The sequence below is a fragment of the Brachyistius frenatus genome, unplaced genomic scaffold, assembly GCF_029030835.1.
Source record: "Brachyistius frenatus isolate BFR_SWC_R1_liver_20210118 unplaced genomic scaffold, ASM2903083v1 Contig_17, whole genome shotgun sequence".
Lineage (NCBI taxonomy): Eukaryota > Metazoa > Chordata > Actinopteri > Embiotocidae > Brachyistius > Brachyistius frenatus.
The window spans coordinates 2,319,902-2,391,990 of record NW_027210616.1 but is presented as its reverse complement, the minus strand read 5'-3'; the positions used below and the strand labels follow the sequence as shown (position 1 = coordinate 2,391,990).

At 41.5% G+C, this 72,089-nt stretch overlaps 1 protein-coding gene across 2 annotated transcripts; it reads left to right on the top strand.

Moving 5' to 3' along the window:
- Positions 1-28,179: 28,179 nt before the first annotated feature.
- apln (apelin) lies at positions 28,180-47,754 on the top strand. Of its 2 annotated transcripts, none has more exons than XM_069694275.1 (3): positions 28,180-28,726; positions 42,792-42,964; positions 46,993-47,754. In XM_069694275.1, the coding sequence occupies exons 1-2, from the start codon at positions 28,660-28,662 to the stop codon at positions 42,956-42,958; spliced, it is 234 nt and encodes a 77-aa protein (XP_069550376.1). In that variant the 5' UTR covers positions 28,180-28,659; the 3' UTR covers positions 42,959-42,964; positions 46,993-47,754. The 2 variants fall into 2 exon arrangements, with proteins under 2 accessions (XP_069550376.1, XP_069550377.1); XM_069694276.1 differs by lacking the exon at positions 28,180-28,726 and adding an exon at positions 35,654-37,107.
- The last annotated feature ends 24,335 nt before the right edge of the window (positions 47,755-72,089 follow it).

Sequence of the window (72,089 nt, the reverse complement as noted above, 5' to 3'; positions counted from 1 at the left end):
CACACAATCTAATCGAGATTGTAGTGCACACGACCTGCCCAGAGCAAAGTGGATAAAACAAACATTTAGCTGGTGTAGAAAGCTGAAGCAAACTGAGGTACCAATTTACTTTTTCAGGAGTTTGGCAGTCCAAACCAGTGCTGAAAGTTGAATGACTATTGGAAAAGAGTTGGTAAACTTGGAAAAAAAAAAAAAAGAGGACTCAAAAATGACTTTCCATGTTGCTCTGTGTCTGCTGGATAAACAGCATGAATTACTGTTGTTTGAGTCTGTCCACAGAAGAAAAAATACAGCATCAACAAAGCCTTAAAACAAGCTATGTTTACGTTGAACGATGAATGGCGGTCTTGTCCCTGTGGCTGAGACAGAGCTATTGTGACATACAATGCTGTTTGGGTACATGTGTGTTATCTAACTGGGGACTCTGTGCTCAGTCTTTATGTACCCATGTAACCTGTTCTTATGCTGGGGCATCAAATAGGGCCGTTTTGTCGAAACCCGCTGGCGTCTCCTACATGCACAGGGTGCCTCAGGTTTAGGCACCAAAAAACACGTGGTTCGGTTTAGGAAAAGATGGTTTGGGTTAAATGTGTGTTATCTAACTGGGGACTCTGTGCTCAGTCTTTATGTACCCATGTAACCTGTTCTTATGCTGGGGCATCAAATAGGGCCGTTTTGTCGAAACCCGCTGGCGTCTCCTACATGCACAGGGTGCCTCAGGTTTAGGCACCAAAAAACACGTGGTTCGGTTTAGGAAAAGATGGTTTGGGTTAAATTTGACACGGTTGCAATTTGGTTTTGGGTTTGGCACCGAAACTACAACAAATAGCTGTGACAGCAAACATCTTTAACAAAATGGTAGACTGGCAGAAAGCAGGCTGGCCCGTGTAGCCTGTGCCGGAACCACTTAGCTATCAGGTCGTCACAAGACTACAACCACCTCTAACAAAAAGTAGGTTTAGTTGAATATACATTAACATACAGGTGCTATTAAAATGTATGACACGTTAATTACCAGGTAATTTGTCTACAAACTGAACACATACAGGAGTGTACAAAAGGTTAATAAAGAGAGCAAGGCTGTGTAATTTATGTCAGTGACAGTGAATTATTGCCTTAATCTTGGAAGGGAAGTCATTTTTGTAGAAGTAAACACACTAAATGGAATAACCACTAAGATCTCCACTAAAGCGATTACTGACTTCCCACAGGTACAAGCTTCTAGTCACACGAGAGGATTATTCACACAAGATCTAAACACAACAATAAACACAGCAAAACAAATCAACAGTTCCATTTCAGCAGTGTTGTTTTGACACTGACTATTTCTGCAGAACAAACATCAACCTTTCGAATGGTCACCGTGGCCACTGGAGTGGCCTCAGCTGGCTTGTCAAGGTGTTTTAATGGGGCTTGTTGATGGATGACTCCATTACTGTACCACAGCATGCTGTGTCACCTCCAGCTGCACACAGCACTGGCACGCTCCCCTCCCCATCCGAGGATGTTGTCTTATTGTGTGGACTGAAGGAAACAAATATGATTAAAAACAACAAAAAAGATATCTCCTACAGAAATACTTCCTGGTGATAAGAGCTTGATTACAGCGGCCGGGAGATGAGGCGAGCTTTGTTGACCGCAGCGACGACGAGTTGGGCATCCTGTTGGAGACGGCCTCGACATGTCGCTCTGTCATGAGGAGCCAGACCACAGCAACCAGTCTGAAAAGAGGTCAGGCAGCTGTTCTTTCATTTGACTGAATCACTGAAGCAGAGCAGCAGCGAGGAGTAGAAAAAGAAGAGTGGAAGGTAAGAGAGAAGTAAAGCCGCCACAACAGACAAGGTATGGCCCAGATCAAGGTGCTCCCCCATCGTCATCCTGCACGCTATCTGAACCATATTAGTCAAGCTTGAAAAGACTCCCCCCTGTTCCCCACAAGAGCCCTGAAGATGTACGAGCAGCAGGGAAGCAGATGAAATGCAGGTAAAGCAGCAAAAAAAAAAACAAAGCAGACGGAAAGTTAAAACTTTTCTTTTCTGTTCGAGACACAAAGGCCAAGACTTTTTGTCTGCATGCAGCCACATGTGCTAACTCACTAATAAATCCCATGTGTTCATGTCTGGGAGGTGTTAAGTCTGAGGGGTCCTGCCCTCTGTGGCCCCGGGGCAGTGCTGAGCTGTGCAAGGCGGAGGACCCAAGAGACCTGACCGCACTGTCACACAACATCACATGTTGCATTTATTCTGCGGCTTGGAAATTGAACAAATAGAGCTCAGACGTCGTACACAAGATGCTTCGCAGCTCCTTGTATTTTGTAAAGTGTGTGAACTCGTTGTGTACCCAGATGAAGACCACTGAAAATGCTAAAGGGCATTCACTCTCAGATTGATACAGCTGCACAGCCGACCATCAGGGGTCCTCCGAAATGGGGTGATAAAAAATTTACTTCTTTCCAATAAATTTTTCACTGACAAAAAAAAAACTAGGTGAGGTCTAGCAAAGTAGAAGATGACGAGAGGATTCATGAAACCTCAAAATCAAGTCTTCATATTTATTGATGCTTAATTGAAAATTATCTGCTACCAAAATCTTTCCATTCATCCAGAAACTTTTACCTTCTGTTGATTGATGGTTTGTATACGCTGTCATTTTTAGAAGGAGAACCAATCAGAGCATGACTATAGGGAGCAAATATTATTCAACTTGCTGATTAGATCGTCGGGATAGGAAGCTTAAATGCATGTGGTCAGGAGACTCCTAAATTCCCTCTCCGATCAATGCTGAGGCTTACAATAACACGTGTTTAATTCATTCCTTTAGGCGAACTCAACAATGCAAACATGTAAATGAAGATGAGAAACCAATTTCCTTTTCCACTTAAGCCTTTCACTGAGACTTTTTCCAGTTTGTTACGTTTGCCAAAAAACTGCCTGTGTAATTCAAACAGAAATAAATCAAACGTATCTCGGCGACTGCAGGCCAGGAAACGCGCATTTGCTACAAAATGTTAAAATTTCATGGTGAAGGAGTGCGTTGCTTATATTTACAGTTTGTTACAGGCTGATATGAAACAAGGAAGTGGTAGCGCTGCACTTTCAGTCGTGTTGATGGTATTTGCTGCAGGCAGAAACGTGTGAAACTGAGCCCTACTAAACCCAGCTGAACCCCACTGAGCTGTCGGGGGCACCTGTTCTCTGCAAATGCCAGCATGCTTGCCGACGCTCCCTCCCCTTGCCCTGAAACACTGAAATCTTTTCCTCAGGGGATTCTGACTCCTCTTATCACAATTCTACGGCTCCTCTGTCCTGGATTATTCCCATCCTGCACAGTGACTAGCGGGTGCCAGCAGGCCACGACTGCTGACACAGATGGAAGTGCAGGCCTGTGATGGCTTCCATATGTCACATCGCTCTTGTGAGGTGTTGCATTTTTTTTGTGTATTGTTTTTCTTTCCATCTCTCATCTCTTTCTCTGTTTTGCTCTTTAAAACGGCCCGGGCCGGGCAGGGAGGGAGAGGTGAATGTCGCCGAGGTTGGAGAGGGTCAAACGTGATGCCCATTAATACATTTCAGTGCGAAGTGGGGACCCGCTCCCAATTTGAGGTCTAGCTTTACGCTGAAAGATTATTGTGAGGTTAAAGACTGCCAGGTTAAAACGACCACATTTTACTGCCAAAAAGTCGACAGGAGATAATTTGTACATTTTGGAGTGCCCTTGGTGTCCGCTGGGGCCTTGGAATTGGACCCATGGTGAGATTTCCCACCATAACTCCTTCCTCCATTAACTATCATGGGCTTGAGACGTCTTAAAGCCACCCTGGGGACGCTGTGACATGGCTCTGTGTTGCTGTATGGTAAATATGAACCGATCGGAAGCTGAAAATCTCACTCTGACACCACGATACTGGGAGGTTTCCCCCATCTTGACTGACACATGAGAACACTAATATTCCCTGTCTGATTATAATCCCTGTAGTCGACCTCATTAGCCAGGCATCCGCATTGAACCCTGGCTGAGTAGGGTCTTGGAGCTCAGCTGTCAGTCAACACCTTTTTCTTCAAACAAAGGGCATCAGGGAGAAGTAATCCAGCTCTCTCTCTCTGGAGCTTATGAACAGCCTGTTTTGGGATTTGTGCAGATTTATGCATGCAAGCATGCATGCACTTATGACATCTCTGTGACTAGTTGTTTTGGGATGAAATCAAACAAAAACACTTAACACACATGTGCAGTGAACAGAGAAAACCAGGGTAGCTCACTGACCAAGCGCAGTAATTATTTTCAGTTCCATTATGTTTGTACTTGGCACCCAGAACACGGCCGAGATCTCTGCAAAAATGGTCCAAACCAAAACCCACTACCGTTTTCGCTCTAAACCTCTCCTATGAGCCCTCACACAAAGTAATTCATTGTACATAAAGCTCATGTTAATGCAAGTTAACTTATACGTTCAGGTTCACATCCTCAAAGAATGCAATAAAGCCTCCACTTTCCATACTAAAAGAATTAGCTGAATTCCTCGAGGTTCAGATTGTGGACAAAGGTTGGATTGAGGTTCCCCAGTGAACTTTGGGCCGTCTCTCTGTATATGTCTCTCTATTCATTCCAACTTTGATTCACCACATACAGCAAACACATCAGCATGTAAAGCAACGTGATTTCAGAGCCCTTCTCCCTATAACATGGAGTGAAATAACAGCCTATAAAATGACACCGGCTACGGGCAGTCTGTTGCTTCAAAACACAGAGCTGCCAAGGTGATTTACGGCACACTCACTTTTCCTAAGGGTGACAACAGAGACAGAGGGAGGAAGAGTGATTTGGGCCTTTGTGAGGTCTTCTCATAAAAGGTTGAGCGATGAGACCCCAACCGCTCTCATAACATTCCTTTGTTGTTTGGGTAACATACCCAAACAGAAAATGATATGCCATTTACGGCGTTTGCAGTGTCACCAAACACTCACGCTGCTCACCATCCTGCTCGTCTTCATTAATGAGAGCTTTTCATGGGAAAATCACAGGGAACCAACAGCTTAACGCAGAAACGCACAGATAAAACAAACAGTTGTACTTGTACTAATTCAATAATCTCAATTTTCTGCCTTCTCTGTCTGCATTTTGTAACTTTATGGCTCGGCAATGTGGAGCACATTGTGAATGTGCCAGTCCTCTTTCTTGGAGTCGAGAGGGTGCCACAGACATGAAAAACAGACAGACGATAGACAGATGGGCAGTCTGAGTGGAAGCAAGTTTTTTTTTACATATCTGTGTATAGCCTGAACGAACCCATTTCGCCTCTACAAACAGACATGGGCGGCCAGCACACACAGTTATGTTAATATGAAATGATGCAATGCCAGTACTGTGACACGGTGGGCTGCTCCCTACTCCCTCGTGCGTGTGCATTCAACGCAGCACTGCTGGACCGCTGCCTGGGAGACAGATGGCAGGGAATAACACTGTCACCCACCCTGAACACTGACATCCTGGGCCAGGCCTCTGCCACGCACTTTGCTATCTGTCTGTTTGTATCGCCTCTGAATTCCCCCCCCCCTTATCATCCCAGACCCATCACCACATTAGGAGACATACATGAGTGAAACTGACTGGACTGCTGAGCCTAATTAGCCAAACATACGCTTCCATTCTACAATGACTCCGTTTGATGGAAGCCGTTTCAGTGGTACGGGCAGGTCCACTGGGTGGGTGTTGTTTTTGGTTTTGGACAATGGGACTAATAACCAGTGAGCTAGCCCCCATGTGAGCACGTCAAGAAGGAGGAAGAAGGAGGTATCCTCACTCTCCGTCTGGATTTAAACAATTAGACAATTAACTGGTTAAGAAGGACCAATTGGTCCAAGGATTAAGACGAATAGGAAAAGCTGAAACACTTTAGATTAGAAGAAGATTACAAAGGGAACATAATGTTTTAATACTGATTTAAAATCAAATAAGCCTTCTGACATCGATGCGAGACAAACATTTGTAAATGAAGCTACAGCTCACAGTCAAGCTGTCAAAAATGCAAGTACTGGGATGTTTACTACTGAAATATGCTAATATTCATTTGTATATATGATATATTATTATATAAAATACATTTAACCAATGTGCTGGATTTGTAATACTGCATTTGACTGAAATCAAAGACTGGCATCACATTTTTAATCACTTTTTTTTCTTCAAGATACACATGAATAATGTTTATATCAACAAAAATGATTACATCTACCCACAAAGAATTGGAGCACTGGAGCATTGAGAGTCTTTTTCAGCTCAATGTTTTTGGTTTTATGCTTCACAATTTTACTGTTTTGGTTCATTAGCTCTTTCTTTTTTCAGCCATTTTATGCAGCTGTTCTAAAAAAACTAAAGAAAGTCCTGTACACTACCTGCCAGCCCCAAACAAACAAAAAACCAAAACAAACAAATTCTATTGTTGCTCCATGTCTACTGGAAGCAACTGTTTCCCATAAAGACATAATATATCAGTGTTGTGTTTGCAGATGGTTCCACATATCCAAAAATGTATTATTGAACATCTTTTTACAGAAAATATTTAAATCTAAAAATAGACATCAAGATGTTACATTTTCATGGCCAAAATAAGTTGTTCTGGGATAAAATAAAAGGAATTTAAATGTGTGTTGGATCTTTGCAGCCCTTGTTATACTACAATAAGATGTGACTGAGTTCATGGTATAAAAAGTGTTAATTCATCTATGCCTCGAAGATAACAACTAAAGACAAACCAGTGCACTCTAAATTTCTTATTTGGAATTATTACTTTTTAATTAATGATTAATGTTATAAAAACTGTGAACAATCTTAATATTAATCATAATAGTTAACGCAGTATTACAACTTTGCCTAATGTCACCACAAAGTTGGACAGGAAGTGTTGAAATGAACTCAAACAATCCAGTCATATCAAACAAACGTAGACCCTCCCCTCCCCCAAGCCACTTAACATTAAGCACATATATGACATGACAATGAATGTCTGGTACACCTGCCACTGTTACTGACCAAAGGTTATATGTGTTGTTTTGGAAAATAGCTTTTCATTTAGGTATGAGGACATTTTGGTCCGAGAGAGGCACTGAAAAGACTCGTCCTTTCAGTATGAGGACGTGTTGAACAAACAACAGAGACACAGACTTCAACTGAAGTCACAACGATTGTTTTTCTGTCAGATTTTCTTCAGAGCAGTTTTTGGGGAGCAATCTTTCCTGAATGTAGGTTGCTCTTGTTCAAAGACTTAGCAGCAGCAGCATGGGTCCTTTTTAATATCAGCCCGCTAAACCTCTCTTTGCCCCCCACCAGCACTTCTAATCTGGTTGGCAGGAAGTGATTTCATCTTGGTGAAAAGCAGAGCATCTGAAAATCTAATAGACTGGGACATGAAGTGCTGCCCTGGCTATTTGACCTTGTGTGTTCATGCAGGGTTTGAGAGTGGGCGATGGTGACAGCAGGTGGTTTTTCCTCCTGGCCCTCTTAATGCCCTTTGGCAGCACTCTCATCTGCCTCCTACATGTGATTTCTGTCTGAGGTCACAGAGGCAACAGGTAAACACAGACCATTCAGAACAATAAAGTGACAAGATATTGTCAAGGTTTGTGAAACGTCATCAGACACAGCTCAGGTGCTGTTCCAATTCAAAGAATTCTTCCAGCCAGGCCCTGATATTGTAACCAGAAGTATTTTTTTCTCTACTGTTCTATCCAGATATTTTGGGAGTTGACTGTTTGGTCTTGGACAAGTATCTCAGAATTTCCCAGATTTCATGCCAGGCTCAGAGCTGACAACAATTTTGTCTTAGAAGTGCTATTATTAAATTATGCTTCTCTGTTTTTTTTCTTCCAATTAAATTTGGCTAGCCTTTGGGCTAATTTAAAAATTAATTGTCTGATAGCTCATTTTACTTAACCTGTTTGACTTTAACCCCAGATTTCCAATCCAAGGCACCACCAATTAACTTGATAACCAGTAGGAATGACTGTCAGAAATACAAAAATAAAGCCCAAGTTGTAACAACTTTGAATTATTCTTCAGCTACATTATTAATGTTACGTTTCAACCATACCACAAAAAGACGATTTCTGGTTGAAGTCAAAAGTCTCAGAAGCAAATATTGTAAGACCACAATAGACAAAACAAAACAATCTCAGGGCCTGAATTTCACTGTAGGATTGCTAGTACAGCATATAATTGAATCGATTCCTGTAAATCTAGCATTTATAATACGGGAAATTCACAGACACATCTGCAGCGATGTCACATTAAGTTCAGCTCACGTCAGCTAATTAAAAGTGCCAAATGGGGGGCGAATGCCTGGGATACTGTATCAGACAGACTGACTTTCAACAAGCCTGACCCTCTGCTGTTGCAGTATTTCTGTCTTGCATACACACACAAGTTTCAGTCATGTAAACTTGAAAACATGCCAACATGGACTGCTGGTTAAAACGTAAAGCTAAACCACCCTAACCGGAACCCGAAAGATCTAACGTTTGTGCAAGCGGCAGTGGCAGTGATCTTAACGTTAATCCTTTGGACAAGTAACTGTCAGGTTACTATGAAGCAGCAGTGCAAAGATAAGTTTCAAGATAACTTTTTAAAATATATCCGTGGCTCGAACTTACCAATGGTGAAATGAGCTGCTCAAATTGTAAAAATGTGCGGCGCATCACTCTTCACCAGCCGGTGTTACAAAACATCAACTTTAAGTAACCACTAAGATGGCGTTTCTCATACAGCAGCCTTGAAAAGGAAAAGTGAGGCAGATTCAGCACAGAATGTGATGGCTAACGCAATCCGAGTTGCTTAGTTGCAGTGTGAAGAGGGAACCAAGAGGCTTCTCAAAACCACCTACTTTAAAGCAAAAAAATAAATGGCCAATTCTAAATTTGGCCATCTGGTTAAATTAATGACAGATATACGGTGTCCTTTTTTTTTTTTTTTTAAAAGCTGAACACACACATCAAGTTATAGAAGCTACCTTAATGAGAAAGGTCTGTCAGAAATGCATCAAGCTATTGCAAGTACAAGTCCATGCTCACAAAGATTGCCACTAAAAAAGGAGAAAGAGACAACAAATGACAGCAATGTATATAGTTGAGAACTTTAGTTGGAGGAGAGCAATGAAATCCAATCTAAGTCTACAGGTCTTACTTGTCCTACAGAGACACTTACTAGATTGCATTTCATTCCTGTCCTCCAACAAAACTTCTCTGAACTATATACACTGCTGTAATTTGTTGTCTCTTTCTCCTTTTTTAGTGGTTAGGGTCCCAAATCTTCCCTTTGTGAAGCATGTAAGGGGGGAATTCCCTTCCATTTGAAAAGTGAAATTCAAGCACAAAATCTACATCAGTGTATACCAATAAGTCTGAGCAAGAAAATATGTAAAATGTATTTGTGGTTGTGATCTAAATGAACTGACCCTTTAGCACAACAAAGTTTTCTTATTAATCAATAGATACTGTACATGCAATATTGGCAAAGTGACTCATTTTAAAACCTTCCAAAAGCCACTTGCTCCAGTTTTACTCAAAATCAGCCAAAACACACTCATAACTGCAAACAAGCCATATTTTTACACCAGCCAAATGAATCATATCCCACCAGCTTAAATAAACAAAAAAATACTTCTGACTACACTCAAAGTTGTCAAATGCCAAATCCCTTCTCTGTTACTTTCCTCTGGTTAGTATGTATGTGTATATCAACACTTCTGAAGCGTTAAAGGTAGTGTAACATGTCCTCTCATGTAGGTGCCTCATTCAGAGCTGCCGCTTCCACTTTTCAGTTAGTGTTTGAAACTTTTCAGATTCACTCAGTGAAAAATGGCAGAATACCACAATGGCAGTCTCCATGTTTCATTTTCCTCCGGACCTTGACAGGAGACACTGCAGTGTCTTATATCTCTTGCCTCCCCAGTTTCCGTGTAAACTGTCACGCCACCAGAGAGGCCGAACTCACCTGAAAACCATTGCCACTCAGACCACCAAAGGTGCCCTTGACTCTAAAATGTTGTTCCTTGTACACAAATCATCAGGGGAGTTACAAGTCGAGAGTTATTTTCTGGAGGAATCTTCTCTGGCTCTGTGGCAGGAAATCAGTGTCCCCTTTTTCTCCACAGGTGGCTCCACATCTGGAAGCTCCAGCTGTAGGAGAGCACGGATCCGGAAAGGCAGATGGATGGATGGATACACCGTGGCCGGTGGAAGTCCTCGTTACCCGTCCACATCCTTCTCGAAGAGGCCATTAATCCTTAGCTGCTTCAGGGGTCATGTGTCACTTCTAGTCCATCACTCCCTCGTCTACCACGCCATTACACACGCACACACACACACACACACACACACACACACACACACACACACACACACACACACACACACACACACACACACACACACACACACACACACACACACACACACACACACACACACACACACACACACACACACACACACACACACAAAATGTCTGGCAGGCCCAGAGAGACAGGCTTGTTGTGATGGGTCTGAGTTGACCATGCGTGATGAGCCAATAGGATGTTTTCATCACTGAGAGAGGTACACTGACAACAGACAGAGTGGTAACCTCAACAGGTCAGTCAAACTCATCTGCTACACCCACAGTGTCTCCTCAGATCAGTCACTGAGTATGTTACAAACTTTGGAGAGATTTTCTAAATACCTACAGTAATTTCTCAACAGATACCCGGCAAGAAGCGAGGATACAATTTCCAAGTTGCAGATATGCAGGAAAAATTCAAAATGTATTTGCTCCTTTAACCTCAAAGCAAAGATGCTCTTCATAACTCATCATTACCACGAAAAAACATGGGATTTGTAGACCGACCTCGTTGCCACAGACACATTAAACACCAGTTTGAACCTTTTAAGGAGAGTGAAACACACTGAATCACAAAAGATTCATCAAAGTGTCACCACATCATGTGGGAGTGAAAAACTACAGCTCTCATATTGTGCCAAGTGTGGATTCAGATTAAAGATAAGCGAGCAAAGACATCCAGTATGAACAGGAGAAAGTGTATCATCCTCCGTGCGAAAAGCTCACTGCTTTTGTAGATAGTTTTTCTTACATTAAACAGTTCAAAAATTTAGCTTTTCAACAAATAAATATTTACGGGACAAAATATTAAATATGGTGTTAATACATTCGTTTAATAATCCACTAAAATGTACAGCTGGTCCTACATGTGCTTGTGGTGCCTGCCTTTTTTTTTTTTTTTTAATAAAAAGCTACAATGCTACTAAATTACAGATACTGTAGGTTGTATTCAATTGTTTGCTAAATCCATCCCACAAACAACATACGGTAATATAAGCAGTAATTGTTAAGTGACCTGCTAACTAACTTACTCCCCACAACAGAAACCCAACCCAGAGTTACTTCCCAAGGCCGAGGAGCCAAACCGGCCGATAAGGTAGATCCAACAGTAGCAACTTAGCTGCAGTTGATGAAATCTGCTGAAGGTTTATGTCTCAGTGGGTAAAATAGAGTGATTGAAAACTTACAAACATCTTTAAGTGGTAAATATACCTACATATGTGTCGGGCAAAGAACAATATCTGAGGGGGCAAGGTTTAGTGATTACATTTTAGTGATCAATCACCTTGTACGTTTCTGACTGAGGATTTTAAAGAAAAATACTAATCGATAGTCATTGGGTCCTATTCGACTATCATTCGATTTAATACATGAGGACGGGCCTGGGTAATTATATTTTTTTTTTAAAGAAGATCATAGTTGCATAAAATATTTGACTTTTTGTGATTTAATGAAAAAAAAATTAAAGAATCATGCTCCATCCGTACTTCTGACCACATTAAAATAAAATGTCCACCCCCTACTGAGATCCACATCGTAATGATTAACATCTTCAGGCTAAAATCACTTTCTAATTACACCATTATGTTACAAAAATAGATAAGGCCTTGAGCTACTTTAGAAAATCCTGTTGTTCATTTTTAACCAGTTCTTGCACCATGCTCATCAGCTCTCTGGCAGAAACAATCTGTCCCTGGAGATGTTAAAAGCTCAAGACACAGCAATGCAGATGAGTGAACCAGCTGTCCTTTCTGCCTCTTAAGCCCCGTGTGGAAGTGCACACACACATCTACCTCTCATCTGCCTTTCTGCTCCCCTGATCTCCCACTTGTTTAATGTGTGTCTGCTTGAAGGGAACAGAGTAATCTTACTTCAATGTCAAACGCGGCACATCCACTCTGATCCATCTCCCTTCCCTAGTGTAAAAACTCCTGTCTTGGGAAACACGATATCATGTCAAAACAGTAGAGGAACAGAAGTAAGTTATGGGCTGAAAGAACCTGGGATCCCTTGAAAGTACTCAGTGACACACACAAAAAAGATGACGGTCCTCTGCTTTCATTTACAACAGGCAGCTGCTCTTGGCCCGTGAAACTCTAGATAATTGGTTTTGTTTGCAGCGGCTGAATCATTTTTTTCATCCCATTTTTCATCAGGACTATGGTTTAATCCTTCACCTCAACATGGTGCCTCCTACATGATGCAAACATATGAGGTGCTTTAATAGATGGAAAAGTATTATCTTGCATACTTCTCACTTTTGGCCCGGCACCACACCATGCACCAATCTGCACGTAGTCAATGAGTGAAATCTTACACTGCACTCCTGCAGTTATTACTACAGCAGGCTGCTCTGGACTGGGATTTGAATTTTACTATGTTTTGTGAGGAAATTAAAACTATATTGCAACATTTGTGCACACTTTTATGTTTTTAAAGGCATTTATATAGTTTTTAGACATATTTATGACAACAGTATACAAACATATAGTCGCTCAGTGGGAAACATCTAAAGGCAGACATTTCTAGGACACATGCTGCCAATGTTTTTCCTGTCATAACCACTGTTGTATGAAGTAGAACTGGACACCAGACTCAAAGATGATGTCCACTAAATTTTGTGAAATTTGTTTGTTTTATAGTTTTCACGTTAAATGTCTCAGAAGACTTTACAAATAAAAAAACCCTCCATGGATTAAGCATTAATGATAGAAATAATCCAATTTGAACTTGTTTGCGGTTGCAGGTGTTCTGTTCACAGTTTTACAAAAGTATCTTTTATAATAGCAAACTATGGGGAAAATATTTTGTATTGCAATACCACAAGTTGCCACTGGGACAAAATGGCAACAAAAACAAGTGGCAACACACTGCGACGTGACCTATCAGTTTGTGAACTGCTGTTCTGGAGCTTCAAGTCCGACATTTTGGCATTCTTTGTTTTTTAGAGCTAAATGTGATCATATTTGGATGAGAGGGTTCAAATACGGAACCCAAGAACTCGCCGAACTATACCAACAACTTGACTGCATCTCAAGCATGTCAATCAAACCAGTCACGCCCCAAATATACCTCTCTTAGAGGCCTAATAGCTAATTAATTATGAAATTATTTTCATAATTAATGAATTTCAAAATGCAGACAACTACTGCTCGGTGGACTCCCTAATGGGAGGGAGGATGGTGGGTGGATGAAGCTCAACACCAATGTTAGCAAACTAGAACTTAATAATTTATAATCATAATCAATGAGTCCGTAGGACATACAGCACGATAATGTGCTCCTGACTGGAGCGCCCAGAAGCCTGACGCTTAGAAACTGTTTTCACAAGTGTTTGACGTTTTTCTTTTTCTTTTATATGCACAAAAGCGGCAGCATCACCGGAGTTTATATTTTCTTGAACAGAAAGTGAGAAGAATCAAAATTTTCTGTCTGACTTATTAACACAGGTGTTTCATAGCAATCGCATGGTTTCCAATAAACAGCATCCATCTTTGTTAGATGTTATTTTTCTCGCTCTCTGCGTGGTTCGGTGATAATTTAAGATTCTCCTCAGGAATTTCAGTCAGAACATTAACGCAGCTCATACATCAGCTGCTCACTGCTGGATTATCGAAGGACATCCTATGAAGCAGACATTTGGAGTGTGTCCAACTCATGAACAAAGAGCAGCCTATCTCCCTCTGCACTTGTTAAACTCTGCTGGACTTTTGTCTTTTCTGGCTTCCTGCAGGCCAGTATCGCACTGCAACCACAAACTTTTCGTCTTGCCTTTTTGAATGCGGTTTCTCTCCCCCTCTCTCTCTCTCCAACTAATTTTCTGGTCACAGTTAGAAGCCAGCCAAGTGGGACTTGGTCAGTAATTGGAGTCTCTGCAGTGACTGCCTACAGCACAGCTCCAAATTATGCACTGGGGAGGCTTCCTTGGGAAAACTCAATAAGCTCTTCACACTTAAGTGTAGTCATCATTAGGATTTTTCCACTTTAGTGAACAGTACATGACTTGTTGGCTACGCCTTCCAATAGGGAAATGTTAAATAAAAAAAATTAAAAAAATAAAATAAAAAGATATTAGCATTGTTTGCTTTTGGGTGTATTTCTTTCATCTCACCTCTATTTTAAATTATCCTCCCTTCATTTCCCATGGCACTACTTTGTTGTTTGAAGTGGGTCAAGGTCCTTTCTATTCACAACATTGTCTTTTCCCAGTCTATCAGCAGTTACAGGCATTTTAAGCACTTCAAAGAATAGAACACAATCACTTGAAACTCAAAACAGTTTTCCTGTCGTACTGTTTGATTCCATTTCAACCTTTCTGGCAATAACAAGGGAATTATGATTAAAATAATCTTGCCTTAAAGGAAGACAATTCAATATGGTTTATGCTTGTTTAAACAGGCGGGAGTTTTGAATTAGAGACCATAACTGGTAGAAGAGGAACACTAGATGTCTTCTGAAGTAGCACAAACAAACTTTCCCGACGCATTTTAGAACCGAGGTACATCACAACCCATTTTCCAACTGCTGGGACCGGCTCTACTCTTCTCGACTCTACTCGCTTTTCTGGATTTTGTTTTCCACTGCAGATAGTACACACACAATGCAGCGTTGTCACTATAGCGACGCCTCATGAAACGTCATCTTTCAGGCCAAATCTTTTCATCGGTGACAACACACCTCCTCAATTCACCACGACGTGGTTCTGCGGGTTGCCATCAATCGAGTAGTCCAGTTAATAAAAAAATGTGTCGTGCCCTCAATGAAGCAGTGATTGTGACGATACTCTCTGACCAATCAGTGGTCTGCAGTGTTTTTATATGACCTTCAAGTTTAAAATGAGAGGCAGTCAACATTGGGCCAGTAACACTTGCACCTAATGCCACAACTAATTGGACCAAACTCCTCCTAAGTGCTGGAGGTGTGTGCTGTGTTAATTACAAAGACATGCACCAATGCAGTGAAAACACCAAACACAGCGGTTATTACCAATGCAAACCAGACAAATGCCTGGAAAATTAAATGAGACAGGAAGCTATTCTTGAGTGACGGTTATTCAGAAAGCATAAAATCCTTGCTTTTATATGATAATGTTCATGACAGAAAATAAAACCCCACATTATGAAGCATAACTACATGAAGTGTGACAGAAAAAAATTGCCAGGTATCCTTTTAGATTCAGTGGCTAGTTGACAGTAATTTAAGTCTGGAATGTATTAAGGGTTACCATCATATGCATATTTTTCTGCTGTGACAGGGGTATTGACTGAGCTATACTTGAGTAATAAAGGGCATTAAATGGTGATGGCCCCTTCCCACTTTATGGATTATGTGCTTACTTCAGAGCCCAGTGGGCACAAAGTGAGAGCATAAACAAAGAGTTAATTGCAAAAAATGGATTCATTGCCAAGTCAGCAGTATGTTCATGCTGCTGCTCCTCCACAAAGGTCTAACCCCCTCTTGATGACACAGAAAACAGTCTGCAGGTCTTGTGTGAAGGAAAAAAGATGAAAGAGAATCGAGTCCAAACTGCCTTTCAAACATTTATATTGTCCGGCCTCTTGAGATCTGTCAAAACTCTGGAAAGTGAGATCAGGTCTCCGCTCTGCAGAGGAAACTGATCCCAGCGGTACAGGTATAGCTCTCAGGAGTGGGAGTATATATTTCAACCTTAAGATGCTGCTTCTGCAGCTCAGCATATATAGTATGACAACCAGACCACACCATGAATCATGGCTGGTTGCGATCATTTCCTGATTAAGAGCCCCTGAAATTCAGACCGCTCTCACACCTGGTAAAGCACGCTGAGAGTCCTGACACGCAGGCACTTGGGTCACATTGAGATGAATGGGTAAGTGATGAAACACAGAGGCTCCGTGACCCCCTCCCAACAAACAGTGCCGCCGCCCCTCAGGAGGACAGAACGTATTACATTCACAACCTTCGGCCTTGGAAAGATGTCAACATGATGTAGCAAAACTGCAGAGATCGCTGCCGTTGCTCGATTAAGTCCTGGTTATTTTACTGGTGCTGACAGTTTCATGTTTGTAACTGAGCGGTGGATGTTCAATATAACGTGGAAACCTCCGACGAGAATATTCAACTGAGGTGTTGAAATTTAAGACACTTTCACTGTCTGTCTAACACAACTTGTTGTCTGTAGTCACTGGTTTCTAATTAAAACAGTAAGAGCGATGAGTCGGCTCATCCTCAGTGACTTACCATTTTCTGGAAATGTCACTATAATGTGACTCAGCTCGCTACGTCTTCCTCAAGATAGCGGAGCTCATCGTTCAGGCTTCCTGACAGGACACATCCTGGCATGTTCACTATGGCGTCATCTCGACAACACACACCCTGCATCATCAAGACACACTGTGGTGCACAACTTGTTATGAAACAGCCACGATGACGCAACATCGGGAGCAATGCTGCCATAAAGGGTATAAACAAAACATTTGGCTGTGGAATGGCAGATACTGTAACTCCCCTCAGCTGAAGATTTAGTGCTCTGTGATTGAATCTTAGCCTCTGCAGGAAGTGGTGGGCGATTTTTGCAATTTTTGAGGTGTAAAAAGAATGCTGCCTGTACAAAATGCCCATAATTCACAGGCTATTTAAGGGCTGCTCCTGGTTTACATAATGCTTAATGAGTTGGGGTGTATTTAAACAAGAGGGTCAACCCAGTCGCATTAATGCAGTCCACTGCTGTAGCATTGAACCACGAACCCTGACATTAATCCTGAGGGTAATGTGGCCCTTCCTGTGGCTAATGAAATCTGAAGCTTTTAAATGGCTGTACCTAATGACACTCCCTGACAGTTTTTGAATTAAGCAGCCATGACTGCTGGGACTGGACTAAATAGCACACAGATGGCCCACACCAAAGTTTGGTCCACCCACCCCCATCGTTGTTTGCCCTTGGGCTGTTGCATGTGATGCCGTACTGCCTGAGAATTAAAGAAGCAGAAATCTCCGCTTCAGTTTCTATCAACCGTGATAGATGAGCGTTGAAATTGAACTGTTATTTCTGGACACCTTTGCTCTATGAACGTGTTATAATAACCTACGAACCTGCACATCCACAAACATGTTTTCGCAAACACATTGTTTATTATTTTGAAAGTTGCATTGTTTGCATCCTGTTTGCTTTCAAGTCTTCTCTCCTGCTTTTACTGACACATTTGTACTTTTTGGGGAATCCGTTGTGATGTTTTGAAGCCTCCAGTCTGACATTTTAGCCGTCGCAATACAGAAGTGACTGTATTTCGACAAGCTGGGGAATTAATTTTGCGAATGACATCATAATGACTTGCGGAACAAATTTAGTGACTTTGTATTTCATGAGAGAAGTTCAGGCTTTTGAATGGTAGTTTATTGGAGCCAACGCCTCGTGGTCCTCAGCTGTATTACAATTTATGGTATTTAATTGGCTTCACTTTGCTGACATGGCTCCATAGCACATGTACCAGTTGAAAACTACACAAAATATCTTCAACTTTATACTGTATAGAAAAGCCCTAGAAAGGCAGAAAAGAGGGATCCTGTTTCATAATTTCTTTTCTCAGCAAGCTTTCGTGTGTGAATGAATTTAAGAAAACATTGTCCTTATTGTGCAGTAAAGACAATACACATGTAATCCAATACAGAATATATCATACCCCCTGCTAATCTGTTGATTTTCTTCTCACTGGTGCTCGGGTGTACTGAGACGAGAGAGCAGTAAGAAGGGAATGTCAGAGTTGATTGCTAAAGATGTTCAGGAATTAAATTATCCGGGATCAACTGATGAGACCGATAAAGTTATGATTGCATAAAGATTATACTATATTTTAATACCAGTATGTATTTCTGTCACCTAATTACTGTTTTGTTATTATCTTTAGTCATGATGCCAGACAATCTGCCTTTTTTTAAACAGACATCATATCCAGCCAGACTTGTCTGCAGTGTTGAGCTTGTCACAGCTGGATCCAAACATAAAATTCGAAACCACATAATTGCTGATTTGATTGCTCCAAATATGTGATGCACGCAATCTTTCCAGACCAAATAAATCAATTAATTTACAAACTGTCAACCACAAAGAAAAGCGGTCTCTTTCCAACTTTTTCTGAAGCAGTGCCATGGTGAATAAACATCTGCAGAAAACAGCTCAGACTCATTTCTTTCATGTGCAACAAACAAACCGTTCCAGCAACCCACAGAGGCACACTGCAACTGCTGCCAAGGGAGGCAGGGTGTGAAAATTACTTTACATGGGTTGAAAACATGTCAAAACCAGAAAATAGAGCTTATCTCACACACCTGAATAATAGCGGACGAGTATGGTTTCCAGACATCTTTGAATGATGCCTTTTATTCTTTTGCTCATGAAGCTGCTTTTCTTTTTCTTTAGTCTTTGCTGATTGCAAAGGACTCAAAGCCATGGAAATCCCCCACGAGGGAAAACCATGCTTTAGTTTCACAAACATCTCCAAAACTGAAAACAAGGCTTTCAAACAACAGAAGCAGCATTTTCAGTGCACTGAATGCTTTTAAGTGACACAAACCTGGAGCATACCGGGCTTATCTGAGCTAAAGAGCCTCCCACAGCACAGTTCAGGCTCAGTGTCCAGATAATCAGCGAGCACAGAGGGGCTTTACCACTCATTTGATCACAAACACATTAGGACAAGCGGGGCAAAATGCTTCAGCTGTCTGCTCTCATTTAAACCAGCTGGAGGGGTGATCAGTGAGGGGAACGCGCTGCCATGCCTCGACCCACCAAGGCATCATCCGCTGTTCTCCCGTGGTAACCGAGTCACCTCACCACCTCCTCTGATTGCTCAGGCAGAGATGTCAGAGCGATGCAGTGCTGGTGCTGAAATCCAGACATGCAGATACTGAACCACTCAGCTGGAGAGGCTTATATTGTAATTTAATAATGTATTTCAGTTTTTCCAGGATTGTTTGTTTTTGGCTTTGAACGCACTGAGATAAGCAAATTTGAGTATTTACTTCATGTATCAGAGCTACAAATTTCAAAATACCAGATTTTTCCTGAATGAATGTTTAAACAGATGATGTGATGTTTGACTGAAAACAGCTGTGGTGTATTGGAAGTGACAATGGATTGCGTGTATGATGTGTCTTCAGTTCATGAGACTCAGGTTTGATGCCCAGCAATAGTATTCGACCCTGAACAAGGCTTTTAAATCAACTACTCAACTTTAGCATAACGTCTAATCCATACCTTGATTAAAGATCCCCCCTCCAACCCTCCAACCCCCCCACCCCCTCCACTCCCCTGTATTTTATAGGATGACAGACATTAGGAGGTAAAAAAAAATTGTGATCTCAATATGCAGACTAAAATGTGGTTATCAAATTCTTATGAAAAGTAATGGAAGCAGGATATTTTGCCATTTAAGAATGAACTGTCCAAAAGGACATCAGTGCACCGCAACATTAAACATGACTGGGAATGTAGTAATCATAGATAACTATCAATAAAAATAAAAAAAAACATCTTTTAATTGAGTGCACTGATTTCCTGTCATTGCTGCGCTCTAATCACCCAATATGGTTAAAGAAGCTTAATGTACTTAAAAGTCATTCCATATCTCAAGTTCTTTTTATCTAACTTAACTTTTATTTTTTAATTTTAGTTTAAGCTATTTAGAGTCAAGAGTTTGATTATTACATAACAACAAAGTGAACACCAGGAATTTGAAGCTGCTTGTTGTTGGTGTTTTATCAACGAGGAGAGCTGAAATGTGCTGCTAACACTTTCTCATAATGACTAGCTCCCCTGGCACCACTGCATGAGAATCAGTCATTTGCAAACTTCATTTCAGATGTTTTCCCTTCTTCTCAGAATAAAGCATCAACAAATGTAATATGGAGATTTGTGATGATGAAAATGTGATAATTGAATGTAGCTGTTGACATCGCAGCGCTAAAAGGCTTGGCTCCGGTGTGAAAGAGTCCAGCCTCCCAGCATTGATATGTTAGAGCGATTGTGTGTGTACATGTGTTCTTGTGTGTTGGTATGGAGAGTTTTATACTGAGGCATTAGCCATTTGTTGGGCTGTGTCAGATCCAATGCCAGAAAAACAATGTCTGGCAGTGAGTGAAACCAAATAGCAGGAACTGTTCAATTGACCCTAAACACAATCTGAAGAGTTAAAAGAGCAAGTTAAAGAAAAAAAAAAAAGTTATCCTTCTTCTTTAATGGAACACACGTCTGCTTTAGATTTATAGCTCTGTGCATTCATAGATAAAAATTATGTGAAATACAATTCCTAAAACCAAACGTCTAGTTGCTACGTAACTGAGAGAGGTCAGGCGTTCCCAGTGAAGAGACGCAGTTCCTTCAGAGACGTCCATTCATCAAGTGCTGCCAGCATGCCAGAAGTACAAAGGACGGCATATCCTTCGCTGGCTCCATTTCCCATTTTGTTTGTCTTTCCTGTCTCTTTTCTTCTTTTAAACTCTTTTCTCAGTCGTATTTAACTTCTTTCAAATTGCCACAGTACAAAGGAGCTACCATATATATTTCTTTTCTTTTTTTGAAAGGAAAGTAGACTTTGTTGACGGAGTAAAGTCAGTAATTGCTTTACTTTTCCAATCTGATTTTAGAGCCGTAAATAATGTGTCCTACTATTTGTCGAGTAAGCAAACCTTCTAAAAGAGAAAACAATCTGAGGAATATGAGCTGTCAGGTGCTCTCCATCTGCATTTCATTGAGGTACATATAAAAGGCTGTTTAATGGGTCTGTAAGCTCATGTCGAGAATTGCCCTTCATCTACCCCAACTGAGGCAGGTGGTGACTGGACTGGGGTGGCTCGCATAAAGCTGAAACAAATTCTGCTCGGGATACTTCAAGTCCACCATAAAACATAATGTGTCATTAATAAAGTTGCCTTTTCTTGCCCTTTTCCTCTTTTTGTTCATAACAATAGCAGCTGGTGAAACAGTCACCAGTTATGCTTAAACTTAACAGTCTGTGCGACCATGAATAATTTACTTTGATTGCACATATCGGAAAAATAAAAGAGGGAAATCTTTTAAATGAAGGGTTGTAGTTTTTTTTTTTTTTTTTAAATTTTAGCTTCTCGGAAAGAGCAAAGGGAATTGGAAATGGGAGAAGGTGACAAGACATCAAAGAGAAATTTTGCAGACAGATAAGAGACCAAAGAACAATGACTTCAAAACACTGCCAGTTTCCCCACTTTGCTCTTTAGAGCCCTCACTTTTCTTTACGTGCTCACATTCACATAAAAGTTATTTTTCCTCCATGTATTTACAACTCCATCTCAAAGTCTGATGGCTTCAAGAAGCAATACAAGTTTATATCATCTATAAGGATCACAGAAGGAACAAGGAACATTGGAGCTACTTTCCATAACCGTCATAATACAGCATATTAAACTATTGCTAGACTAAATACACTACCAATGATCTTCTGTGTATGAGTTGAAGGAAAAATAATTCTCTATTTTAATGTATGATAGAATAAAATCCAAAAAGTGAAATTCATCCATATGTCTTTACTGTACATTACTCAGTGCAATCTAGTCAGTGACTGCAGTTGACGAGTTAACTGCCAACACATCCCCCAGCCAGGATACTACCATTACACTTCCTCTCCTGACCCTGATTAAACCCTAAAAACTCATCTCTGTCATCAAAATAAGATATTTTGATATCTGACAGGCGCCCCCCTCAATCTCCACCCGCCCCTCTGCTGCTTGCCTGCAGCTCGAGCTGGTAGCTCGATGATAAGGAAAGTCCCACCTTGTAAATTTAGGGGATTGTTTCAGTAAGTATGTGATGTATGAAAGCATGGCTATCTGAATCAATGCTTTTCATACTTTTTTTTTTTTTTTTTTTTTTTTTGGCGGGGGTACCAATAGCTGTCCTGGCCTTCCTTCTATTTCTGCGTACTGGTCTGTTTACTCCCTCCTGACATTTTGCAGCCTTTGCTAAGAAGTAGAAACAGCGACCTCTCTGTCCACAAGTGGTAATCACATAAAATTTGAATAGAAACCAGCAACAGCGCTGCACAGAACACATGTCAACACTAACAGACAAAAGCTAGCAAACTAAATCAACCTCACTAAACATGAATTCCTCCGACACAAAGTGACGCAAACGGGTGGAAACCTAGCAAACGTAGGTGAGTGGCAACCGACGTGGGAGCACATATAAGCGGTACCAATATCCGAGGTGCTTTCTAACATCACTTTGAGATGTCTTATTAGTCGCTGAAACTCTGTTAAAACCGGATGACCGGACGGTTTTTGATCAATAAGGTAGCGATTTGACAAGTTCACAAACAGCCAAACACCAAGCAAGTTCCACAACACAAGCCAGCTAATATTACTTACTAGTCCAAGTGGTACTGTTTTACTCCTTTATATTTTGCAAAGCTCTCACCAGCTACTAAAAGCCAGTCCGAGATTTACTCTTCCTGTTGCTCAGCTACTCCCACTTTTTGTCTTCTAAGCTTCATCCGTCAACGTCCTCTTTGGTCCCTTCATTACATTTTTCCATTAAATGTATTGGTAATAAAAGAAACTATCACGAACTTACAGATTTCAGAAGATCAACGTAATCACATCATGTGATTTACAGTTGTAGGTTGACTAAATGTGAGATTTGTTTTGTTATTGTATTCTAACGAATATGTCGAGATAACACAAAGAATAAAGACCAAAAAAAAAATCAATGGAAAACTGTAGACATGAAAATTTTGTTTGACAGTAAAGCGGTTTATGAGTCAGGGTTTTTCAGTTTCAAAAAAATAAGGTTTTCATAACAAGGTGAACTTCTCTTGCTCCGTAAAACGTCCCACAACTCGTACTAAGGCAGGAGAAATGAATTTAGTGGAAGGTTCAGGGAGTTGATCTTTACCTCCTTCTCTTGGCATTACAGACTTGAGCTTTGTGAGCTTTCAAAAAGACTTCATGTCTGTTTTCAGAGTCTGTCTTCTCCCCCAGAAAACATTTTCCTTATCTTTCATCTGTCAAGTCGCATTTCTCTGTCTCACTGTATGTCAGCGAGACCAAGCTGCAGCATGCTCAGTCCCGAGCACTTAAATAATAAAAAAAACAGCGTCCATAAGAAACAAATCGTCCATTTCCAAACTACATGCCGCTGTTCAGACAGATGGAACTTCTGATAACTGCAACAATATTGGAAAGGAAGTGAGCGGTTGTCCACTTTGGATGCAACAAGCCCTCCATTTAGCCTGTTTTGACTGTTTGATCCTCTGCTACAATAAAGGGTGGATGATCGCTATATCTCCTGCATGCTCAGGAAAAAAAAACACTGCGGGAGAATAGCGCTCTCAGGGAGCAGAAGATTGGTATTTTTAAGTGCATGGAAGCGTGTAAAAGTCTGGCATGCCGCCACCGATTCTGCTCCCTGCAGCACATACCAGTGCACATCAACAGCAAAGATGTGCAGTGAAGTTAAAGGTGACAAGTCGAATTTGTTAACATTTCTGAATATTAAAGAGGCGTTCAGTGCTAGCAGTGAAACATAGAGCTGTAAGGGTGATGTCAGAAGGGCTGGTATCACCTGCCACCTGGAGAAAAACCCTCAGTAGATTATTATTACCGATTAGACGATGAAGAGTGCAGATGGATTCAAAAGACGTCCCTTGATTATTGTTTTACAATATCTAAGGAGAATCTGTTCTCGACAGGGTGATGAGGGTGGGAAGCGTGTTTTGCACATGCTTCTAGTCTGATCCTGCCATTGTTGCAAACCAGAATGACAAATAGTATAATATCAGACTGTTTCATGATGTGGAGAACTAGTCTGTGATGTAAATAGATAGTTTTTTAAAAACAGACATCCAGCAGGTGCAACATCACAGGATAAAAATCTGCCCTTCGAGCTTGCGAATCTGCTGAGATGGAAGTCACCTGACAGGGATATTGTGATTAATAAAACCGCTAGTGAAAAGAGAATCCTAGAAATAAAAAAAGTAGCCTTTTTATCTGTTGGCAGCTACAGTGAATTATCATCTCGCAGCGTATCTTTCTCCGATCTGTGGGCCACTGTGTTTCCAGAGACTGACGAGCCATATTGGACTGATTATACAGATAACTGTCTGAGTCACGCAACACCAGCGTTTACTCCCAGGAGCTCATTTGTTTGGTCAATTCAGAAAAAGAGCAGCAGTAAAAACCATTTGGAAGCTCATGATAAAGAACATAATCATTTCTCTTTGGTTATTTTGGATTTCAAATTGCGCTGCTGAGGAGGAAATCTGTCAAAGTAGAAAGAAGAGGAGGAGGAAAAACAGAAGTTAATTTGTATTTATATGATTACTGATGTGTAAATTGCTTTCCTCTCTGGACCGGCAACACTCTGATGTCAAGGGTTTGTGATTATTCTCAGTTCATGAGTTCAGACAAGATAAACCCCAGCTTGTGTGATAAAAGACCTCTTTTCTGTCACGATGTCTTCCCAAAAAGACAGCAACTTCAGAAGTCACTGTGTTATCTACAAATTATTTTGCAGAAGCTATTTAAGATAATTGTTCACTGCTGCATTTTAGGGCAACAGCACCTCTTTATAGGCTTTTAATGATTTCTAGGAACTCAATTCACGAAAGTATGAAATTATATCAAACATGCGCATGTGTGTGATTGATCTGAAAAAATACGGCATAATGACTGGCTGGCAGTAAATTGCTGGCCTATCTTCCAGGGAGGTTTTAGCGAGCCCAGAACATTTCTCAGCTGAATTTGCAGTCCTGCAGATAATGTCACGATTAAAGGCAGATAAGTTAATCCACCAAGCCTCTGATTCTTGACACTTCATGATATGAAGCACAGGTCGCCTAAGGGGAGGATCGCATTTGTTTAAAGCTTCAGACGAGCAAAATCACGGCTCCGGTTCTATCATCTCAACTTTGAAACATCCTAATGAAGATGTTACACACTCTCTTCCATCGTTGCTGATTGTTCAAAAGAAGCTAATTAGCAACCCCGACCTGACCTCACATTGACATTGTGCATTCATTCAAGCTGATGACTGTGACTCTTATCACGTTGGAGGTTTGATTTGTTTTCCATTTTAATAAAGGTGCGCCGTATCTGATGAATGCCCTGGAAATGGAAGCGGATGTGTTGAGTTGACTTTTGGACAAGAATAATAACATGAGCTGCATGCCACTGTTCATTCAATCATCACAACAACAATACAAACAAACATCCGCACACTTCATTAGCATTTCAGAAATCTTTGGCTTTATATAGAAGCGGATGACAAACAGGAAACGCATTAATTGTGAAGACGGTAAATAATGCAGCAAATCTTTTCGGAGATCAGGGTACTAATTCAGTCACAGCTGAGAGGCCACCTGTTGACAATTCCTGCAGTACATGTTGACTTCTATTCGTAAGGAAAACGTGGCTCAGAGGAAAGTCAGGGATACCGTTTCCATCATCTACGTTACACTTATCTTCAGAATGTCTGCCTGTTATTAAAAAAAACGCAGGGATCAGGAAAAGTCGTCATCAGTGCCGGAACGTAGACATCCACCGCATTCCTTCATTCAACACTTCCTGTAAACAGCCAAATGTTTCCTGTGTTGAAACACATGTGGCTGTATTGCTGCCCTGTGACTGCTGTTGCCCGTGTCGAGTTGCCAGGTCTCGCTCTATATCCCTGGATGTAAAAAAAAAAAAGGGAAAAAAGGCAATCCTCGACTAGCTTACGCTCACGTCATGGCACACAGTCCACTGATACACTCAGAGGAAACACCATCTGCTACATTTTCATTATGGGCTTTGCTTCAAGCTAAGACAATTAAAGCTAATAGAGTGCAAATGTTTGAGCCCGTACTGCCAACTTTAAAATGTCTCACACATTTTTATCCATATCCATAGTACATTTTAATGACTCGTATATCTAGACTCATAAATTACAGCAGGTCGCACCTGGACTTGGCACATGCTGGATCTCTGCCTCAGTTTCAGTTCTGATCCCCACTTTAACTGTTAATTTGAAATAACTCTGCAGGCAGTTATCCCACATAGCTTTGAAAGTAGTCCTGAATGTTGTATTAAATTGAATTTAGAATTACTCCTAATTACTAAGTGGGCTGGTAATGGCGCAATAATCCCTAGTATCTCTCATTATGTACAATTGGAAAGAATTGCCAGTGCTTTCTGCCGGTGATCAGTGAGCACCTCTGAGAAAAGGCTGTGAACAGATTCTTTTCAAGGCACTTGGGTGAATTATCTTTCGGCTAAAAAAAGGACAGGCTTGGATAAGCATCTTTAGCCCCCGGGGCTTGGCCACCCCTGAGGTGAGAGGATTGCTTCACATGAAGTGAAGGCTTCAAGTGCTGCCTGTAAAAATGGAAGGTGCTCTTGTTGTTGGATCTCAAGTGGGTGGCACATACATGTTGCCCTCTGGGACCCGGGGCCTTAGGAAGACAATGGCCAGGCTGTGTGAAGCGGGAGCTGCAGAGTCGAGGGTCACAGGGCCCCTCTTCACAGGTCTACACCACTAAAGTGACTGTTTAGTGACAACACATAGAAAAGGGGTTGTGTGGAAGACTATAGTAGATAGGGGGGGTGAGGGGAGGGGGTCTGGAGGTTGTGACCAAAGGCGGTCCATCCATCATGTGTCACTGCAGCCCCTTGGGGACTCAGATCTGTGGGCCCTCAGTAAACTGACCCCACGTAAACAGTATTTCACCCATATTTAATTGTTCAGTGTATTGTCTAACATTTTCTTTCCTATTGTCTCTAAAGACTTTTGTTCACTTATATTAGTCCTACTGAGTGTTGTTGGACCCCTGTAGTCTTCATGCTAGGGTGGAGTACAACATTTCGTAATTGGGTGTAGTTCAATGTTTCTTTTATATATTATGTATGCATAATGTAAAACATACAAAAATGTATGCTCCTTCCCGAACAATTTTATTCCCAAAAGGAGATGAAGAAACTCGTCGCCTTGATGTTGCTCTGTGGCTAAACGCGATAAGAAAAGTTGTTGTGCTTCTCGTGCTTGCTTTACAGTTTTCACAATTCACGGCAAGAAATGCAACCTTTCCTGTTTATTGTCCGATAAACAAATGGAAAAAAAACAAGTTGACTTATTTCATATCTTTGCAGGGTGGTGGTTTTCTTGCGGCTTTTGTTCGTGAAAAGAATATAATCTGTGTGACAAAATAAAACAAATGACTTCAGGGGCAGTGAAACAAATAGTGCGAGCGATGGAATCAGGCAGTCTGATAAGTTTTTTCCTGCAGTTATTCACAGTGTCACGGACACTAACTTCAAACGGCGCCAATGATTTAAGCTATACCTTTAATAAAACAGGGCTGCCAGTGTCACTGGAGGTAAAGAATAGTGCCAGGAAGAAAGGTCCATACAGCTGGTGCAGATACAAAAGCAGGAAAGCATGAACCTCATCTCACACCTTCCCTTCTTTCATCTACTTCCCCTCATAAGCCAGTATTTTGATTCCTGGATTTCTGGCAATCGGCCCTGTTTGCAATTCAAAGACTTTTCAACAAGAGCATCTGTTTGGGTATTATCATAAACCTGCATGCACTCCCACCACCCACCCTTCACCTCCCTGCTCCCCCTCTCCTCCCTCCCTTCCCTACCTCAGCCATGTGCACTTGCATGTTTGTGGAAAAGGGGTGGAGATGGTGGGTGATGGTGGTGCGGGGGAGGGTGTGTGTGTGTGTGTGTGTGTGGGAGGGGGGGGGGCTTTCCGTGACCCACAGAGTCAATGATACATAAGCCACATGACCAAGTAGTCTTCTTATCCACGGCAAACAGGACTCGTCCACACATGCACAGACACTCGCCAACAGACAGACCTGCAAGCGGACTTTCAGCACATTCGCAGCTCCACTGAACTTGGCTCATGTCATTTCTCTGACAGAAGAAAAGAAGACACACACGCGCGCACACACACACGCACACACACACCTCCGTGGGAGAGCTCAAATAGAGACGTGCCTTCAGTCTTGGAGTGGCGCTGTCACACACTGATATACAAATACGCATTTAGACAAATACACAGGCACAGTCAGGGAGCCACCACACACACACATACATATATTCCCACAAATTGGAACACACTTCACACACACACACACATACACACACAGGGGAGCAAACAGTCTCTCTCTCTTTCTTGCTCACTCAGCTGCTCTCCCTCTCCCTCTCCCTCTCTCTCTCTCTCTCTCTCCCTCCCATCCACACACACACACCACTACAGTATATCAGCGAGTGACTAGCGGAGAGCCAGAGGGGAGTGCAGAAATGAATGTGAAGATCCTGACGCTGGTGATTGTGCTCTTGGTGTCTCTGCTGTGTTCTGCCAGTGCTGGTGAGTACAGGAGCGGCCAGCCTTGTCGCCGGTCGTCTCCCTCTGCTTTCTATTTCTCTCTCTGTTTGCCTTGGGCTTGTGCAGGCAGCTGTAGTTGATCAGTTACCCAGCATGGTTTGCCTTGTGTAGGCTCTAAAAGGCAGGAATATCAGCACCTGGTTGTATACAGTACTGCACTGCAGTGGTTATACTGTCTGCTATTGTACTGCCATAGCTTTGATAGTAAACTTGAATGTAGGTTCTGGCTTAGATTGATCATTTTCCTCTCTGCCTCACCTTGATGTATGCTTATAAGACTTGGAGATGAAATGTAAAGAGGTTTTTAATTGATGGATATTCATGTGTGGAGCTATTCCTGAGTGACAGATATGCCGGATGTTGGGTGACTGTTGTAGGTGTTATGAAATGTAAGATATGCATGGCACATGTTCTGTAAGGTGGAGTGAACCTGATTAATTTATACCTTGATGTATTCCATCTGATCCAAGTGCTATATGATTATTACACTGTGCAAGTGCAGCAGGGGAACAGGGAACCTATATATGCATGCGTGCCTCCTGTGGTGATGATAATGAGGACTGTAATTGTTGTACGCATCGATGAGGGGAATCACAGATCCCAGATGAATGGATCGTCTCTGGAGAGGCTCAGTCTTGATGCCTTGTCACAGTAAAATTATGCTGCTGCGTCTCTGGAACCATTGTTGGACTAGATATCAATTCCCCTGTGGATGTAAAATATGTATTATTTGGAACAAAAACATTGACTTGGGACAATTACTCGTGGGCAGAGCATATTCTCTCTGGTGGCTCAGGAATAAATGGGTTCTGAGAAATGTGGTTGGGGGGGTAGTTTGGAGACCGATGGGCAATCTGCAGATGTGATGCAGGTAACATTGTGGTGTGAAAAAACAACAGTTAGGCCTGTGTAAATGTCTAGACTGTTCTGGGGATTATCACCTACCCACCAACTACAGTTGCTCAGAAAACACACAGATGGGATGTGTTTTTATTTATGTGTACGATGCTGTACAGAAAATAATGTGCCAGCAATTATAAGATTTCACATAAATTACGATTATAAAATGGTACAAACGCTACAGCTTGGAAGATACAGGCCTAAGCTTTTACACTGGAAGATACTCTATAGGCTTTATGTTGCTAGGTGCTGTATGGACTGTGGCTGTAAGATGCTGTGTAGACTTTATGCTTGCAAGATGCTGTCCACTCTGTGTATCGATCCACGGCCACAGCACTCACAGTTCCCATGCTTCCTGGCACATTCGTTACAGCGACAAGCTATTTTTGTCTGAGGGTCTCAGCACACATGAGTAAAATGGGAAGCAATTATCTAGCATCATGGTCAGTGTCGTTTTTCACGCCCTGCGTGTGGCTAAGCATGTTCCACGCCTGAGAGCCCACCGTGCTGCACCAGCGACGGGGAAAACAAGGCTGCTGTGCCTCGGGCTTTCACGGGAGCTTATCCCTCTCAACGTTCAAGTCATGCCGCTTATGTGCCTCTCTGTTCCCTGGCTGCTACTGTAGTATCAGAGCTCCGTTGACAGAAGAGCAAGAGAGAGAAATGGAGTGAAAGAGGGGAAAGGGATGCAAGTGGGTTGCGGCGTTGATGGGTGTGGGGAGGGATGCTAGCTGGAGTGTGTCTGCGTAGCACAAGCCTCTGCTACAGTATGCGCTGTCGCGGGAAGGTGTCGGAAGAGGCTCTGCATGTAGGCAGTGGGTGTGAAGCCTTTCATCTTGAGACAAACGCTTTTCCAGTTCAGTGGGCTTTCTCTCTCTCTCTCTCAGGCATCTGTGTGTGTGTGTGTGTGTGTGTGTGTGTGTGTGTGTGTGTGTGTGTGTGTGTGTGTGTGTGTGTGTGTGTGTGTGTGTGTGTGTGTGTGTGTGTGTGTGTGTACATGCGTGTCTGAGAAAGAAGAGATAGAGTGAGACAGAGGAAGCGCGTGTGTGTGTTCTTGCAGGAAGCAATGAATATAGAGCTGGATCTGACTGATATAGGGTGGGGAAGTGTGAGCTTTGATTGTATTTACGGGTGCAAATGCATTTTAGCAAGAACTCCTCGCGCAACAGGCAATTCACCTCGACAACCTAAACATACTTACAATATTCATTCAGCACACTAAAAGAGCTGCTGTGGCCTTCTCTATGTAATATTAGCATCCTTTAGCAGCGCACTTCAATTACCCATCCTTGAAAAGCACTCTGGCTCAAGAGTGGGCTCCAGCTTTAGACATGTGGTATCCATAATTCATCCCGAGGCCGATCACTCTTCCTCCCTCTGGGTAACTCTTAAAACTGGCACATAAACAGTCCTTATTCTCGTTCTTGTGTCTGTCACAGCCTCTCACAAGATGTTAACGATCCATCTTTCTCTGCCATGGAAACACCCTGCCAATCTTTACCTAGGAAAGAGCAGGATAAAAACAATAGCAGCTGGCTTAGACACACACACACACACACACACACACACACACACACACACACACACACACACACACACACACACACACACACACACACACACACACACACACACACACACACACACACACACACACACACACACACACACACACACACACATACACATATACACAGGTGTAATTGTGCAGCCCGGGTTGAACAGGTGAGGCAGTGGTGAGTGTGAGTGGGGCACGAGGCCCAGATCAGAGCCATTATCTGGCAGAGAAATCGTCTGCTTGGGAAGAGGGCGATTTTACGAGAGCTGTCAGCAGTGCTATTATTCCATATTAAACTTTGATGTATTGTTGGGGCTGGCTGCTCTGTGGCACCAGCATGCACACACACTGTACTCCTGCCAGCCACGCTCAGATGTTCAACCAAGTGTTACGGGTCAAAGTACAGCCCAGAAAAAAGGAGGGCCGCGGTAAATACAGCCACTCATTAAGGCACAACGAGGCATAAAAACCTCATAGTTATGTCTGAATATTTTGTCAAACAACATCTATAGATGTAAACCAAACGTAAACAGGAAGCTTCAAATTGTCATCCTCCGTTTTCTAATGTAAAGAAGGTGTTTGTGCCTGCGGACTTGATTATGGCGGCTGTGGAGAAAAGAAAAGCAGCTAAACTTTTCCAGATGTCCAGGGATAACATAATAACAGTGGGCAAACAGTTGTGTCAAAGGGGGAGCAGTGGAAAGGTTATTACAGGATTACTGTGAATCACAGAGCCTTTTTTTCCCCTTTTTTTGGAGGCTTGTGAGGAGCACCTGGGTAACTCACACACACACACACACACGCACACACGCACTACACAACAAACCCACAGGGTCAGATGAAATCCGTCTTATGAAGAACCTGGATTTCCTCTTGATGCGGCATTACAAGGAAATAGTGCCAGCGACCTCCAGCTTCAGTGTAGTTGGTCTGCTGCGCACACACACACACACACACACACACACACACACACACACACACACACACACACACACACACACACACACACACACACACACACACACACACACACACACACACACACACACACACACACACACACACACACACCGAACAGTCCATGAGTTGAGTTTGGAATCTGAGTAAAGTGTGATTTGTTTTCCTCTTGTTGATTTATCGCATTTATCCTCTTTTGGCTTAGAACTAGAACTATATTTCTGATCCACACACTATACATCCATGTTCTTTGGGTTTGGGAGTGACTGGTTTGACAACTTATGATATAAGATAATATAAATTTATCAGCTGTCAAAGGTTTTTGGCATATTATTTATACTGTGGTAGCTAGTCCTTTAATATTTCTGGATATATTGTGCTGCATTCGTGTCAGACACTGTAATTAAGACCGGCCAAGAGGGAATTACATCAGGAAAAACAGACATCCCTGTGCAGTTATTATATCTGCTAGCAATCTCTAATCTCTCAATCAAACTGTATTAACATCATGAGATAAAATGATACATTCCGCAATATGAAATTTTATTCATATTGCCCAATCCTTTTGAGGTTTGTGACCTGCAACTCAGTTTCTCTGGAGGCTTCAGTGAGGAGATTTTTAGAAAGATTTTCTGTCATAAACCACTACACATCTGTATAATATCACCCAAAATGAGCTCGGTGAATGGCACTTGCAAATAATTGCTCTGGAGTTGGAGTTGAGGAAGAGATTTAGAGAAAAATCATAACTCATTTGGTAGGGATATAAGGCTAACCTTTGGGCTAACTCTCCCTTGAGAGCTCAGCTGTTGAAGACTTTGTCATATGTGACTGCTGGGCTGCTGTAATGTAATTCAGAACCCTTTGAATGAATAAATCTACTCACTTAGATCTTCCCTCGAGAGCCAATCCAGCGAAGGGGGAAAAAAAGCAATGGGGGAGTAAAAGGCGGCTAAGGGACAAAAAAAATGAAAGATCGGACAGGAAGTGAGGTGAGATCTGGAGGCTCAAAGGTTGTGTGAGTTTTTCACAGTGAAGTAAGTTACAACTACATCTAAAATCGTACCGCTGGTGATCTTGTCCATCTTTACAGATTTTATATGTGGGGTAATGACATTTCTTGTCTGTGAAGAGAGCGTTTGCTCAGGTACATTTCCTTCCTTTAAGTCTATTGTACTCCAGACCTCCATTTGAATTTAGAGGGCACAACCCTTAAGGTTTGGACAAGAGGTAGTGGGGCTGTGGAGGGGTTCCAGTGTTAACCAGACCTCGTGATTACCAGACTCTATCCTCAGGCCCAGGGCACTCCTTACAACTTAATTAGAGACAGATATTTTCAAAAATGTCTCTTTTCCACCAGTGTTCAATATTAAAGTGATTTATTACCCTCTTTTTGAACGTTAAGTGTTACATTTATAGTGGTTGTACCAGCAGATCAGATTCCTGATCAAGATCTGAGCGGACATTTTTATTAACGGGCTGCCAGACCACAGAATAAATATTGCGGTGTTTAAGAATGCAGGTACTTTAATTACTTTCATGCTCAATTTGTAGAAACCCAGAAGTGGAAGTTATGGCTTCTGTAGATTAGTTTTGAGATGTCATTTGTGGTAGAAACTCATACTTAATCAGTTTAAGAGGAATGTGGAAGTGGACCCGAAACACTTTGGAAAATCAAATAAATATGGTTCAAGGCATTGTCGCCATTAATTTCAAACCTCTATAGGCGCTATCATGGATCAGTGAGATTTCATATGTGGCTAAACATGCTGCACAGCTGGCTGTTGTTAGGCCCTTCTAAGTCAGACAAGGGATTTCAATGCTGTGAAGATGGCAGTGTGGATTAGGGCTATGGAAGTGTTGCGGGACTTAGTAGATTTCGGGTTCATTTAGTGACGCTTCCTCTGGGATCTGCCTGAACTCAGAGCCTCAGGCAACAGGATGTGCATGTCTCCCTTCTTCTCAGAGATTTATAGGATGTTGTGGTACACCTCATGCGGTTTCAAACTGTCATGTACCTTATGTTCTCGCCTTAAATTAAAAGCTTTGAAATGGGAAATGTACAATCTCCTCCATCTTCCACATAACTGGGTCCCTTCTGCGACAACACAGAAATCATTCATTTATGAAATCATGCATTATGCATCACAATCACTCCGTCTTTGATCACAAATGTTATTTTCCCTGGGAGACTATTTCACACGTGCACGTACACTTAAATGCTGGTCAATCCAATGATCTGCCACTGACTAATAGCATGGATCTCCCCACATACTGTTTCCTGGATCAGGACTGGGCCCCTTGCTGTGTCCCTATGTCTCATTCACTTTGGAGGAGAGGGCTCCCTGCCACAGTCTCTGAACATGAACAGATGTTTATAAAAACTAGAAGACCAAAACAATATATGGAATTCATAAACATGCATCCACATCAGGAAAACCGTTTATCCTAACAGCCGATGAAAACCTCGTGGACACAGAGGACCAATAAACACTGAACGTTAGCTCACCTGCAGCACTCTACAGCTGAACTTGTCAGTAAAAATCTTTATGATTTTTACTGAATCACTAAATATGTCTGACAAAATCGCTTATTAAGTTTCATTGCGTTGCCTTTACCCGAAGGTGGGTTTTTTTCTGTGCACCACATGCTCAGAATATCTGTATTAAAACTATGTTTTCAGAGATGGTTTTCATTACAAATACACAGAAGTGCTATGACAGCAAAACCAGTGTGCTAACTAAAAAGAATTGCCAACAATCTTTTAAAAGAAATTCATTAAAGCTGTATCTCAATTTATTTACATTTTTACTTAAATAAAAAAAATCTGCAATTAGTATATGTAATGTAGCCCAGTGGTACAAAATTGTTTGTGCTACAAAAGCAGCGGTTCTACCTACTAAACAGCTTGTTACAGGCAAATCCTGGGCAATAAATCAGCTATTGTATGGGTATTGTGTTGATCTGGTCAATTTAGATCATAGTTTTGCATAATTGAAGGATTTTGTCTGATGCAATCAAACAATTGAGCACAGTTTATTGCATTAAACATTAATTAGGCTATTAAAGACATCATTTAATGTATTTTTGCCATATCTCATAAAAAGCAAATATCTGAAATAGTGACTGGGGGCGATGATACATTGTGTTGAGCTTGGGAGCTATTGTTTCGTATCTGCAGTGTGGTCGTGAGGTAACACACTCTGTTGTTGGTGCTAGTTTCCCTTAATAGTGTTTGGGGAGAGGTGATGGTCTCCTCAGGCTTTAAAAGCTGCAGTGAACCCTGTACAGTGGTATTAGTCTCCCTCTTTCTGTTTCCCACATCTCAAATGGGAGAAGGCACACAGGTTCACAGCATGGGGGGGAGTGATGACTCAGGAGAGGGAGGGGCTGTGTTTCACATCTGATTAGTGTGCCCATGGAAACGGATGGTTGAAGGATCCCTTTGCCCTTGACATGCAGTCTCTGGAGACTGGGGCAATGGTTGGTATCCTTACCTACCTACTGTGCCTGCCATGCAGAAAGGTTTACCCCGCTGCCGGTAACGGAAACAGCTACACCAGCATCTCTCTTGCTCCTGCCCTCTGCCGTTTGGGCACACCGACTGGAAAGCTGGGAGGAGAAATCTCCCCTTGGAGATATTTTATGTTTGCTTCTCTGACTGCTCGTGTTCAGTAGGATCCAACCTGCAATAACCTTGTAGCCACAAATTCACCTCTTCAGTTGGAGTGGGATTGTGAATAAACCAACAGGCAGTCAAGTGGTGAGGGGAGTCAGTGGCTTCATTAGCTGGCTCAATGCTGCTGCCGGCCCCTTTGAACTCACAGTGCTCTGATCATAGCAGAGTACGCAGTCTCACACCTCATCATTTCATACACTCTCTAATTCAGGAGCATATATAGCACCACACTTCACAGGCAGCTGACTTACTCAAAGGGACATCTGCAGAAAGCCAGCAGCCAAAAGGCTGCACAGTTTGTTTTTAATTAGCTGTGAACCTTTAGTGAGAGTTGGGGGTAACTTTCAGAGCAGGGTGGACAAGGGGTTAAGTCTAAAAGCTGCAGTAATAGGAGCAACTTTTCATGCACTTTGGTTTCCTCATTGTAGTTTGTATAGACAAAGCCAGCCTTTAGCTGAGCCACAAGCCTAGCATTATCACAGAACAACAATGCTGCATATCAAACAGCCCCCGACAGAAATAAAGAAAGTGCTCACGACCAAAACAAACCCTCCCCGAGAGGAACTCTCAGAGGCCGAGTGCGGTGGCCCGCAGAGGAGGTTAAAAACATCACAGACACAGTCAGGGGGCTGATCATGTATTCAGACTCTGTGCAGAGTGAGATTTGTAAATTGAGAACCTGGTCAAATTCAGCTGACAATGTCATTCTTTTTGCTCCAAACTGAGCGCCTTTCATGGTGGCTGCCATGGTAACGTGGTCTGAAAGTCGGCAAGCAATGGGTACCAGTTTCTGCCAAGGCCCAGACTTACTGGTAGGCACGCAATAAGCAGCATTTCCGAGACTAGATGTTGGATTGTGAGAGATGAACAACAAGGGACGGCCTCCTTCGTTAGGCACCAGTCCACGCGAATGTGTGGGGAGGCTGTCAGGCAGCAAGCAAATCCACTGTACGATGCTGTCGCAGTGCCGCGGCTTATTCCAGGTTAAAAGAATGTTTGGCTTGTATCTGCCACAATTAACACATTTCATCCTTGGCTTAATAACCCTGATCCCCTAATGTGCTTATGCAGCAGGAGCATCTCTGTTCATGGCATGTCACTGTCTGGCTGTGTGGGTTAGTATGTCTGTGGTAATGGCAGGCTATGGAGAGATTCATTAGCTAAAGCTACTCGTCTCCCTTTTAGTGAATGAAGGAGGAAGGCACGCGATGGAGACAGCAGGCCTGCTCCTCCAACGTCATGGTAATAACCATGGCTACACACACCAGGGTATTTATTCTTCCTCTCTCCCACTAACACCAATATTGTTCCGTCACCCATAAGGATTATACATGCACATAATAAGCAACAACTTCTTCCCATATAGACACAAATACTGCAAGTGTTTCTTGTTACCGTGTATATGTAGCAAATACCGTATTGTAGTCCTAGATTTCTTTTTGCAATAGAAATATGTTTTTAAGAAATAAGGAACCTTTTCCTATTATTTATGTTAAGTGCAAATTCACATGACATGTCATTGTGGAAAGAGGACAAAAGCTTTAACTGTGTCGTTCACTTGATCCAATCATGCTGCAAACAGTGAGGGAATCTCAGCCCTGACAGAAACTAGACGCAAGACTAAGAGTTTCCAGCTGTGTTAACGGTTCGGTAAAGCTGTACTTTGACTCAGCGGTGCTTGTAAAATGCTAATGTCAGCATTCTGACATGCTCACAATGATAATGCTAACATGCTGATATTCAGCATGTATAATGTTTACCATGTTCATTATCTTACTTCACCCTGTCAGCATTCTAACATTGGCTAATTAGCAACATACACATTGACAGGATTGTCGCTGATAATGGTGCCACATGGGAAGTTCATGAATCACCACAATTATTAAGATTAATCTCGAAAGGGGCATGAATGCATTTATTAAAGTAAATCTTTTTTGGTGATGTTGAGATTTTTTGTTGTTTACAAAAAAAAAAAAAATGTTGAACAAAAGTCGTGGGATCTCCAAAGTGATTAGGATTCATCCTCTGAGAACCATGAATGTCTGCATAACAGTTCATGGTAATACATCCATTAGTTGTTGACATATTTCAGTCTGGCCCACGGAGGTGGACCAACTGACATCCCCATTGCTGCAAACATGGCTCAAGAATCGACTTATCCAGATCTTTTGATGCGTTACGACGGATGGAGCTAACACCACCCCTCATTTCAGTACCCAGCTATTCCCATCCTCCCAGCTCCTTGTTTAAACCTCAGGACACATCTGTACAAACTGCAGCAGGCAAGACGCAGAGGTGTCTGATAAGTGATGTAGGGACAGGGGACAGTAAAAAAAAAAAAAAAAACCACAAAGGAGAGATTAAATTTGAAAAGCTCAGCCAACCGTGAAAACGCATCGATGAGATTGCACCCAATTGAATCATAATCAGTGTGACTGTGAGTGATGAGCAAGACAAGTAAACAAACAGATAAGATTCAAGAGGACAACAAATCAATTTGTGGTGACAAAGAAAATTAAACACAGCTAGGATTCAATTTTGACAGCCATTCTTCACTGTGCATGTTTACATTTGATGCAACAGTTTTTAATGAACACAGTCCCTTGTGTACTTGTTGCTGTACTTAGACTCGCAGGCTGGTATAGTTTAATCTCTTGTGTCCTAGTGGCATAAAAACCATTATGCTGTGGCTGCATTTACAAGAGCAGACATTTGTTATGTGGTCGTTTTGGCAGTCGATACACACAAATCAGCTTTACAACTATTAATAAGCAGCTCTGGCCCATTTGCCATGGTGTGTTCCTGCACTGACACAGCTCTGTGATATATTGTTTGCTCTCGCCAGCCATGAGGGCAGCTGATGAACTTGGCACTAAACCAGAGGACAGCCATTTCTCTTCCCTCTTCTGACTGGATGGACAAGTGCTAGACGATGTATAACTCTCTAGGCTCCCCTGATGGACTGTTGCAGAATCAACAGGGATAAACTGTCAGTATCCCACTTTCTGCTGGGCCATAATAAGACAGAGAGCCGACCATTTGAAAAAGATGACATAACAGACATCACCTTAGGAGGTGGGGAAACTAGGGCGGTGAAACGGGGAGCGGCAATGCAGCTATTTATCATTAGTCTGGAAACTGGCCAGTTTGTGACACTGTCAACCACTCTCTTCTCTGCCTGACCACCTCTGCCACTCCTCACCTTTTAAAGGAGTCAGCAGCGACGCAAGTAGCAGCAACAATAACAAGCCATTCCTGAAATTCCACCTTTATGAAACTTTAATTAGGGAATTACCATGTGAGGGAAGAAGTGTTGAGATTTGGTGGGGGGGGAAAGGGCAAAACTGGGGCTCCAAGGTCATCAGAAGTAGAGATAAGATTTATTATTGTGAGACATATATTATCCTGCCGTTTTACTGTTTTACCAGCTGAACATAAACATGGGAATCTCTCATGGGAAAAGATCAAATGTAGTACTACAGAGACTGGATCTAATTTCAGAGCAATAAGATAGGTGAGATATCTTTGTTTATGGAGATGAAATGTGCATTATCCAATGATAAACCTGCCATGGAAACAAAAAAAGATCTTATCCGGGAGCAACAGATTCAATCTATAGGTAGAGACACAAAGCTAGCTGTTGATGTGTGTTGTATCTGTCACATTGAGATGCTTTCCCTCCAGGCTGCAAGAGTTAATCTATACTGCCACTGTTATCACGGGTGCCCGGGCTTATTTTTAGCAGCTTTCATTACACTTTTCTATCCTGTAGCCAGATTGGATAGGTCGAGATTTGTCAGACGAATCACGAGATGTTCTCGTTTCAAACCCCAGTGTCGAGCAGTGGCTGACAGATCGCAATGGCAGGAGACATCTAAATTGTCTCATTATGGACCTGGGTTATGACAGGCTGTGCCATCCTGGGAGGAACGGCAGATGAATTGTGTGAGCTGAGGTACAATTACTTTTCCATCTTGCACTGCAGTGTGCATATGTGTGCACAGTGAGTGCAACTATAGGCGTGCGTTTGGTAAAGTAGTCCATCACTCATATATCAGCTGCACTTGGGTGTTGTGTAGCACTGTGTTTATTGGTAAATGGACTGCACTTACATAGCACTTTTTACCTTCACAGTTTACTCTACCACACCTTTCCAAAATTGAGATTGGGGTTCTGGATCCAACAATTTTTTTAAACTTTTAAGTACTGACAATTGTGCTCACTTCATTAAGCTGTCCGACAGCTGTGTAGAAAGGATTTTAACTTCTTCCACAATCACTTTTTTTCCTACAGTATGTACAACTGAGTGCATGTCTTTGTGGAGATTCTTTATGTCATTGTGTCTCGTACTTCTCGGTTATGTCAGATTTTTTACCCGACCTTCACCTGTGTCCTTTTGAATTGGCTAAAACAATTTCTACCTGCAGACGCTCTCAGAAGAAATGTTATGCGTTGTAGTTAAAGTCAAGCGTGCTCACACCTGAAATTGTGAAGCCTACATCAGTTTGTTTTTGTGTGTTCTGCCTCTACATGCTGATGGTGTTTCAGGAGTGAAAATGGAGAACCAGGACCGCCCTGTAATACTTCTGTTCACCTCAAAATCTACTCAAACGCAGAGAGTATTAACATTCAAGCCCCTGGATTTGAAAGAAATGAGCTGAATGCCTTCAGAATGTGTCAACATCCCTCTTTCACTGTGTATCTGGAAGAATAACAAAAGGATAATGTGCAGATTAGTGTCCCCAGGGGCAAAGATGTGCTTTAGATGCGGAAATATGCAGCCAAGAATTTTCCTGCTGCAAATGAATTAGCCCACTGTTAGCCCACAAATACACTGTGTAATGTGCTTGCGGAAGAAGATTAGCGTGGAAATGGAACTTGAGACGTCTGGCGTTTCAGGGATATACTTTGAAAGCTTTCTAGCTCAGTCACACAGTTCACCATAATTTAAACCTGAAAGCTCAAAGCCCTTCTCTTTTTCAATAGAAGTTGTTCTTTTACAAATTATTTTATAAAGCCACAGCTGAAGGTCATTAATTAATAAAGGCCGCCCCGAGACACTGCCTTTCTTCTAAAGGTGTTTTGAATTCTGCTGTTGAAGAAAGCTGCCCTCTAGTTAAACAAATTGATCTTAGCTATGAGAGAAACTTGAGCGTTTTGAATGTAGTAAACGGGTTTTCAAGACGGAGTCTCTAAAGTTTCGGTCAGGGATACATCCTTCGGGTCACAGCTGTTCCTTGTTCATATAACAGCGTTTAATATCACGACTCCGCCACAACTGAATACACCAAGTGGTGGAATAAAGCAGGGGACCTAGCATCATCATGGCTTTTCTAAGCCGCTCAACTGCTGTCCTCAGTATACTTTCTGCTTTTACAAGCCTCTGCAGTCAACTGGATGACTTATCTTAAGCTGTGTCCTCACCCGAGCTCTTGTGAAGCCAAGGAAGGTTATTCCTTGGGGAATTAAAAAAAAATGGTGCCAGTCTCTCTGAGGAGAAGAGATGCAAATGTCACGACCTCATGTGAATAATCAATCAGCTATTTGATGGGAGATACCCAAGGAAAGAAGAACTGGTACATGAGCTTTGATGGAATCTTTTCCACACAGAGGGGATTATTGAACATAGTCATTTAGTAAAGAAAAGTGTGCTGTTAAAGTTGATGATTTCGGTTTAAGTGAAGTCTTTCTAACCTTTAAAAAAAATTAACTCTGATGATGTCTTCATGGTGATGTTGGCTTGGGCTGGAGATGACATTTGAGTCAACAATATAAACTGAAGGTGTGGAGTTTAAAAGAGAGATAGTTATTTTGGAGTGTTTTTGGAGTCTGCCCATACAATAGACTAGAAGTCTCAATATCTTTATCTTTGCTGCTTTTATTCTTTATTCTTTAAATTTGTCTTTTAATCTGGACACTGAACTTCAGTACTTTTATGGCACCGACCGAATTGGTTCGCTAGCATCTAGTTAAAAAAAACTTTACAGAAGTCAGCTCAATCCCTGGAGTAGCTATCTAATCACATGTACACAGCTCCATTTCAGTAACTTAGTATTTGTATGAGTAATGATGTTTATCATACATTAAAAAGTTGATTAAACTAAAAAATGTGTCATTCTATATCTAAAACCTACAATGAGGTCGCTGTAATATTTAACCAATTTGATATACCAGAACCAACCTTTTCTGCTTTTCTTCACAATGTACTTGACTAAAGAACTGAGTGTAGTCTGACAAATCACCCTTGTTAAATAAGATATGCTGCAAAAGATTTAAAAAAAAAATATATATATATATATCTGGATCTCCAAGAGGAGGCCTGTTGGATTGTGATAGGTTAAAAGGTCATGGAGACACTTGGGGTGGACCAAACCGTTTGGAAAAGTGGGGCTTAAGGGGATCAGGCCACACTTATTGAGAAGTGACTGAAAACATCTGGGATCACTCTCAAACACACACATTCCCACACACACCAAAGACATTCACACATTCTCTGAGACACACTGCTATTAAACTCATCCCTAAACTGGGATCAAACACTGTGATGAGCTGCACCTCCACCAGGTTTGGTGCTGTTGGTGTTTGTAATCTCGAGGGAGAGTGACGGAGACATGAGGCATGAGGGCTTGGATTTCTCGCTTCTGCCCGGGCTACGTGTATCTGCCGTGCGTTAGACCACACTTGACTTAATGAACAACAATGCTGGGTGGGCTTAGAGAGGCCCACACACTCTAGCACACACTTACTGTATCTATACATGTCTCTTGTTTCCTCATCCATTATCACTGATCCTGCCTTGGATCTTGCTACATATTTGCCTTGAGCACTGATGGACTTAGGCTCGTAATCAAAATGTGATAGCCTCGGTGAGAAGAAGGCTGTGAAACACCATCTTTGGGAGAAACCACTTTTTGGGTGTCTTAATTGGTCTCTTCTCTGTGTGTGTCCTCCAGGTCCCATGGCCTCCACAGAGCATGGCAGAGAGCTGGAAGAGGCGGCTACAGTGAGAAAGATGGTCCAGCAGAACCCTGCGAGGGGCGGTCAGACCCACAGACCAGCCGGCTGGAAGAGAAGACGCCCACGGCCCCGTCTTTCCCACAAGGGGCCCATGCCGTTCTAGAGCAAGGTTAGTTTCTAGCAGTCAGGGGTGAATAGACGTTCGTTAGGGTTTGTTGACAATAGAACCAACAAACCTGCAGTAAAACGGTCTGTGTCATGCAGTAAAAGGTTTCTACTCTACCATGCCTATCTTTGCTGCGTTAGCCCGTTGGACAAATTTTCTGTCAAGTCATTTCTCAAGAGAATTTGAGCAAAAGCTCTTCCTGATATATTAAATTACAACTGCTGACTAGTGGGGAAACACAACTCAATAGAGGAATTTCTAAGAGGACATTGATGTTGAGTCCTGAAATACTTTGTTGGCAGAATTAGTTCGGATGTTTTCGATGACAAATGGGAAAGTTAAACTTTTGTAGGAGCAGTGGAAACTCTGTTAGTCACCATTGCAGCCAAACCGAACTCCAACTCAAGGATGTTTTTGTTGGCATGGTAAAAAAAAGTGCATATCATAGCAGGTTATTGGCTTTAGCCAAACAGCTTTCAGGCCTTCCTAGTACAACAAAGGTTGTTTTTAAGTCTTAAGTCATTTATTTCCTCATACTATAAACAGTTATACTTAGAAACCTCATCTTTGAGTCCATTCAGCTGGAATAAATCTTTACTCTCCATCTCATTAAGTCAATTAAAACCTTTTTTCCAAAGATAATACGCTGTAGAGTTCGGTTTCGTAGCAGCACCAACTTTCTTTCGAGGGAATATTTAACCAGCTGTCAAGTAAAATAAGACTTGGTGTGAAACTTTTTCATCCAAAATGAGAGATAATATTTTACTTATCACCTTTTCACAGTTAGATTTTTTTTTAATTCTAAACATGAACAAATTCTCTGTATTTCAATAAACCCAGTTCAAGCTTCATTGAGAAATAAAAATATACTTCAGCCAATTGAACAACATGATCAAATGTACAGAATATACAGATTTAAACTCGCTAATGTCAGCATGCCATTGCGAATGGAGGCCAACAGTGGTATATCCATGTCTCTCCCAGACGCTGTGCCGAGACAGGGAAACTCAACAAGACACAATATCCCTACAGGAGGTGCCGACCATACAACACTGACCTGCAGAGGTCCACCATAAATTAAATCTATAGTGAGAGGAGGCTGCAGTCAGAAAGTGTGAAGGCATGGTTAATCAGTTTCTAGGAAAAGCGATCAAAGCTTTTGAAGTTTGGAGACTCCATTCTCTAAAGCAACAAGAGTTTTACAATCTATGGCGAATTATGGATGATTATTGTTTATTGTATTTTTATGGACTGGGTTAAAACTCTTTGGAGCTCACTCCTGCTTTCAATATGAGCTTCTGGAGGCTCAGATCAAAGGTGAAAACATTGAGGAAGGATCAAGCCAGGGTAGTCTGCACTTGAAGGACAACGTGGGTCTTACCACTTCCCTCAGGCTGCCAAAAAATGTGACAATCCTCTCTGTGAGTTGAGTGGTCAGAGCTTATGTTCAGTGCCAGAATGCTGGCCACATAATAAGGGGAGCTTCAGGAAGTTGTGAAGCTCTGTAAAAGTGAACGGCTCAGTGAGTCACAATGCTGTCCTCGCAAACACCACTTAAACCACAACACGCTGAAGATTTCCCTGTTTTTGTTCGCTTCCCTCTCTGGTTCCCCTCATTCTTGCTAAGTTCATAGTTCACCTCATTCATGGGTTTCTCGCCACATAGTTTGCCAGTTTACCCCAACATGACCACAGTGGGAATAAGACTGTCTACTAGCAGCATTTTAGTTATAGTGCTACCAACCTTCCCTGACTGAAGGACCCAAAAAAAAGTCTGAACTTCTTTGGAAGGTATTAAGATATTGAACCTTTTCAAGATCTGTTATCCGTCCAACAAGCCGCTCTTCTGAAACTTCAGCTTGAAGCGCTGTTTTACTCATGAGGCCCGCTTTCGTCTTCACTGTGTGCTGATGATGGGAAAACCACCTCTGGAAACAGCTGGAGTAGCAGTTTGTTTGATCAAAGCTAGAGTTCAATGGATACATCCAGCTGAGGACTGGGACTCACACAGACAGACTATGTGGATATGTCATTATTTAGCATAACTTCATTACTACACTGTTTAAATAAAGATGAGGAACAATGATTGCCTTGACACTGTCCATCCTCCAGCGCTATGCTACTTAGCAACATCACCTCATTACAGTGTCAAAAACAGCTCATCATTTATTCTCTATGACACCGCAGGCAAAGTTGGATTTTTCACCATTACACATTCCAGATGTGAGCAACTCTTGAGAAGAAAGATGGCGACCGGGGTCATCCTCTTTGAGCATCTGAGAGGACTCAGATCAAACCATGCTATTACAACTCTTGGATCTAAGCCATGCCAGTGACAGTCTAAAAGACGACAGGATATTACAGATTTAAAGCCGGAGGCAATTTGTGGAAAGCCCCAGTGGCCCTGAGTGTGAGAAAGCTCAGTGAATGAGTCTTTTAAAGAGTTTCCCCTCAAAACAATGTGTATCAGGTCTGCGTCTCTTCCCATACACTCTTGTGTGATGTAGTGTGACTTCAAGAGGGCTGCTGCTCTGAGATCATACCATGGACCCCAAAGCCCAAAGGACAACAACAAACAACAATACCATTCATTTGAGATTAGATATACCATACATCAGCTCTCCAGGCCTTACATGGCCACAGAAAAATGCCATCTTGTAACAAGAACAGGCTCCTATCAATGAATGAGCCTTGTTGTCTGACTCTTCTGATATTATCACAGAACAGGAGAAGATAAAAGACGTGGGAAGATAAAAGATTTCCTCACCGATGAGGAGTGATCTAGTCCCCCGAGCGTGGTATAAAGTTGTATTTGTGTTCCACAGTGAGATACACAATTGTTTTTCTGACTTCCTACAGCTCTTTCCCATCAAAGGCCGCAAAATCTGGTTGGAACATGTCTGGGACAGCCTTTTCTCCTGGTTGATCAAGTACAGGATGACATAGGCCATAACAAAGAGAAAGCTGCAGTAGAAACTCCCTGAGGGACACATTTAATGGAAAGGAAATTGAAATGTCTTCATAAGGCTTGGGGAGGATCATGGCATTAAGGGATACAGACGATGATCTCCAAAACTGTCAAAAACATACACTTTTCTATCTCTCTTCTCTCTGCTAATGTGAAATATTGTCGTGCACAACAGTTCCCCCAATTGGCAGAGTAGGGAAGCAATCGAGCCGAGAAATAAAGTGAGCACCGGTGGGGTTACAGGACTCCATGTTTGTGAATACTTTGGGTTCAGGTCCAATGATAGCGATGAGGAAAGCAAAACAGACAAGGCTTTGTGCACTACAGTTTTGCGACATGAAAGTTTGAAATAGCTATTGCCAAACTAGCCCACAAATACCACTATGTGAGTACTTTAATCTGAGTGAATATTCAGTACAGTAGAGAACAAAGTCACCACATTAAGGTCCCAAATAAAACCAAGCAAAGTACATATGCTTCTTTTTTGGCAAAAAAAAAAAATTAATGATTAGGTCCGCAGGACCTGACCTAAACCACAAGATGATCCTTTATGTTTTGGATGAGGCTGGGTGACTAAATTATTGAGCCTGTCTTTAGTTTTTGTATCTTTTTCAGCCAAACTCCCGCAAAACTACTTTTAACTGAACTTAAAATATGCCTACACATAAGAAATCAATTCTGTTTGCTTATCTATATTTTATGTGTTTGGCATTGAATATTTATGAATGACAATCTGCAATCGTGTTAGGTAAAACATGGGAGGTTTCAATGTGTTTTTATTAATGGAAAGAGAAAACTAAAAATATAATTAAAAACAACAAAAGATAACTTGTGCTGTCCTTTACCTTGTTCAGTGATTTAAGCTATAGAAACAAATGACTGAATATAATCTAGTTTTTACAAATACTTTTATATAGTTTAGACACAGTTGAAATGTTGGGAACGTATTACAGTGTGAAAAAACTGATTAAGCCCCTTCGCAGTCTGCATGACGGAATGATTTTTAGGAAAACCAAACAACACAAGCTGATTGCACTTTGTCTGTTATTTCTCTGTTTTGCAGGCACTGCTTTGAGCGCCCTCCCCCAGGTTCTGATTTCTACGCTCTTCCTTTGCCTTGGGGGGCCTTGCAATGAAGGGCCTACGTTCGCCCAGCCTGAAGAGTGATGTTCATAGCACCTGCTGGTTCTTCAAGCAACTCTGTCCACAAAAAAATCAGGACAAGCCGCTCACCCTCAGCTCGAGGAGGAATTGGGAGCAGGGAAGGGGGGTGGGGGGTATTGAGCCCGAGCTATCAGACTCTATTTCTCTGTCTCTCTCTTTCTCTTTCTCCCTCAATACTTATCTATCTCTGTCTTCTCCCAAGTGTTTTTTTTTTCTCCTCAATTTCCCTATTGTTTGCTATAGAGCCCAATCATAGCAATCTCCTTGAGTGTCTCACACACTTTGCATGACATGTGGTGGAGAGGGAGCCCGATCAAAACAATCTGAGTCTTAAAGCATCTGTTACTTCTCCACGACGTGGTATTCCCATGTTTCAGATCCAAGGTTACTGCAGCCGCTGATTTCATTGCTGTGTAGCTACTTAACAGCTTTACTGACGGGTGAGGGCGCTAATCATGCAGAAGGGCAGTGTCAGTTTTAATAGTTGACAGAAGCAAATATTAAGTCCACTTATGATATTCTGGATTTCTGCAGCGAAAAGGAATAAAAGATTTTGTGTTCAAACTGGACAAACAAAAGGGTCACATCTGAATGACATTCTAATTATCGTTAATGGTGCTTTCCACCACCGAATGACAGTACTTCCACATGCAAAGTAAAGATGGACTAAAAAAAGAGAGCACATATTGTCAAAACAATCTTAGTGACAAAATAATTCCTTCCTTTAGGAGATTCTTTAATCCAAAGCTATTTTGGTGTTTCTGAACTCATTAACAACTGGGTGGGGAGGGGGGAGTTTATCCACGTGCTCAAGGTTACTGCAACATGTCCCACCTTGGATGAGTCCTTTGACCCCAAATCCCAATCCCAATCCTGTCCCCAATCCCCAGCCCTCTAACCACACTGCTGCCCTGCGCAGCTGCTCTACACGACTGTTAACTGGCAGTGGCGGTCTGCTCCACCGACAGGCCGCCTTGCCTTTTAATGAAGTGCCAAATAATAACCTTCTCCACAATGCTGCCAGGAACGAAGGGATGAAAGGTTAGGGAGAAACGAGAAACACATTACCTCTTGTTTAAAGTCTTGATACACTGACACATTATGCATTAAAAAAATTCTGCAAACAGAAATCCCATGTAAAACAATACCAGTAGGGAGGACAAGTTAAATTAGACCGGAAAAAAAGAAAAAAAAGAAAGAAAAATAAACTGTTTCAAAGCAGACATCAGCTCAGTTAATATGCCACCATGATCAGCCTACCACTAGTGCTCTGGCTGTTTTTAATATTCAGCATATGGCTGGTTCGACCCTTTGACCGATATCTTTCACTGATGAAATGCTATGCCTTTCCATCATACTGGAATATATTACTGTTTATGTTTATCTCTGTGTTATAGTTTTATTTCTTTTTTTTCTCAGGGTGCTGTGATAGAGGCTTGTACTAGAGCAGTCTATTTTGTGCATTTATTTAACACAACACAAACATTCAGTACATTTAAGACTTATATGAGCATATTTTCGTATACTGTATCTTTACTCTCCCTCTATGTATCCACCAATATAGCCATGATTTATCCAGATTCAGTCATTAGTAGTCCTGAGCCCTCCCTTACATTATGTTAGGTACAGTTGCCTTTATAGTCTGCCCTTCCACAGCACAGGTGGTCGTGGCTTTGATCATTATGCTCATTAAATCCTGGAGTTAATCTTTCTCAGATGGATCTCCCCAAGGCTGGCCGGGGTCACTTAGTCTGAGCTCATTGTTAAATTGGCTTAGACTGAAACCACACCCCCTCCCCCTTTTCAATCTCCAAACCCCTGCTGATTCAGTGTGTAACCACGTAACATATTAGGACTGTGACCTGTGGAGCAGCCACCTTGCAATCGTTTGTCGTGTGTTAGGTGTCCCCAACAAATTCCTGATTTTTTTTTTTTTTTCGTTCTAATTTTAGGCTAAAATCCGATTTCAATCGACTGCAATTCAATCAGCAAACTCCCTTATTTCAAATCAGTTTTGACCACATAAGCAACTGGCAAACGGTTAACCTAGATTTTCACCACTTTTTCCCTCTCGCCATGTCTCATGCAAATATTATAATAAAATACAGTCTTCTCAGTCCCAGCATGAGAAGCTTTTATTAAGAGAGCATCTAAAATCACAGTGGTAATCCACCCAGCCAAGCTCACCTTGATTAAAAATGTATTAAATCCTCGGGCACTGTGAATAATAATAATTTCAGTTCCACCATTATTTTTTCATACCCTCTCAGACAGAGATGTAGATTTCATTAATGCTCCTCAGGAGTGAGACAGCTTTGCTCAGGATGTCTCATGTATTATTGGGGAAGATAGTAGGAAGATATGAGCTGGAGATGAAAGTTCGAAGCCGCAGGAGTTGGGATGCTGGAAGTAGACTGGGTCATGACAAGGGGTTCAAATCAATATTTCCCCATCTCAGAAGTTATTGTTATGGAGCCGAGCAACGTCTGTATCCGCACTGTTCTTCATGAATGTATCCTCACCATCTGCACCAGCCATGCTGCCCTTTCAGAGACCAGAGCAAACCAATGTTTATGTAAAGTACCCTTTTTAATCTTGGTCTGGTTATCAGTTGAATCCAAAAATCAAAAGCCAAATATCCCACTGATCCAAAGCCTCCGGTGTCAACTAGTCCCAACTAATAGACGTGGCTTTGCTCCAAGACTTCTCTGTATGGGTTCGCAAGGCTGCACTTTTGCAATTCCATTATGCTGCTGGAAAAATACACCCCGAAAACAAGAGTCTCTTGGTATGAAATGGTTTTCCAGTGTATTGTGACAAGTTTTTTTGTCTGATTCTTGTCTAGCTGGTTGTCCAAAGCTTACTTTTTGAATACAGTGTGAAAAGCTGTACCTTTTGTGGATGTAACAAAATAGAAAAGTAGTCTGCAGCACAATATGTCATGGACACGTGAAAGCTTTCAGGCATTCTTTTCTTGTAGATCATAGCCCACAGCCCTCCCCTGCACATCAGGTTAATGGGCCTTGTGGTGTGGAAGGACAAGCACGTCCAGGCTCAAACTGAAATGGTAAACCAATACATTATGCTCGGGGAGCAAAACCATTTTCCTTAATGGTCTTTTCCAGCAAGGCTTACACAAGAGAAACGATTCCTATCCTCTCAATATTTCCTCTCCAGTTCCTCTTCTCTGTGACCATCACAAGGCCTGAGTAATGTTCCTATGCACTTGTTAGCATGTTTTCCTGGTAGAAAAAAAAACAAAAAACGTTTGTTCTGAGAACTTGCCCCTCTGTGTTTAATTATTTTTGTCCAAATGCATTTGGCTGGAAGTGTGTAAGGAGTGGGGATGAGCAGAGATAGAAACGTGTTACTGGTGGAGATGAGAATAAGCTAGCAGCAGGTTTTAAAATATTAGCTTAGCCATTGATCTGTTTCCCAATAGTTATAGACAAAACCACCCCACAAAAAGATCACAGAAAAACACAAGGCTTTTATGTTTCTTTTTTGTTTTTCTTCTTTTTTTTTTTTTTTTTTTATCTAATTGTCAGTCAGTTCTCTACCAGATTAAAAAAAAAAAAAAAAAAACTTTCGCACTGAAGCAAACATTTCACTCGTTGTGGAAATGGAAACAGAGTTGGCACACAGCACATTCCAATGATTTTACCTTGTGAATCTCGAAGCCCATCAAACTGTATCATGTTGGCCTTCAGAGTGGGTGTCTGCAGGATCAAGTGGCTGATATCCAATCCAATGCGTTCACACTTTTCCACTGGCTGGGCAGTCCAAAGGATAACTAGATTTTCTCTCCCATGAGAAATGACTATGATCTGTCATTATCTTGGAGCCGCAAAATGAGACTTCGTACACCCAGAATAGCACAGGCCCCTCCTGCCTTGATTGCGACACATTCTCCATCTATGTAACCACTGTGTCCGAGATCAGCTACATTCAGAACAATCTTAGAGGAAACGCAGTCTGTAGGCTTACACGCCATCGCAACAGTGTTACTAGGTCTCAAGCAGATACCATTTGAAAGACAATGTATTACTCCTGAAACTTATATTCTGTTTATGGTGTGTGCTCATATTACTCACCAGGCCAAATGTACAGTCCCTGTCTCTGTTTTGATGTTGAACTGGGCAAAAATAAATGACATAAATAAATAAATAAAACAAGTGTATCAGAAATGGTTGAAATACTGTGTACATATTTGAACTTTTGGTTTCTAATTTATAAAAGATAAGCTTTAGCTCTTGGAGTACTTATTTTATTTTTTCCTTTCATGCGTAGCTTTGTGTTTTTATTTTCTATTTCTGTAAAGTGTGTAAATATATCTTTATGATAATAAGTAATATTAAAAATCTTATTTTAAGAAAACATGGTGTCCTGTCTTATTTTTTTGTGGAAAATTAGAAGTTTAGATTAATTAGTTAAAACATAAAAAGACTTAACAAGAGTCTACAGCCACACTGAGTGACCATGTTGATAAGCTGAGGTTTATCATTGTCACCATCTCATGTTACTATTTGCTAATTACTGTAGTACAATGACCGATGCTGCATAGACAGCCAAAGCAAGGTTTTCTCCACCATTATAACACTTCAAAGCATCACCCAAGCCCTTTTTTTCACAGCTCCTGAGCTGCTGCAGCTTCACTATAAGCTTTGTTTTACTAATGTTTGGTGATTATTATTTTCATGGCAGACAGTGCAGTTTTAAATAAACATCTTGGATCAAAAAAATGCCTTGCCATTAGCTCCAAAACTTTGATTAATATGTTACGTCCATAATTTTGTATTAAAATGCATACTTTTTGCAACGTTAATGTCATCAATGTCAGTGAAGCAATACAGTATTTTACCATACATGAGCTCTACTTGAGTGGCCCGCCCAGGCAGATTAAAATCACTTAGTTTCAACTTCTGTAAATCTTTTCTTTTTATTTTTTATTTTTTATAAGGCCTTATCTCAGTCTTTTGAAATACATTTTTAGTCACATATCAGTCAGAGTTGCTTGCGCTGCAGCAACAGGAGACTGGAGGCATTTCTGTGCACGGCAGTCTAGTTAGTGTCGACCAAAGGCATGGAAGGTGTTTTGGGGACATCATTCAATTGGAGACACAGAAAGTAACCTGGGTTACAGTCTAATTCTACACTGCATGAAAGCTAAAGATTAGTATTCATCTGTGGTATCAAATGATGGCACAATGTTACATTTTTAAACACTTCCCAGCCCAAATTAGATGCTAAAAACCAGACAAAAAAACAGTATAACACTTGCACTTGGCAGCATCATCAACCTCTCTGCTCAGTGTAGGAAGTGACACAACCTGAACAACATCACTCAACTGTTTAATTCAAATGAGATGCTCTGATCACTCAAATGCTTTACTTCAAGTCAGCGCAGGTGTTTGTGTATTCTAGCTGTATGTGACTGAACCTGGTCTGAAACTCCAAAAAGGCAGACAAAAACAGTAACATGTTTACATGACAGCTCTGACCATTAACCTTTAGCTTCAGCTGATATCGTGTACAAAAATTCATCCGCTGCAGTGCATTGTGTTTATGGAAATGTAAATCAACTCCTCATCCATTAAGGAACACTTCAACAGTGACAGGTAGCCTTTCCAGAGTTTATAGTGCATACGGAGCATGCTGCACATTAATGCATCGCAGCTGCAGAGCACGCATGGAGACTATGGACTACATGCAATGAGATTCAGTGTGCATACACATCATATCCACACACGGGTGAGGCTCTTTCAGTCCTTAATGCTGGACAATCAAAAGCAAGAATGTAATGTAGTAATTCAAAACATTTATATTTCTGGATTATTTGAGACAGTGTTGAAATAACGGTGTTGATTAAATATGGGTAGATTGCTGCATTTATGATATGCATGCTTAATTCTTACATAATCATTCTATACATGTGACACAATTATAGATTTGACAGCACTATAAACGACATTTTCATTGTTTGGTTTATCTAAAAAGCAGCCTCAGTGAAGCAATGTGATGAAATGCACCAGGCCTGGCATGGGAGCCACTCTTCCTCCCTGACCCCCACTGGGACCACTCAGGGAAGTGTCTGGTTAACGCACAGAGCTGACATGTCATGATGGACAAGACGTGCACCCCTAAGCCCCGACAGAAACCAAAAGACGCCCAAGGTTATATCATCAAGCCTGGGTCAGCTGCATAATTGGGCATGGGGTCGCCAGGAGGATATGGAGCGTGACAATGAGGCTATAGAGTTACAGTTTGTAGCCAGCCAGCGAGGGACGCTACTGGGGCATTACCGAGAGGCCAGACGTCCCTTTTCAAGGTCCATCTGTGAGAGTGGCTCCAGTGCTGCCGGAATGTGTGTCACTGCCGGGACTGTGAGGGTGGGTGAAGGAGACGTTGGGAACTGTATGTTGGGTTTGTTGTGAGACAAAAAAATAAATAAATAAATAAATAAATAAATGTCAGGATAATGAGTGTCAGACACAGTTGGAAACTCTTGTGAGGTTCTTTAAATTCTCAGCAACATCCCCTCGGCTAGAGAGAGATGAAAAGCAGTGGGATTTACAAGTTGGAAAAATGCAGCGCGCCGTGCCATCTGTAGCGCAATGTATGTATATATGCACTTTATGTTCACCACAGAAACAGAGTATGGGAGGAACATCTGGTCCGCTCTTGGCACAGAGTCCCAGAATCAACTTCTGCCACATCATAAAAACCTTTATTGCAGTTGGCTCTCCGACAGTACCACCAACAAAGCCCACGGAGCCACTGACAAACCCACACTGATGGATGTTACCCAGCTCACTGCTGTCGCTCAGCCACCTGGACTCCACAGGCTCAAATTATAGAGAATGTGCAGGCTGTGATTGCAAATTAAGCACACATGGAACAAACAGGTGTATTATTTTTATAAATGTTATTCTGTCATCACGTAGCAGTCACATCGATTACTCAAAGGTGTGTATGCACTTTTTAAGCCAAGATTTTCTGGGAGTAATATACTTTTCAAACAATTGCCAAGCAGGCTATCAACAATACTGTGAAACCTATACATCAGTTAACTGCTACAAAATAATATTTAAAACAATTATGAGAAATATTATATAATTTACAAATCATGTCAGTCCTGATTCTGTCACAATCAGTGAGTATGACCCTCAGCCAGTATTTTACTCAGAACTGCAACTCATGATTATTTTTACTTTCAATTAATCAATCAGTTTTCTCAATTATTCCATTAATCATTTACAAACAGGAACAAATTCCATCACAATTTCAGTGCACCTCGGTGAGGTCTAAATGGCTCAAAGCCCCCCAAAACATAAAATGTTTAATCCTAAAAGACATAGGAAAACAGAAGATATCCAAATACTGAAACTGAAGATAGATATAATCTACATTAATGTCACAGAGTGTCGTTTCTCTGCAACACACAATCTTTGATTCTACGGTGGACAATACTGGGGGCAGAGAGGCTGTAATTCTGCCTTTATTTCTGAAGTGAACACAACACTGACTGCAAACAAAGCCTGGAGCCAGGTAAGAGGCCGGAACAACAGTCTGTGTAATGCACCTCAGCTGTGTTAACACCAGCAGCTCTGCAGCGGCGACGGATCACTGAAGTGGTCATAAAAACAAAGCGAGCACAAACACAGACCGGGGGGCAGCTGGTAAAAATGTAAAACTGGGATGGGGTTGATATATAGAAAAAGGAACCAGTGGCTGCATGAGTTGCCAAGAGTTCCCCCCTTGAATGTACACATGCTTGGGATTTTACTGTAATTTTCAACTTCCCCTGCTCTTCTACAACCTCAATTGGAAAACACGACAACGGTGTCGAGTGAATTTGCACGTTTCTTGTAACATCAGTCCCTTGTCAATGAGCCAAGACTTCCTTCAGGATTATTCTATACGGTGTGCGGCTTAGCCACATTAGCTTTAGCTCACAAGCCAGGAACAAAGCGAATGCATTGGCCCGTAGGCTAATATAATCAGGGTCATAACTTTCCCATCATTAGAACGTTACACATTGATGACGAATGGACTTAGGATGTAAACTGTTCGCATCCTTACGCCCTTCCTCAAGTGTCCCCCTTTTGGGGCCAAGAGTACATTTCCTTTCCTTATGCAAAGGGAAACATTGAACCTTGTGCTTTCTTAACGGTGGTAACACAAGCATGAAAGTGTGTTATCCTTGGAGAGGTACGGTAATACCAGTGAAATCTTTACAGTCATATATGAGGTGGTAAAAAAATAAAACCTTCGAGAAATTTATGTGACATTGTAAAACCATTGTGTTGCGCTGTCATTACAAATAACATAATAATAATTAAAAAGAACCTAAGACTTTTCAGTGAGCACTGACTTTCTACAGGAATGTCTTCTCTTGTTTGAATACTTGTCACATTAAAACTTCCTCATGCCTTCCTGAAGGTTATATTTTTAACAACATAGGATGTAAACAGCTTCAAACAAACTTCGAAAGCATCCAGTTGTCCTTGAGGTTTTTCAACAGTAACCCTACGTATACGTGCACACTGAGCGTGCTCAGAGCCAGGAAGTGAGGCAGCAGATCAAATGGGTGTCACCCAAAACGACTTGTTTATCAGCTGTGTGCATGGCACAGATTATCTGGAAACACATCCTGGACTTTACAGAGATCGTTGATGACTTCCACTCAAGGTCACGTCAGTAAAGCCCACTCTTCTTCTCCTCTTACCCAAAGCATTTAAAGAAACAATTTGCTACTGATCAGGGGATCTGTGCAGTGTTATTATCTTGTTATGGCCAGTTAAGAGGCCATGTCTCCGAGGGCTGCGCCGACCCCGTCAGGGAGGCGTCGCTTTGCTCTGTGTGCTGCCATGCGACCACGGAGGCTTTAACGGTCCAAACCTCTCACTCAAGGAGACAAACACACACTCAAAAGACAGACAGCAACACCGAGTCACTTCGCTACCCTCGGGGTATTTCCCACATCTGTCAATAAGCTGCTGAGAGGCAGACCCGGCTCGTGGAATAGACGGTGCAGCCGCATGCTAGCGGTACGATGCATCTATAGGGGCGCTTCAAATGAGGGAAGAAAAAAAATTACCTTTATCTTGATGTTTAACTCATAATATTTCAATGCAATTGTCTCAAAATATTACAAAGAACGCCCACAACAACACATCTACATTGCCGGCGGCATCACCACACCACACCCAGTGACTGGTGGCTGAATGCAAAGGGCATAAGCTACAAACTGCGCTGCTGAGAGGAAATTATTAATCTTTTGACTGTGCATGCTAAAAATCTACAAAGATCAATTCAATTTGTGATCAAAATTTTATTACCAATAATTTTTTAATAAATTTGTAGAGCCTAAATGATCAAAAACAGTTGCACCAGTCATATTTAAGTCCGAATGTTTCGAACGAATATATTGTGGATGTTTCGCCATGCTATTAATTATGAAAATCATGTCTTATCATGCAGGTGGGACTTGGTTTTTAATGGTTACAGTGTCAGAACAGTTAGAAAGGTGGGAGGCACTATACTTGTGACAGATAATACAATCAATTTACACACTGCACTGACTGCTGAAGCATACAAAGTGTAATATAACAGTCCAGCAGTAAATCTTGCCTTAATGAGGATTATAATTTTCAGTTATTATTCAATCTGATTGAAAGGTGCTGATTTATTTTACTGGTCGTTTTGGAGACTGTAATTTGTGCTGTTATTGAGGTGCACTGGTTTATACTACGAAATGTTCCAAATACTTTGTCAACACAATTCATTTAAATATGAGGGACAAAATTAAAGAAACACTCCTCAGTATAACTTGGACTATTGAGATATCATGATTTAGCTAGTTCACATATGATTTAGCAAATTACTTTTTCCTTTTCAATAAGACAATCTAGTCTACTGTAGATATTTAAATTTTCCATCATTAGTTAGAAGTGGATTTCCCTCACTGACCTACAGGAGAAATATCACAGCTATAATGTTTTAGTCAACGAAGTAAAAGTAAAGTCAATGCAAATTAACAAAGTGACAAGTTTAATGTGAAAAGCAATTGATCTCAACTTCACACTTCAAATTACCATCAAACCTTTGTTCAATTGAAACAACAGGTTGCAGGTTTGAATTTCTCAATGTCTATTGATCAAGGTAAGAATCTGATCAATGCTGGAAGCTTCATACTGGAAGTATTTCACAGATTATCTTTAAAAGTTTGCTTGGAAATTGGCAACTTGAACAAAAGTATACTGGATTTCTATACCACTTTAAATAGCAAAGACGAAAACATAACTGATTGCAGCGGGAGCTGGCCCTGAGTCATTCAAGGGGAAGACAACGATGTCGTGACACACACTGACCTATAATTGCCAACAGCAGAGTGCTGAGGGGCAGTGATTGGTCGGCTCTTAGGGCCCTATGGCCTTAGAGGATGAGAGCCATCATGCAATTGCACAGGATCAACAAATCACTGTCAGATGCCCACTGGTTCGACCACTCCAAACCAAGGCTATTTTCCCCTCAGCCTCAGACGGTTTACAGCAAACAATAAAAGCAAAATGGTTACAGTAAAAAGGAGAGAATCCTTGAGGCGTGCTTCAACAAAAAAGGGTTGAAGTCTTAGAAGAATAAAAGAGCGTTTGATTTTTCACACAGTGCAGTCACACTGCATGAAAAGTAATAGGGCTAAGGAAATGTTGGCTTGTGAGTTTCATTCATTCAGTTACACAGAAAAAGGCTGTTTGAATATGTCTAATAAATACATTAGTGTGGAGACAGGGACATCAGTTAGCCAGGAAGTGTTTGGGTGATGTCCAGGCATTTCTAATCTGCCAACACAGATTAGGTGAACTCTATTTAAACCATAATAGCAGATTTCCTTAAATCACTGCCAAAACTCCACAGTTTAACAAGCTTTTGAAGATTTTCTAGAAAACTGTCCCTATTAGCCCGTCAGGCAGTTTCTGATGTCTTAATGCAGGTCAGCTCCCAGACCTGCAGCTGCACAGTGAAAGGCAGACCGGGAGAAGAGGGGATGTGGAATAAACCCAGAATCAGCAGCTCTCCCTCTGCCTCCTTTCTTATCTGCTCACGCAGCCAGTCGAGAAGCACACAGACACAGCACTCTCAGACACAGCCAAGCTTTACTGGCATCTCTTCCCCCCACTACGGAGAGATGAGTTTGTCCTCCCATCTACACCTCTGTGTGAAGCCCAACACACATCAAGTAGCAGCAGCAGCAGCCACAAGCCCATTTAATTGGCCAGCTGTCTGAGTGGTCAGAGCTACTAATTACTTCAGAAGCGGCAAACAGCAGTTTCTCAACAGCATCTCAAGCCATACAGGAGCACACATTATAAGTGTTGATAAAGTAAGAGTGCAAGCATGAGCCATATGCAAATATCGGTGAATTGTCCTTGCCCCTCCATCCCCACTGGAGCGAATCTGCACTTTCCCATTTCTCCTTCAGGACGTTAATTGATTAAAAATTCAACATATGGTAATACAAAGCTTGTGAGTGAGGCTCAGCTTGCAGGCAATAGATGCAGTCGAGTCCCCACACTAAATGAAAGTGACATTTTATCAACTAATTATCTCCACCGAAATGTTTATCAAACACAAACCCTGAAGACGTTTCTCTCCTCTGCTGCTGCTGTTAAATCGCTCTGTGAGCACATACAGCAGTGTCAGATGTGTATGTGTGGTAGGTGACATCTTTGGCTAACATTGCGTGTAAGGCTAATAAACACAGAGCTCAGCAATATACAAAGCACACTGACCGCGGATGCCACAGGGAGTCACAGTGGAGATGAGTCAGGAAGGCCGGAGGGTGGAGAAAATGATGAAGGGCTAGCAGGTTAATGCCGAAACGAGCACACGTCGCTTTTATATGAGATGCACTTACAACTGTTGATGGTGGCTGAATGCACTGTTTCCTAAGCTGTTTCGGCGCAATGTCATATACAGTAATTTTGTCATTTACGTTTTACACTGTACTGTCATCTTATACAACTTAGTTTCTCCGAAAAAAAAAATTCAGAAGTTTAAGCGCGTTTTCACACCTGAAAGTCAGAACCAGGGTCTTTCCACGCCCTTTCTAAAATATGACCCTTCTCCAAAGGCTGAGAAGAAAGCAGGGAAGGATCTAACCATGTGTCTGTGTTAGACTGTGCATATAGATGGGTCAAGTGCAGGTTAGTCTGTCACCGTCTTTGCTGCCAACGTTATGCCCTACGGGGAAAATTGCAAGCCAACACAAAGTAACAAGCAATACAGAATTCAGCAGAATATGACTGGAAGCGAATGATGGAAATACCACAAAAAAACAATTGACAGATGAGGTTGATATATAAATAGGCAATACCATGGGATTTATGCACAAGAAAACATTCTCCAACAAATTTAGTCTGTGCACAGATGGACTGAAGATTTCTCTGTCGGGCATATTTTACACCGCACACTTGTAGGAAAACTGCAGTAAAGAAAGCTTACAGAAACTTCAAATAGTTTACAATGATGCCATGAGAGTGATACTGTAGGGACCAAGATGGTGTGATGGGATTGGCTGCGGAAGTCAACAGTTTACAATCTGTGCTAAGAAACCTCAAGTATAAATTTATTTGTTGGCTATATAACGCTGAAAAATGAAATTATCTTGGTTTCATTACACATATGGTTTAGTATTACACAGTGTGAGCTGTGGAGACACTGGTACAGCTGTTTCTTAGTGGGACACTAATATAACTTTTAGTTTTATGTGATATTTTTGTCTTTTATCTGGACCCTGACTTTGAAATAAAGTTATGAATTAAATTGAAACAAAGCTGAAACAAAGACTGGAAACTACTTAACGGCCGGGCGAAGCCGGTGAAAGGTGATTCTCAGAGTTTTTTGCATTTTTTTTTTATTAGTTATATCTCAAATTCACACGGGGGAAAATACATTGTGAAGCGATACAGTACTTCACAGTCTCAAAAGAAACATGTGGCTCAAAAAGAGAGGTGCCAATCTGTGGATGAATTCCCACTGAAAGATGACAACCAGACAGATAAGGAAACAGTAGCTGACAAATCTTAACTATGTTGTGCAGCTCTACCAATCAAACCGGTCAGCAGACTGCGGACGTAAGCCTGCACTGCACGAGACCATTTACATTCAAATAAAAATATTTGTTTAGTCATTTAAATGCAAAGGCTTAACCTGAAACCTGCATGGTGTATTATGTGTGTTTATTTTCTAAGTTGTATGGACATTATATCAAAATTTTAGAATACCTCTCATCATTATGTCCCATACTGTCATACACAAACATACCCTTTGCCCCACATTTGGCTTGTTGGTATCCGGTTGACAAGATGGCTTCCGTTAGTCTTGATTGTCCAGATTTAAACACCTGTCCGTCCTCCTCGCAGGTAGACTCACTAAAACTCAGATATTAAAGGCTGCAGTTCAAACAGGATTCATCATGTGTACATTAACTGAGGAGAACTGAAGGGGAAAAACTCCTGAAACACAGGGAATTCATGCTAACACAGTTTCTTATAATTGCCAGAGAAGATCCAGATTCATGAAAATCTGGCAAGTAGGAACTTTCAGTTCTCGGAGACTTAAAGTACACCTGACCCCTATGACCTGAACCGCATGTCGAAAAACAGTGATATCTCACAAGGAAAGTGAGAGGTTTTTGAGGGCTCTGTGAAGTAGGTTGACATCACTTCACATGGCGGTGTTTGTGGAGAAAAGAAGGGGAAAAAAACGTGCTCCCAAAATAAGGTGAAAGAGACAGACTTGGTGGGCCTATTTTCTCAAAACGCCAGGAAATTAAAATTGAAATATCCAATTCCCTGTTGCTCCTGACTGCACCAAGAGTGTGCAAATAATATTGACCTCCTAAGGTCTAATTCGTCCCTTTGTTGGTTTATATGGATGATGCCCAGGTTGTTTATCACTTTTCTGTATTCTCACATATCAGTTCTGTATTTGGGAACTCAACTAGAACATTTCCAGCTTAACACACGATAACACCAACAAGATTCAAAGTGTCAAATGAGGAAAATTGACCAAACATGGAGACAAATCTCATTGATCAATGTTTAATTTCAATTATTTTTCAATCTTTTGACATGTAAACCATAACTCTTTATGTTTCACATTACATTACAATTCTAAATTTTACCAAACCATGTTAAATGTGTATGCAATCAGTCATAAAAATTAAATATGTACATTTTGTTTGTTTGGAAGGCGCTATTTTCATAAAGTTTGACTGATAAACAACTCTGAAAATCCAACCTGACCAACCCACAGGTTTACAGTAAGTAACACAGGTTTAAACTGTTCATTAAATCTTGTGTTATGTGTGCCGGGTACACCGAGCACTGACAGCTGCTTTTCCTGGAGAACATCTGCCTGCAACGGGTAAACATTAGAGGAAAACTACATGGATCAACCCGCAGCCAGCCCATCACACGTCAGAAAAACGCTGTGGGGGAAGGTGCTAAGGCATCCAGTGTACACACTGGCTGATAAGGATGACACCGGATTAGGGATGATATGACATGACTCAGATCTCTAAAGGTCAGATGTATGGGCGCCACACATGTTCAGGAGGACCACAAAGAAGTCAAATATTTCAAGATTCGGCCCTTACTGGCGATATTCCCCCTGATCTCATGTCATTTATCAACATGACTGTTCAGTATTATGAGATTTTAAACACAGAAGACTTACATTCAGTGGTGTGATCAAGAGAATACATTATTTTGACCATTAAAGGTCCAGAATTTGCCTTGCAGCTTAGTAAAGTCGGACCACATGGAGCCAGCTCCTCCACTTATGTAAACATGACCTCTGTCAGACTAACAGCAGCCTGATATTTTTTTTTAAAGTAATCTCATTCCAAGAAGACTCGCTGTAAAACCACGTAGACCGAACACTTTGAAAATCCCCAAGTCTGTGTGGCGTGGCTCGGCAGAGACAGAGGCAGAAATTCAGCGACACGTTCTCAACTTAAAGATAAATCGTGTCTGTTTGGGTCAGCCAACTGGAGGTGAGCACCATGTGTTCCTGTCATCACGGGTTCAAAACCAGCTCATGACCTCTTCTAGACATCATCTGTTTCCTTCCCAAATTTCCTGTCATGTTCCACTGAGGACTATCCAGTGAAGCAGAGGTTTCCTTAACGGATAATACTGATGCCTTGACTCTCTTCACATTATTTCAATTGATGTTGGCACATCTTAAACGGAAGACATCTGCTATTATTCATTTCTGTGCAGCATGAAAAAACGCAGTGACGTGACGCTGACAAAATATCTTAAATACATTAATCCATCACACAAAAAAGCTTAATTTTAGTCTTTGTCACTGTCTAATTTTATTCCACAGTGAATAAGTTGACTGTTTTCAGATCTCTGTGTATTATACTACACACCCCTAAAAAACATGTCAGCTTACAAACTTTATTTTCACATTCATGTCTTTTTATTGAGGAAATTACTGTTCTGTGAACGAGCAGTTCATTTCTAGCAAGGCACAGTAGAGGTGTGATATAGAAAGGTAGAATTATTCTGCTTTGTCCGACACATTAACCTAATAAACACCTTGTTTATGATGGCTGGCATTTTCTGAAGTCAAGACAGTATTATGTTTTTGTATCACGCAAAAGTCGGGTTGTCGGGAGAGCTCACAATGACAACTTGCTGATGTTTAGCACGTTTACATCTTTAACCAGCAAGTTTTCTTGCATTTATTTCACAGACCAAATTAAAGAGAAATGGCCTACGTGCCATTGCCAAGCACTGCAATTTTTTTCCTTGTAGAAGGCCAACTTATCAAAATTATGGACAGCTAGGACTAAATAGTTGTTTTCAGTTTGTACCAAAATATTGAACGAACCAACTGAAAAAGAGAACAACACGGTCACCCTTATGGAGCCTTACTGCTGCTTAAAATGACATTACATTTTCCCAATTGCTGCAGCAAATTGGATCAATATATATAAAAGTAAATCCTAGAAGACAGGGCACCAGGTAGATGGTAGGGACTGCAGGGACAGTGGTTTAAACTGAAGACCATTCTTATGATTTTAAAGGACTTTTTCTCTCAATTGCTGCCAAGATCTGCCAATAGAATATGTTCAGATACACTTCTCAGACTGCAGTAACAACTCCCCAGTGGAGTCCTGGTCGCACTGTTTGTATGCTTTGTGTGATTCAGGGAAAGTAACTTTGTGTTCACAGTTTACTAGAAACTTGCACTATAATGACCTCAGCCACTGGCAGCTCTCCACAGACCTTTCACCGTGTGACAGCAACACAACTCGAAAGGCAACAGAAGGGGCACTCGGACAACCTTTAGCATCTCCTGAAAAACAGGGCAACTCTATGCTCAACCTGGATATCTGACAGCTTGTTATCCCATTAGATACGCTTCATTTACAGTCCAGACAATATACGAAAGCACAAGCCAGCCAGGCCTAGAGATAGAGATAGAGATAGAGATAGAGATAGAAATAGAGATAGAGATAGAGATCAAAATGAATCTCTGTTTAGGGTAGAAAAACATTTTATCTGACTGTTTACGGTGGATTCATGGTTCAAAAATACTTTTATCTCACCTTCGCCCAGCAACTAACTTATCTACTACTCATTGTTTGGACACACAATGTTTTTTGATGAGAATTTTCAGTATGTTTCAAGAGAACAAAGGTGTGTTTTTCAGTATGACAGTGGAAATTAACAGTGCACTTGTGTACCAGAAATCATTTTCAGGACAGGAAAAACTCTTCATTTTAAAGTCCCGTATCTCAATTGCACTACTTACATAGTTAATAGTGTTTGGCCATAAATCATATTGTCATAAATCATTTTTAAACCATTTAAAATTGAGGCCACTGCGTGCGTTTCCATCACCCCGAGGTCATTTCATTTTCAGCACGAGCAAAACGTTCCTCCAACACTGAATGTTTGGGGACTCTGTCAGCATCAAGCTAATTGCTCCACCGTGTAGTGTGTAGTGTGTGTGTGTGTGTGTGTGTGTGTGCGTGTGTGTGTGTGTGTGTGTGTGTGTGTGTGTGTGTGTGTGTGTGTGTGTGTGTGTGTGTGTGTGTGTGTGTGTGTGTGTGTGTGTGTGTGTGTGTGTGTGAATGAGGCATGAGGCGGGAATGTAAAACACGTTAAAGAGTGCGGATGACTCTTGGATGCCGTGTATGAACAGATCCCTAAGATGTGTTTTGACACTGCTACATTACAAGATGAGCGAAAGTCAGAATCCTGAATGTTACATGAAGCTGGAAATGAGAAATGTCTGGAGGGGCCTTAGTTCCAGGTCAGTGACTGAAAGCATGTTGACGTATAGAAGATGAAGCGTATGAAATGTAACATAAATCGACTGGATTTTTGTGCAGGAGTTTTTAATCTTTCACCTTTTAAAAAAGGGTTTAAGTTGTAGTTCATGTTGTTATCAGTAAATCAATCACTAAGTCTTTATAGATTTGCTCACCACTGTTGAGTCACTAACAGTCAAAAGTTGTTAACACAGTTTCAATGGGTTTCTCCCTTGATAAGAAAGCATGCAGTTAAAATGTTTTAAGGAATTTCTAAATGGTAATAAACTTCAATTCTGGTTTTACTACTTTTTAAATAAACTCCTCAATATAACAAGTGTCTCCCTCTCTGTAACAAGCCACCAGCAAAAGTTATGTGCAATTATTACATGTGAATAAATAACATAAATCGTTGTTACAGTGACTTTAATGCTTTTCCACAAGGTCAAAGGTAAACTGTTCATTGGATGGGTTTCTTTATGATGAACGAATAGTTAAATAAACAAATCACGATTAACAGCAGCACCAACCTGGCAACCAAAAAGTAATTCTTACTGATGGGGTTTAAGTAATTGAGTAATTGAAAACTATATATATATGTATATATATAAAGTGAATTGATTTCCCCTCTCATGTCTTTACGGTAGCCTGGTTCTGTCCAAAGTTTAAAAATTAAGCCTTAAAACAACATTTTACGTGTTGTCTTTGTTTCGTCTGAACAAAAACTGAAGAATAACAATGAAAGTCCATCATTTTATGTGCTGGACTATTTCTTGTTCCATTTTTGGGATTAAAAGACAAGATATCATGGTTTACCAAGCTGTTTCCCACCGTTTCCACCCTTAATGCTAAACTGTTGTTTCATATTTAGCGATATTAAGGAGTGATATCGATCTTCTCATTTAACTCTCGGCAAGATAATAATGAATGAATTCGGGTATTTCCCAAAGTGTTGAACTATTCCTTTCACAGCACATTATTTACAGTTTCTAGCTCCCGACATCAGATTTCACACATCACACATGTTGTGCAATGGGACACGCTGCACTCTGATGGCCTCATTAGAACATGTCTCACTTGGTCCACTCAGCAGTAATATGGACATACACACAACCTGAGTCTCTTCTTATATCTAATAAATTGCAGCCCTCTCAATTCCCTCAAGACATCCTCTTCAATGGGGAGACAGATGTTTATGCAGTTGCCATGGTAAAGGGTGTCCTTTAGCGAAGGAGCTGCAGAGGTGTTGCACGATCCGCATCACCCTTTCAGAGAGTCATTAGACAGCCCTGGTTGTGTCAGCTGCTGAAATGCCGCTGCCTCACCAGGGTGGTCACAGCTGTTCGGGAACGAGGACACGTTCTGCAAAATACATACAGAATTTATTTTTTACATAAACTGCCATTTCCCCCCAAAAGTTATTGATAGCTTCTGCACATAATGAAAAATAAATATTCTCACAAATGAGGGCATGCCACTGAAACAAATACAGCTGAGCTTCAGTATTTTAGATTCTCTCTATTGATGTTAAGGTCTCCTACGATGCAAGGTATTGTATTTCCCAAAACATAATATACATACAAATATATTTTCTCAGAAATGAGTATAAACAGATAAACGTGGACTCCACAGAGGAAACTGGTTTGAGTTCCCTCTGCTTCTAAACTTAGCAGTGCCTGGGATATATCCTTAAAAATTCACAAGGACATTGTGTGGCCATATTTAAGGAGGCCATGGCTCTAATTATCAATTAACTAGGTTATTACTCTCTCTTGGCTCAGCCAGGCACCACATATGTGCTGTTATGTATGCAGGATACGTTGATTAAAGCTAATCAAATTATTTTAGTTCTACCATTCACCAGTAATTCCCTCTATGGTTGCGGTGTATCCAGGTTTATTGTTCGTTTCATGGTGTAACAACATATTTTTAGAGACTCACATGAGAATAATTCCGAACATATATAATGTACTCTATAGTGTAAAAGCCACGCTCGGGGCTACTGGCAAAAGCAGCAGAAAATATCCACCTCTGACCTGTCGTGCTTCGAGTTGGCCAATAAAAGTTGATGGTTTCAGCACCCTGAAAGATTTGAGTTGCAGATCTGGCGCTCTTTCTGGCCCACTCTCCAAACATTTGTCTTCATCTTCAGGATGTCTGCTGGCTCCTGCCTTACTGCCAGCTCCTCATTGCTTGTTTGATGATTAAATACATTTTGATTTTCCGGGCCATGTTGTAAACTTCCTGTGTGGTTGCACCGTCAGGTCTGTGTTCCACACCGCTGCTCCCCAAAGGCCTCGCGTGAACACCATTATTATCCCTGCAAATTAGCCCAGTTAACCTGCCCCTGCTCCAGCTCACTCTTTGTTAACCCCTCATTTTTCACCATGTCTGGACCATGGACCAAAGGATTTTAGAAGCTGGTTCCCCCTCCCCTCGGTCCCCATCCGCCCTTGTCCCGGCAGATCCTAACCCCTGTGAATATTAAACAGCACAGACTGCAGGAATGCCTCGGCTAAATTGGCAGCAGATGTTGTTGAGGGGATTTGGTTGTGAGGTGTTTTGTCTGCAGACTGAGCTGTAAAACATCGCAGGCCTGACAGGTCTTCTGGTGAGCCTCTAAGGTGAACTGGCACAAGGGCAATATAGACCTTTAGTAGCTCTACTGAGGCTCGCTGGTGGCTGAACACTCAACCATCCATTTAATGGTCACTTATGAAGAAAGGTTTCAGGGGACAAGCTGAACAAAGACGCCACTTTAAGCTGGAATACATCAAAGATGGAAGAGCTGTTACCCTTTTTATAAATAATGTGGTCAGCAAATCCAAGATTAAATTTGCGAATAATCAACTTAACACAACATCTTCCTTTGAGTTTGGTCCATGTTGTTGTCCTTCACATGACACCAAAAGTTTTTTTTGTTAAATAAGACACGGATGTCCGTTTAACATGTGGGAATCCCGTCAATTTACCATCAGATTACATTTTAATGTGTGTTAAAATATACTCTAAAAAGCCTACATGTTATGCAGTGATGGAAAATGTTGCTTACCTGCTGGTCATGTCAGTTTGAGAGGAAGCAGGCCTGAGATGTCTGGGTGTCTGGGAAAAAGATGAATGACTGGTGCGCAAAGAAAATGATTTCGTAGTTTGTTCCAAATTCTAAACCAGCCGTTGCTCCAGGCTACGGCTGCCGACATAAACTGTGACACATGTGATTTCTTACTCCCAGCACAAATTATGATAGTTTGGACTACTGGTGCTCTGGCTCCAAGTCCTCAGAGGCTCAGGAAGAGAAATTGGTTGTGGGCCCAAACGAAACAATAGATCATAACAGAAATAAATGTTTTCATTGACTGAAATTTCACAAGCAAAACAAAAGCAGTTTAAACACACACATTATTTTCTTCGTACGGATAATGGGTCAATGTAATAACAAACCCACATATAAACATCACACAACTCTGCATATTTCAGCTTAGTTTGGGTTTCACAGCTCACAACCTATTGATCCATGATTCAGGCCTCGCTGTGATTGTAGTCTGGAATCTCTGCTCACATTAAGATTCGCTCCATCAATCTAAAGGGCGGACCCATCAGTCACCAGCGAGGGGGCTAAGTGCAATAACATTGAAGTCGAGTGTTTTTTTTTTCCGAAATGTAGTTCCAACAACGGCGGCGGTGGTAGAGCTAGATGAAAAGAGACAAACCGTTGTAAAAATGCTCGCAAATATCCAAGAATTAAAGCCAGAGAACCAACAATATCTTTTTTTTAATTTTTTTTTATTCCAAGTTGGACATTGGACAAGGGTCACTTTCGCATGAGTACCTCATATGGTGGTTAAAGGCTGCTTCAATAGATTAAAATTGAACCCGACGTCTCCGCCCAGGGAGCGAAATTGGGTCTGCTGATATCAGAGCCGTCCTGGTTTGGTTCAAGTCTCACTGTTCTGACGAGCTGTTTTTAGCTTTTCAGCACAAAGCTCTGATAAACCCATCTTACATGGCAGCTCTGCACTCTTGGTGAGTGAGAGCGTGTGTGAATGGGTGGATGGCAAACAGCGTAAAGCTATTTGACACTGCTACGGTGATAAAGCTCTATACGAAGGCCGACCATTTAGGCTACCAAATGACTAACAGACAATTTAGCAACAAGCTAACCAGCACCGGCTGTCAGCTGCTTCAGAGTGCATCAAATACTGTCGTTTTTTCCAAAGCCGTTCGGGCCTCATTGTAGACACACAAAGTGCCTTCCATTTAGGCACCAAAAACTGCTTGGTTATGGTCAGGAAAAGATTATTATTTGATATAAATGTGACAGAGTTTGGTCAGGAACTAGAACTACTTGGTTAGGGTGAGGAAAAGATCATGGTTTGGGTTACATTTTCATAACCTCGAACCCCACCCCTTCCCTATGTGGACTTCACCCCTCTTTGTACTTTGTCACTTAGCCTTCTTTGACTGGCCTCGTCACGGTTCATAAGACAACTGCGACCTTGTGCGTGTCTGGCAGAAACTGCCGTGACCAAACGGCATCATTTGAAGCTCTGCGAATGAAAACGGGTCGAAAGAGTCTAAATTTTGGACCGACTTTCATCAAATGTTCAGAAAAATGACTCTAAACACAACTGAATGCGTAAATAGGCAACGTTTTTCCTGCGTTTGCCTCATAAACTGGAATTAGCTGATAATATGCCCCCCCGAGAAGCCCAAAACTCAACTAATGCAGGTTTAATAAACTCAAAAAAAAAAACCCAAAAAAACATTTTGGTAGTAGATCGCAGTGCATTATGTCAAACTGAGCACCCTGTTGGTGGTCTGCAAATATATTTATAATCTATAGTGTTCCTCCTAGAAGAGATGTCACTCTGTGCTGTATTTATAGTGTATTTATGTGCACTCACTGTCCATCGCAGTATTTTTTTTCTATCAACAAAGAAATTCCAGAAACTTAATCAGTTGAAGTGCAGTAGGTGGGAGGACCTTCTGCACAAACCATGTCAAAGATAATTTTTTTTTACTGATAAGAAACCATTACATTACCGAGACATGAGTTCCCATATGTAGGGTAAGTGCAGGGAGCAGCCCTTTTACTGACACAATGAAGCTTAACATGAGAACTACATTCAAGGGTGGCCAAGATCCACGCAGGCCATCTGCCAAGAATCCAATACAGCAAATGGTTGGATCTATGTAAGCCCTAAGCTGAAAATAAAGTCACCACGCTTAAAAAGATGCCAACATCCTTTAATGGGTATGAAAGCCACTGCAGGAAAATACAGATCCAGGCTGTTTTCTCTCTTTGTCCCTGTAGCCCAGACTTTTATCCACTTCCATCCAGCATGCCTCGTGAAGCTGATTAATTGAACACTTTGGGACAAAATGGAAACTTTTATCAACTTTGGCCGCGACTAACTGTGGAGTTAGGGGAAATTAAAAAAAAAAAATCTGCTGTGCTTTTTTTTTTTATCGCCCCGATCACAGGACAAGCCGCTGAACTGTTTGCCAAGACATAAAGGTATCAAAAATGAACATAGATGGCGGATCGAGATGAAGAGTCTCGTTTGGGTGGTGTTTGCCACCTGCTCTGGGACAGACGTGAGGGGAGTGTTGGGGTAAGCGTGGGGTCACGGCTGTCAGCAGTCTCTCAGTTATACAGGCCAAGTGGGACTGCAGATATGAGGAGGGCAGAAACTGCAGCGCTGACATGATGAGGGTTACACAACCACTACCACCATCTTCATTCAACGTTGCACGGCTTATAAACCCTGTGACGAGCTCTGTCTGTGTGTGTGTGTGTGTGTGTGTGTGTGTGTGTGTGTGTGTGTGTGTGTGTGTGTGTGTGTGTGCGCGTAAACATTCCTTTCATCAGTTTTCTCTCAGGACTCTGGTCTTGTCTCATGTGATGCTCTCACACTGGACGCCTGTCCACGACCCCTATAAAACGAGAGGGATGCCCACTTCCTTCTACCCTCAGGCATGCCAGTCTGGCCTCAAGGGAGAGGGGCCCCATAATTTATTATTTGTTCCCCTCTTGTTAAGGAAATACTTTCTCAATAGCTCTTTCTCCTTTGTATATTTTTACTCTTCTTATTTTCTTCCTTGATCTGACCCCGTCTTCTCTTATTTATTTGCTTTCAAAACACCAGCTTGGCTCGTTACATTCAAGCTGCCACAAAGAGACTTTAAAAAATGACTTTTGTCCTGAGCGAGGACAGTGTTTATTTGTCTGAGCGAACCTGAAGGGATAGAGGTATTTTGGAAATACCTGTGTAGGTGACAGCTGAGCCACACAAGCTGACCTGGGTTACCATTACCTCAAGCCTTAATCAGATTCCTCTGCTGCAGATTGAAGATATGTCAACAGACAGAACGAGCTCGGATGTCATAATTTATCAGCCTGGCCCCGCCAATCTTAATGCAAAGACATTCCTTCCCTATGTGAACTTAATGGAGTGTTATGTACACAGCATATGTTGGGTGAAATGGTTTCTTTCAGCAAAAGCTTGGTTGTACATTCAATCTTCCAACAAATTGTCCTTTATTCCCGACGGTGACTTCTTTGTTTGTTGGTGTTGGGTGAGTTTTGCTGCTTTTTCCAACCCCCACAGAAACCATCAGGGCTAAAAAAAAAATTTAAAAAAAAAAAAAGTTTAGAAAGGCCAGTGAAAAGGCCAGGCCACTGGCTGACCAGTGATCCATGACTCAGCTTTGAAAGTCTCCGCCTTCAAATCAAATTGTCCAGCTTCAAGGAGGAGAGGTGCCGCAGTCCTGCCCCGGGCCACTCAGTGTCACCGACCAGCTTTGAGGGGTTAATGCGCATTTTTCTCAGTTGTCAAGGACGTGTGATGGGGGCAAAAGAATACAGAGGAGCACAGAGGTCACCGCACTGCAAATATCAAGAGCCTTTCAACTGCTCTGTTGTCTTATAAAAGAAGCTGAAAATACCAACTTTACGAATCCAAACACAACATTTAACATTTTAGTTTTTGCTTTCATAAAAGCATTTCTTAATCTTGTTTATTCACTCTGTACTATGGTGGGTAAAGACAGCGAAATAATGACCAATTCAACATCAATTTAACATATGAGAAATTATTAAAGTGATGGAATTACTCTGTCAGTGTCTATTGTTACTTGTCACTTTGCTGTGCTTGTGATTGTAAAGTGCTCAGGGATCATGTTGTATGGTGATTTTACACTCAAAATTCAATTTAATTGAATTAATGGGTAATTTGCCCAACACTGATCACCAGGTTAAAATTTGGATTGTCAAATACTGTTAAGATGCTAACCGTGCGTAATGTGATTAAGTAAAGCCTCACAGCTGGTAGCATGAGTGTGTTCGTTATTCTGTATATAATATACATATAATTATCCTGTTTACTTGTCGGAAATGTCTTTTTCTTTTTAGGATGTTCGTTGTTCGGTTTGTTGGCTTGTTTGAGGTTTGTTAATCATCTTAACATATTTTAGAGGCATACTGTTGGTAATAAACATAATTGTTCTATTATCATGCCCCGGTGTGTTAATATAATACTTGATTAATTGGTCACTAAGGTTACTTGTTTCATGTGAGAAATCACTAAAGGTGTGTAAAAATAATTTTTCCTGTATAGAATTATGACGAACAAAAGCGGGACAAAAATGTCAAACGT

Excerpts from the sequence above, each read along its gene's own strand:
- apln (XM_069694275.1), top strand. The coding sequence starts at position 28,660 with ATGAATGTGAAGATCCTGACGCTGGTGATTGTGCTCTTGGTGTCTCTG. Across the intron at positions 28,727-42,791 it reads GCTGTGTTCTGCCAGTGCTG|GTCCCATGGCCTCCACAGAG; the intron begins GTGAGTACAGGA and ends TGTGTCCTCCAG.